This window comes from Amphibalanus amphitrite, unplaced genomic scaffold, assembly GCF_019059575.1.
Source record: "Amphibalanus amphitrite isolate SeventyFive unplaced genomic scaffold, NRLGWU_Aamphi_draft 000537F_arrow, whole genome shotgun sequence".
NCBI classification, from domain to species: Eukaryota; Metazoa; Arthropoda; class Thecostraca; order Balanomorpha; family Balanidae; genus Amphibalanus; species Amphibalanus amphitrite.
This window is the reverse complement of record NW_024882031.1, coordinates 1-72,089: the sequence shown is the minus strand read 5'-3', so window position 1 is coordinate 72,089 and position 72,089 is coordinate 1. Positions and strand designations below refer to the sequence as shown.

Below are 72,089 nucleotides of genomic sequence, written 5' to 3'. Positions count from 1 at the left end.
ATATGTGCTGCCGGTTGTCCGCACGTATAGCAGAGGCTGTTACCTGTTAGAAAGAAGTAAAGTGTGGCTGCTACGTGGTTTTCCGGGGTGCTGATCACGAATATCGTGTTAGTTTTGATCAGAGATGACGTCTTTAAGCATTTAGACCAGGTCGGGTCAGGTCAGGTCAGGTCAACCGGTAGGGGTTGTGACGGGTATTCGTAATACGTATCAACCCCCTCTGACAGCTTCGTAACATGTTACGAAGGCACCAAAACTACTTCGTAAATGTTCAAATGGTTGCTAAATTCGAATTCAGCTCCAAAAACTAGCCTAGAAACATGTAAAACTCGAAAAAGTGAGCCGAGGTCACCAAAGGTCAATGACCTGACCTAACCTTCAGGTGACCTTGACACCCACCCTAATGTATGGAAGCAGCATCAAATCACATGTTTGAACGTTTGAAACCACGAAAAGCTTGCAAACGCGCGGCTAATGCGAGCCGACATACGCCGAATCGCGATTCCGGCCAAACATGGTCTCGGAAAAGAGGTCACAGGTCAAAGGTCATTTGGGTCAGGGTCATGAAATTTTCAGGGTAGGTGTAAAATTGATCAATGCGAGGGTACTGAAAGTTTCGTCGCGATCAGCCGCTTTTTATGCGAGTTATTTGCGAAAAACCTTAGGGGGGTTTGCATCAACCCCCCCTGTGCCGGCGAGGCTCCCATTCTGGGTGATCGTAAGCTCAGCGTGGTGGTCTGTCTCCTGGGACGGGAAAGACTAGTGTGGGCTACCAGAGGCTGACGTGGGTCCAGCTTCAGAAGCTGGCATTTACCATCAGAGCTCGGCACCTGACGCTCATAAGCCGGCGGGGCCCATTAGAAACCGATGTGGTTCGTAAACAAAAATAAAACTGCTAAGATAAGGTCAACGTTCAGGTCATTCGAGGGCATCAATTGTCCATTTCGCTCGATTATTCTCAGAAAATATTTGATTTCAACGTTTTAACCCTCGCCGGACCTATTGGTTTTCTACATACGCGCCGAAGGTGTTTCGCCGCTACTGCTTCTATTGAAGGTGTTTCGCCGCTACTGCGTATCAAGGCGGCCGTTCCAGCATAGCGATCCTGAGCGCACCGTTAAAGCTGTTCCACTAGCACCGGCAAAATTACCCCGCATTGCCACTCTGAAAAGTTTTGTCTACAAAGCCGTTATGGCTTTGCGGAAATACAACATGAAATTACTCTTGAACACGCTGAACATCCTAAGCAATGGGACCACAATTTCAAAATTTGTCTACAGCCCGAATTCTACATGCCAGGCATATAATTTTTCGAACGGAAGTAAAAGTTACCATTTTCTAATCAAATTAATGTTTTACTGATTTTGAAGAAAATTACGAAGGGGTGATTTTTGAAAAAAAAAATCCACGGACTCCTCATTTTATGTTGACCGCAGTACAAGATACGTTTAAGATTTCCTTTAAACATCGAAATATAAAAACTAAACAATTTAATACAATATACGTATAAAATTGTCAATCAAATGAATACCGATGTGCTGAAAGCAGGAGGCCACGCCAGTATTTAGTTAAAATTGCCGTAAGCCAAGGTGCTTTATTTGGTTTCCATGGTTACTGACGCTATTACGCTTGCATTTCGCGAGCAGAGAAGCTGAAACAGATTCAACTTTTCAGCTTGCAAATCGCGCCGGACTGATTTTGCTTGCGTTTCGCTCGCGATTTGCTCGCGTTTTCCGAGCAGGATCCGGCGTGATTTCGCGGCGTAGAAGCGAGACGACCTGCGTGTTTGGAGCTGAAAATATGCCATGTATTGCAATGGGAAAAGCGAGACGCGATTTGCGAGCTTAAAAGCTGTGTTCCGGCCTTTAGTAGCGGGGGCTGCATTTATGCCCATATATGGTCATCAAAAGTCCATTTATTGACCAATCCATTTTTTGATTTTCGCCTCGTAGTTTCCCCAACTGAGTTAGGTAGAGTTATAGTCTGGTGTGTCCGTATTATAGAAAGTTCGTTCTCGCGACCGGTTTCGTTAAATTCCATAACATTTTCAAGCAAAACGAACAAAATTACACCCTACACATAAATAAAAACAAATAAGTGTTTTGCGAGCCAATACCTTTTTTAACAAATTGTCTCGCTAAAATCGATCTACGTCTCGCATCCTATTTCAGTTGGCACCACGCAGGAAGGGAGCCACTAAATTCACTTCTAGTCTACCCCCCATAGCCATGGGTGTTACACAGTGTGAACACACCCACATAGTCTCATTAGTCCACATTAATTGGTGACTTAATTAGCGGCTTCAGGCATACTGCAAAAGCGGTGGTACGCTCACTTGAGAAGCTACAAAAGAAGCTTATCAATGAAAGAAGTGCGATTGTGTTCAATCAGACGCATATAAATATATATATATATATATATATATATATATATATATATATATATATATATATATATATGTATTTTCCTTTTTGCCAAGATTCTCTAGGCTTCTCACGGTTTTCCGATCAGGGAAAACAGATACAGACATACGATATACGGACATATCTTTCTAGTTGAGGTTTATTTGCCATTGGGTCTACAGTGCAGGGATATTTCTATCTCGCACTCCTCTGAGATGCAGAGATAAGAATTTGTTATCTCTGCATCCCTCTGAGATGCAGAGATAAGGTCTCGAGGGTTCATAACGAAAAAACAAGAGTTCAAGTGATGATGGGTCAATAACCGAACGACATTTTTAATGGTTGTTTATGGATGAAACTTATGAAATAAGAACAAACTACTCTGAATCTATTTTTACATGGATGAATGCATTTAAATATATTATTTTCTTAATCAAGAATAAACCTCAACATAGAAAGATATAGGATTCCTCATGGCTCACTCGTGGAAGATCGGATATCTTTTCCTCGCGTGTTACAGAAAAACCTCGCTCCTTCGTCGCTCGGTTTTTCAGTAACCCGCTTGGAAAAGATATCCTTATCTTCCACTCGGAGCCATGAAGAATCCTCTATATCAGAAAACAGATATACGGACATGGATGTTAGCGTCTGTGAGGAGCGCAAACTGGAAGACGAAATGAAAATGAAATAACTGTTTTTATGTATGCCAAACTTTTGTCTGATCTGCTTGTATAGCACGTTTCTGGACGAAGCTTTCCCCTGTAAAACATATCATTCCTGTCCTATTTGGATGTCATACGGTCCCTCTCTGCGCCACTGGCGGTGATGCTATAGACGGCATGTAAATTCCTGGCAATTAAACTGACTTCGGGCGTTTTATATGCACGTCCTTCTGTTCTACCCCTAACTTTCATTAAATTTCCTTTCAGGAAAGTTTGAAGAAGAAGTTCAGGGGAAAAGTGACGTGAAAGGGTGCTAGCATTTACCAGTGCTGTTATTTGTTTCCAGAGTGTTGGCGTGTCTGTCGCTTTTTTCTTGGTTTACTATTTCTATTTGTTCGTTGACTTCTTCTGCGTTGCCTAATGATTCTTTAACCATAGGTGCGCTCGCAGCTGTCGGAGCGGTCGCTTTGCCGGACTATGGCAAAGGTCGTTAACTAGTGCACGCTACGATAACAGTGAATTTTTTTTTTTGTAAACGATACACTGGGGTGAGATACAGAGATAAAAACGAGGACCGGCATCTACACCCGTGTGCGGTGGGTGCTCAACCTCATCGGTTAGTATCACCTCGCCGCGGAGACGCTCGAGTGCCCCCGGTGCCGCCGCAAGGTGATCAGCTGCAGAGCCGGACCGTCGTATACCAGCTTCAGCCGCGCCTCGCCGCCCTGTTCCGCGTCATATGGTGGCCGCACCAGACATTCGGAGGCGGAGGGTGGACCCAGTCTTACGGTAGGCACCGCTGGGACCGCTGGCACCACCGCTGGGGAGGCTGGCCGTGCAACAGTGACAAACTCTCGGACGGGTAAGTGGCGCCGCAGGAAGCGGGCGGGCCTCACGCCGCACCAGCTGACGGTGGCGCTGGCCGAAGCGGAGGCCCGACCAGCCAAAGCATACCGATGCGTGGACGAAAACGTACCTGAACTGAACGACACGGCGTAGAAGACCACTCGCGACCAAAATAGGAAAATTCGCTCCGTCAACAATGTTATCTTCTTAAAGAAAAAAAAAGACACGAAAACGTGACCGTATTTGCCCGGGAACGTGTCCAAGGGGCTGAGTACAGGGACCCGCAGTTGCTACTGTACAGCGACCCTGAGTAATTTGTCCCAGCACCCTCACAGGGAACAACGATAAGCTGTCAGAGGGTACTCATAGGAAACCTCAGCTGCTCTTGTACAGGGACCAGCAGTCGATATCAATGTTATCGGTTGTTACTGGACAGGACAGACGGTTAGACTTGGGGTTCGTGTACAGTAGCAACTGCGGGTCCCCGTACCACTCCTGTGGCCAGTGCGCGGGCACCTTCGTCTCCTATGACCACCGGCTCCTGCGCCAGCTGCCGGACGGCCGGCGCGGCCTATTCCCAGCCGTGCTAACAACGCACATGCTGGCGTGCAACCGGGCCGCGATCGTGCGCCTGCGGGGCCGCACGCTCGGCAACAGCCCGACCGCCTGCCGCAACAGCACGGCCGAGCTGCACGACGAGGCCTGAGGCCTGAGGCGCTGGCGACGGCGTACTACGATGACTGTCGCCGACACCGGTAGGTGAAAAAAGACTACGATGCGCGAGCGTGTGGAAAATGTACTCGAATGCAAATGTTGTAAGTAGACACGTACATATTTTCGTAGCATTAATGATAGGTTGGAGTCTGGAGACGAACAGTAATGATAGGTTGGAGACGAACAGTAACAGTCCGAAAAAGATAATTTCAGACTAAAGCATGATGGTAAGTGTTTCGTGCAAATCGAAGTGTACGCGCGCACGTGTGAGTGCTGCACCAAATCGGTACATTTTGTTTGACAGTGAGGGTGCCAGAGCGCTGCACCAGGCGCCTATCGCCGACGACGTGCTGCAGCCGCCGCCGGCAGTGCCGTCGTCCGGCTGATTCTTGGCCTGCCATGCCAAGGACGTGTACGAGCGGCTGGCCGTACTGAAGGCCAACGTCACCTCCACATACGGTCGGATCCAAAGATCGATTCGATGAACAAGGTGAGCTGCTTGTCAAATAATAACCCTTCCATGTGTATTAGAGCTAATCGTGTGATATATTTAGCACTGAAAATGACCGACACACGCAATATGGCACGTCGTGTGTTATGCTGGAGCAGCTTTTTGTCTAATGTTTCCACTATCAACTTGCATCTTATGTATCTACTAGTTGTGCTTTCCTCCGACTTCGTTTCAGGTGGTGCGATGCTTGGCAGGGCAAGCCATTCAGAGAGCGGAACGTCAGACCGGAGTCCATCCTTCCAACAGGATTGGACCGGCCCATCACTCATTTAGAAAAAAGTAACGTGCAATTATAGCAACAACAGCGGATGAAGGCCAGCTGACGGCGGAAGAGCGTTATCTGCCGTTATCACTTCAGGTGGGGACGATCAAGCCAGGAGCGAGCCGAACCACGCTCGGTCACATGAGCCTGTTCCTCAAAAAACAGGCATGACTCCTTGGAAACCAGACGAAATACAATGATGCCGGACTTTACATACACTAGTGCGATCATTTTGTCAACAAGCGTGATAAGGCCATAGCTGACAATGAACCCGACTTGGTATTACTCAAAGAAATGATTCCAAGGGCTCAGGTTGGTCCAATACCTCTTGCCCTGCTGTCGATTGCGGGACATTCATCACATCTCGATCCGTCATCCCCAAGACGGGAGACGGGAGCAAGTGGACTCCGAGGAGTGGCAATCTATATCAAGAACACAATACGAGCATTGGAAGCATCATTTCAACGATCAGAAGTGTTTAACACGTATGGATCGAGCCGAGGCAGCGCGCTGCGCGCAGCGGTGCGTAATTTGGGTTCCCATGGAAACGTCATCAAACTCGGACGCTCGCAACGCTGAAGGGTGTAGCTGAATTTGTGCATAACGCCGCACCACCATAGCGCCGGGCCGGTGAAACAGGGCCCAGGAGAGTCAGCCAAGGAGAGTTGGAGTCGCGGGAGATCCTGACGGCGTCTCTTCCCCGACATGAAGAAGAGAAAGTGAAACTGAAACGGAACAACTCTAAAGAAACGAAAACTAACTAATCCCAACAAATGCTGACAAAAAATGATCGAATTGACAGATAGGCAACGACAAATATTAACGTGCGCGTGGAAATCGTCCATGGCGAGTTCGAACAAGAAAACAAGTTATTTCAAACCGGCCCATAGTCTTGTGGCGTCCGTTACCCGGGTATTGAAGTTCGGCCGAGCATAGAATAAGTACTATGTCTGACCAAACTCGATGCCTGGCCACGCCCGTGAGCCGGACAGGCGACACTGCTGAAAGCTGGCGGCCGGCCGGCCTAAGTGGGCGGCGCGGCGACTGGCGGGGCTAAAAAAACATCCCAAATGACCAGCGGCCGCTAGTCCCCTCTAACCCTTCGCTCCGCCCTCTTTCTTCCTCCACGTAAGGAACTTCCCCCAGCAGACTGCATGCAATTTGTTCAGCGGTGTCAATACGACAAAAATGGAAACGAATCAGACATTGCCGCAATGGAAAACGTATCCATAATTAAATTAAGAACAATATATGCCCACACATAGTCACCACGGACCCTACTTTCTGATTACCCTGTACTGTACTGAGAGCCCCGTTCTTCTTACCTGTGTACTCGGCGGGCGGCCAGTACCCCGGGAACAGCGCTGGCACGCCCACCTGCGCCGCCAGCTCGTTGATGCGGTGCTGCGGAGCGTCGTCGTGCAGCCGCGGTCGCCGCTGCTGCTGCTCCAGTGGCTGGACTGCGGCGTCCGCACGGTCCCGGTTCCAGCGCACCATTCCCTCCAGCAGGTAAGCATGGAAGTGAATGGCGCTGGCCGAGAAGCCTGTCACAGAAAGAGAATGCCATCAGGTGAGAAGGACGCGAAAACATGAACGGTAACATCGAACACAATGCCCCGGAACCCGAAAGGCATCTTGGCATGGAAAACAATGGTAAGGAATCCAATAGGCAATATGTTCAGTCATCCGTGTTGTATTCTTTAGTCTCTAATTCATTGCGGTGCTTTAAGCCCCGGTCCCACTAGGCGATGCGACCACTTACGACCGCTCACGATCGGTGGTCGGCAAAAGGTTGTCGCAATTCTTAAAGAGCTCGTACGATTGGATGTTCATATGAACGACTTGTCTTCAGACGTCGCGAGGTCATTTTGGTCGCCAAGAGGTTTTTGATGATGCACTAAAATCCTCCTGGCGACCGATTTGGTCGCAAAGAGTTCGCGAGAAACCGCAACAAGTCTTTCATTGTGCGCTAGTAGGATGGCGAGTATCGTACGACAGGTTTCGGTGGTCGCGGGCAGTCGGCAGCGGTCGGCGGTCGTATACAAGTCGCCGATAATCGCACGGCGTTCTCCCCAACATCAGCAACCAGTCGCGAGACCACCAAGGTTCGATCGCCGAGCAATCGCACGATGGTGGCCGATTGCACGGCACTAGTCGGCAATTAGTCGACGACAGTGGTACGGACACCTCAGATCTCATACCGACCCTTATCACATGGCCGCGAGCATAGTGCTCTCACTTTGAGAGCAGCCGTAGACGATGAAGGGGATACGTAAAAAATTGTCCATTTCCAGTAAATTTTCAAATAAAAACAGCGCAAGAAGTAATAAGAAGTAATGCACCGCCTACTATACAGTGCCTCTGAGGAGTCTGAGGTGGGATTCGGCCCAAAAAGCCCGACGATTCCAGGCGGCCCAGCTCCAGAACATGAGGGATACGACACGGAAAGTGTAAAAAAAAAAAAAAAAACGCTGAACAGTGGACTCTGGAAAAGAACGAGATCTTAACCATCGCCGGACATATTGGCTTTCCTCTACGCGCCGGCCGAGAGAAGGGGGGTACTACGACCCCCCATCCCGTTTCGCCTCTGATGGAGCTAGCGCGTCACAGTAAAAACGAGCATGTTCGCCGTTGCGAAACACAGTGATTGATACCCCATTTTAAGGTCTTGGGACCTCTTACGTCAGGTCAATTGCCATAAGTTATGGGTTAGTTTTTGGTGAATAACTTGGCAAAAAGCGGCCGCAGAGCCGCGATTTTGACATCATTGTGTTGGCCTTGTTGAGACGTGTCGGATGATATATTTTTTGTTGGGGTGAGGTCAACTTAAGGTGTTGACCTCAGGTCACGGTCAGGTCAGGGCTTCCAGGTCGCGAAGTTTATTGAATGAGGTCATGTCGCATATCTTTTGATCCTACCGACCGCGCCATATTCTGTTCGCTGCTACACTCGGTAGCTCGGCTCTCGCACGCGGACCCGCACACGCCAGCATCAGGCTTCCGACTGTATTGACAAACCGGGCGGGCGGCACTCAGCATATGGCAGCATCATGTGGCAGCACTTTGCCTTCAAAATGGAACAGCAGGTCTTCTTAAGTCCATTGGTGGCTCTCCCGACTCCCTAACTCACGATTCGATATGCTTGGGGTTGGGATAGCTCGAGATCTTTCCCGGCGCCAAAATAGCAGTTTTTATTTTTTCCCCATCGACTTGAAATGGTGAGGTCACGTAACCGACCTTTCGTCATGTGACCTTTACGAATAATCTGAGATATACAAGTTGTGAGACCTCTAGAGGATACTAAGTCCTGGAAGTTTAGGTAATCTCCTTGTGAAAGCTCTTCTGGCACTGAGAGCGTTGCGAAGTTGCGACCTCTGAAGACCGTGCAGAGGTTCACTTCTTACGCCATAGGTCAATGACCTGACCTGACCCGAAAATGCGGCTGGTGTCAAAGTATAACCTGCCGTTTTTCAAAACTCGAATGGCACTCGATTCCCTTAACGTGATCTAACTACATTTTGAAGAAAGAAAGTCCCAAAAACGCAAATAGGGGGCAGGAGGGAGAGGGGATAAAAACTGAACATTTCAGGTGCTTTTTCAACTCCTCACCACGGCCATGTTTTTCAACCAATTTTGACGCAACTACTGCTGATCAAAACAGGATGAAACAGATATTGACATGTATTACAAAAGAGCATCTACGCTCGCTTCGCTCGCTCCGTAATAATACAAAAACGTGTGATAAAATGACTAAAACTAGATTGAATATTCATGGGCGGCGTCAGGGCACCGAAGGTGGGAGGTGACATTCACCTTCTCTCCCTTTTCCTGGAACCGCCTATGATCCGTTTCTTATTCACTTCTAAAGCTGTTATACCTACCTACATACAAATAATGTTGATGTACCTACATATTAATGAATAATTACAGTTAGAGTGCAGCAGCATCGTGAACTTTAACCAAATGACTCGCTTCACGAATAGGACCTCCCGATTCTTCATGCCCTGGAAACGCCTCTGATAAAGATATCAACTTAAAATTTCCAAAAAAGTGCCCAGCTTAGTTTTAAGAAAAGTCAGAAATTTTCAGCATCCTAGCTCCAGCCGTTTCGAAGATATTCCCGAAAAGCCTCAGGGATGAATGTAAACAACCCACCTTGCCACTAATATGGTTAGCGGAACATCCGCTCTTTGCCAATCGTGCGGCAATGGGCGATAGGTCTTGAACAGATCTTCACTCGTCGGCGGCCAGTCGTTACCTATCGCATGACGTACTCACGGCTGTCACCGAGTTTCGCACGTCATTCGTGCGACTCATGCACCAATTTTTTCTTGGTTCGGCAAACTTCGTACGATGGTCTGCCACCTCTTGTGCGATTAGTCGTACGATGATTGCCGACCCTTTATATATATGTGACCGTAATTACGACGGGTCAGCAGCATTCGGTGATGGTCGGCGGTGGTCGGCAATTATTTAGGTCGTGGGCGGTCGTAAGAAGTCGCAACGCCTAGTGGGACCGGGGCTTTACTCACCTGGGATGAACCGGCAGAGGTGCAGGTGGTAGGACTCCAGCCCCGTTGTGCCTCGGGCGCAGCGGTAGACCGGCAGGGTGACGCCGCCCATCCGGGAGGTGCCGGTCTGCACGTAGAGCGGCGGACACGCGGCCTCCTCGGGGTCCTGAAGGCAGACCACGTGCCGCCGCTGCTCCTCCCAGATGGAGGCCATCTTGGGCGCGTTCAGCAGCGGTGTGCCGAGGACGTCCGCTGCGTCTGTCAGCTCCAGGAGGAGCAGCTCCACCCTGTCCACGGTCGTCTGGACGCCGGCTGTTCGGCGGCGGCAGTGGCGGGCCAGCTCACTCTTCGTGATGGCCAGGCGAGCTGCGTGGGCCGTCGGCTCCGCCACGCCCTCCTCCTTCAGCTGCCCGAGCTTGGCGGCTTCCAGCTGGGCCACGTCGCCGGCGTCCCACTCAAAAAGGCAGGAGGAGAGGTGTGCCATAAAAGTGCCGTACAGGGGGTGGCTGACGCTGGTGAGGCCGACCGCGAAGCGACGCATTTAGTGCCTCGCGCCCAGGCGTACCACCTGCCCCGGCCACTCGCCAAGAAGCTCTTGGAGCCGCGAGCGGCCGTCCGCCGCCGACCCGACAGCAGTCTCGGTCCGTGTGGAGGACCGCCGGCGGCGGCGGTACCGGTCGACGAGGCCGGCCGCCAGCGGACCCAGGGCGTCCAGGCTCTCAGAGGTCGTGAGCACCGTGTTTTAGGACCTGGCCACGCTCGTTGGCCACGGAGCCGGCCGCCAGCCCCGCCAGATTCTTGGTCACCTGGCGTAAAGAAAAACAATTGACAATGCGTCAGAACCGAGCAACGCTACTTAACGTGGTTGTGGAATCGGGCATGCGTAGAAATTTGATTCGAATTTGTTTCGATTGATAAAATTATCAAAGGAACGGGATCAAATTTATGAATTTACCTGGCTAAAGAATTACATGCCGGACCGATTGAACGCTGATGGCTACCGGTATCAGCATATGTTCTTACTAATAGTTTCATTATTCGGTGACCTTTTTTTCCGGCAGTATTAAGAAGCGAAAGCGTTAACAATTTATTGAAGGAGTTGGCTGTATTAGCGTTGGTAGTAAAACTGCATTTGGTATCCTCGCAAGTGTCACGGTAATTCTGGCGGGTGACAAATGACAAAAGTGGTATCGGAAGTTTTCGATTTACTTACTTTCTTGGTGGAGTCGATCTTCAGGATAGACCCCAGCGTAGAGGTGGCTGCCGCCTTGATGAGAGGCAGGCGGCGCCAGACGTCCCGCACATACATGGCCAGAAACCAGGCTGGGCTGGGAGGCGGCTGGTACGGCACGGCCGTCGCCGGGTCCTGATAGAGGGCCTCGGCCCGCAGAAGGTCGCGGCGTCCCTGCCTGTAACGAAAGGACGCATCTAGTTAAGCCCTGGAAGACGTGTATGTAACTCGGCCAACTTGGTGTGCTGTCATCCCAATTGCTTTTGTTATCGTATTTCATATCATGATACCCTCATCGGCCGCCCCTACCCTTCGAATAAACTTACTGGTGCCGGCAGCAGTCGGCCAGGTAGGCCTGCGCTCCGAGAGCGTACCGCTCCGCGTGCAGCTCGGCGACGGCCCTCTGTAGGGCGGTGGGGCTGTTCCCCAGCGTGCGCCCGCGCAGGAGGCCGAGCACGGTCCGGTCGCAGGCCGACCGGTGTGAGGTCAATACCGGGTACCGGCCCCGGAGGCCGTCGGCCAGCTGGGCGACCAGTCGCGGGTCGGTGCTCAGCACCGTGGCGCCGCACCTGCCGCAGGCGTGGTACTCGGCGGCCAGGTAGTACCGGTCGGCGACGTCTACCACCGTCCGCACCTTCCGGTACAGGCCCTTGGAGCTCAGGACCCTGTCGAGTAAGAATAACCCGAGGTGTCAGTGACTATAGCCGCGCCCGGCAGAAAACCATTATATGTTACCCTGATACATTGACCTGACTTAAGTTAGACCCCCTACCCCCTACCCCCCCCCCCCCCCCCGTATAGACGGAGTCGATTGCCGATTGAACAATAGTCAGTCAGTGTGGACGTTACAAATTAATGATATGCTTGGTACAGACTGTGCAGATTCATGATCAATTCGTTGCAGACGGTGCCGATTTATTTTCAAATCGTTACACGGAGCCTATTGGCAGTCAGTAAAACGGCACCGGCGCCAGCCAGCAGCGGCCGCCCGGTCAGCGCCGATGCATGAGAAATTCGTTATAGTCGCTGCCGATTTACTTGCAAGTTATCATAGACGGCGCCAAGTCGTCTGCTATTATTTATTAACACCTACACCATTAATGAAGATTGCCTGTGTTATAACGTAGCGATTTAACACGTCCCCGAGAGAAAGGTGATATAGTGCAATGCTGGTAGCGTCATAACCCAATACACAATTAATCTCCCCAACAAAACACTCACTTCTTGGGAGCGGTGCAGAACGGGCAATGCAGCTGCACGCGCCACATCTTGGCCGGCGCCCACAGCAGCAGCCGGCGCAAGAAGTACCGGCCCGGCGTCGGGTGCACGCCCGGTCCGGCCACGGTGGCCGGCGGCGGGTGGTACCACGACCTCAGCCGGTCTCGGAGCTGGCCGGCCTCGGTGAACAGGGCCTCGGCCAGCCAGTCTTGGTCTTGAGGCTGAAGTGATTCCCGCCAGCCGGCGGACAGGCGGCTCCTCGGCAGGGCCGAGGCAGCGTGCCGTGCAAAGGGCTGCGCCCTCCCCTGCTCGGCCTGCGGATGGAAGAGCCGGTACCTGATTAGAATACGTACTGCTATGTCGAGAGGACGATGGGCACCATGCGTACAGCACTTCGACGAGGGACGACAGTGGTCAGTCAATTGCAACGCCATAGGTTTTATTTCTTTGTCCTCCAACCCTTAACCTATTCACTGGCGGCCAACAGCAACAAAATACATACAAGGAACTTATCAGTACTTACGAGTGCTGACGCGGCCTTGCGCGGGCTCTCGGTGCCAGAGGGCCCCGGAACAGGGGCCGCACCATCGCCGTGGGCCGCACCATCCCTGGGTGACGCAGCGGCAGCGGGGACCGTACCGGCAGTGTGGCGCCAAGTAGTTGGGCGGCGTTGTGCCGGCAGCGGGGAGTCCGGCCGCCGCTTTTCCCCTTGTGGCTGACGACCAGCTATGGCCGCCGACGGGCGACCAGTATCAATGAAGCGGCGCAGCGCCGCCATGGGAATCGTCTGCGACGGGAAAGCGCCAAGCATTCAACATTTTTTTCTTATCGAAATAGCTGTGCTCGGAATCTATATTATGAATTATAAGATGTCCGTGCGTGCGTGCGTGCGTGCGTGCCTGCGACTGTCATGCCTTATGTGTCTTATTGCGCCTGAAAGGCGCCGCGTATCGACGTGAAATTTGGCATGCCGAATCGGTGGGTTGATGTGACCACTGTATTAAAATTTGGGACGGATTGGCCCAGGGGTGCGCCGTCAGCACGCGCTCGCGTGCGCCATAGGGTTAACACAGGAAACGGCCAAATCGGCGATCAGGTGAAAACCGCCGTGCAGTGCTCCCATCTTGGGCTTATATTTTGGTAACGGATTGGCGTAGCGATGTGGGGTTGCCACCGATGGATAGAGGAGAGATGGTTCTAGCGAATCGGTATAAGAAAAACGTATAGCACGCGTCACGTGCAAGACAGCACCCCCAGTTGTGAAAAATGACCGATTTCGGGCATTGTAGAAAGAAAACCGATGCCGCTGGAAAACGGCTTGACGGAATGAAATCGGTGTTGTATCATTTTGCAGACAACTGTATGTGTAATCAGATAATAGCAAACAAAAACTGATGATCCGTACCATTTCCTTAATAATGAAAAATTAATTTCAAAATTTGATTCGCGCGGAGCGCGACTGAAAATGTGGGTTCTATGGACAACTGTATGTGACAGTTGTCCATCCTACCATACCCAGGATGGATGGATGGATACACGCGATAACTGTACGTTTCGATGGCTATTGTTCATGGGACCATTAGTTTGATGCATGAGGTTATATTTTTATTTGTATGAAAAAATATAACCTCAAAAAAAAGAAAACCGCCCGCATCGCACGCCCGACCACCGCCAATCGGAAACGCCGTAATACGCCACCGGAAACGCCGCTAAAAACCCTACCCTAACCTACAAATGTACATACCCTACCTCTACCCTACTCTACCGTTTACTCTCTACCCTACTCACGCACGCACGCACGCACGGACATGTTATAATTGCATTGAGTTATAACAATTATATAAAAAATGAATAAAAAATTTTTTATATAATTTAAAATTTAAAAATGAATAAAAAATACCGTCTCGGTAGGGTATGTACATTTGTAGGTTAGGGTAGGGTTTTTAGCGGCGTTTCCGGTGGCGTTAACTCTACCGTTTACTCTTACGCACGGACATGTTACTTATGAATTATAACATGTCCGTGCGTGCGTGCGTGCGTGCGTGCCTGCGACTGTCATGCCTTATGTGTCTTATTGCGCCTGAAAGGCGCCGCGTATCGACGTGAAATTTGGCATGCCGAATCGGTGGGTTGATGTGACCACTGTATTAAAATTTGGGACGGATTGGCCCAGGGGTGCGCCGTCAGCACGCGCTCGCGTGCGCCATAGGGTTAACACAGGAAACGGCCAAATCGGCGATCAGGTGAAAACCGCCGTGCAGTGCTCCCATCTTGGGCTTATATTTTGGTAACGGATTAACTAGGAATAACTCAGCTACTACTGGGGTTATTGTAGTATCTCCTTATCTCTCAGCTACTACGTCTGAGGTATAAGACGTAGAAATCTTCTTCTATCTACAATAGTGATAGTACAATAGTCTACAATAGAAAAAAGGTTTGCCGTTTGGGTAGAGTAGGATAAAGTTGGGTATGGTAGAGTATAAGGTAAACGTAGGGTATGGGTAGGGTATGAGTAGGACTAGGGTATGGGTAGGTTATGTATATTGGTAGGGTAGGGTAGGGCCTTTTGCGGCTTTTTCGATTGGCGGCGGTTAGGCGTGCGATGCGGGCGGTTTCCTTTGTTGCGGCGTTTGCGGCGTTTTGCGGTTGGCGGCGGGCAGATGTATCAAAGTGAAAAGTTAATAAAATATACAACTTTCGATGCTCTTTCCACTGATGTATAGAACGTCACTGTCGGCAAAATACATCTGTTAGACGGCCCCCCCTACTACGAGGCGGGGCCGGGGCCGGGGCCGGCAGCCGACGAGGCGGGGCCGGGGCCGGGGCCGGCAGCCGACGAGGCGGGGCCGGGGCCGGGGCCGGCAGCCGACGAGGCGGGGCCGGCAGCCGACGAGGCGGGGCCGGGGCCGGCAGCCGACGAGGCGGGGCCGGGGCCGGGGCCGGCAGCCGACGAGGCGGGCCCGGGGCCGGGGCCGGCAGCCGACGAGGCGGGGCCGGGGCCGGCAGCCGACGAGGCGGGGCCGGGGCCGGGGCCGGCAGCCGACGAGGCGGGCCCGGGGCCGGGGCCGGCAGCCGACGAGGCGGGGCCGGGGCCGGGGCCGGCAGCCGACGAGGCGGGGCCGGGGCCGGGGCCGGCAGCCGACGAGGCGGGGCCGGGGCCGGGGCCGGCAGCCGACGAGGCGGGGCCGGCAGCCGACGAGGCGGGGCCGGGGCCCGGGCCGGCAGCAGACGAGGTGGGGCCGGGGCCGGCAACCGACGAGGCGGGCCCGGGGCCGGGGCCGGGGCCGGCAGCAGACGAGGCGGGCCCGGGGCCGGGGCCGGCAGCCGACGAGGCGGGGCCGGCAGCCGACGAGGCGGGGCCGGCAGCCGACGAGGCGGGGCCGGGGCCGGCAGCCGACGAGGCGGGCCCGGGGCCGGCAGCCGACGAGCCGGCAGTCGCATCCTGTCGGCAGAACAATAGCGGATTTCCAATGAACAAATGTACGATACCTAGAGAGGGCTGCAGCGATATTCGGGGTGTAAGTTTTCTCATACGGTGGGATATCCCTTTAGTATTATCTTAGCCGTGCTGGAAACATTGCACGTTATCTTTCAAGCACACTGCTTTCCGGCACAGGTTGATGACCTACAGTTCTGGTGATTTTTTTAATAAAATGCAGCTCAACGAACCATAGCAGCTGTTAAACGACCTATGGGAAATATCTTACTGAACTTGACCCAGAGCCGTTCGGTAATACATATATATTCTGGGTACGATGTACACATTAGGCCAGTAGTGACTGGCCTAATGTGTAGTAGTGACAAGACTGACTTACCAGAGCTGGTATAGGCGCAGCAGCGCCTCCAGTGGGGGCGTGGGAGGCCATGCCGCTCGTGCCTGGGCGGCCTTCGTCAACAGGCAGGTCCTATGAACATTAGAGCAAAATGTGACATAAGTCGGCGTCATGTATTCATATTCACGATCTGTTTGTGATTGGAATTACGAGCATTATAATAAAATCTCCATTGTTCGTCAACTTGGCCATTGACTTATCACGAGCGCGCAATGAACTGATGCTGATGAGGGTGATTCCCCAACCGCCTTAGTTATTACAATAGACAACAGTTCAGGCTGAGCTGTGCCGGGCATACCGACCTTCCTGTACTTCAAACGACGATTAAAAGTAAATTGAGACATTACTCCGAAGTGCAATACTGGATTTAGCAATATACTCGACACCTTGTTGCCTATGACAGCGGAACATTGCAATTAAAGTTTCTCTTACGTGGTATCCGCAGCGACACCGGACGGCGCGGCCCAGCACGTCGACGCGGGCGCCCGCCGACCGCGGGCAGCAGCTGATCATGTCTATGCGGTCGCGCCACACAGACCCGCGGGGTGGGTGCTCGCCCTTGCCCAGGTGTTCTCCAGCGGCGAGCCGCCGAAGTCTCTCCCGCCACTGGGCGGGGGTCTTGCCCAGCTTAGGCATGACTACATTCTGGGGAACAAGCGTTAATTGACTTAGCCTAGCAAATATTGACCAAAATTTGCACCACAAAAGGTTTTTATTGGGGTCTACCCAGTCCCAACCCCGCGAATACGGTGTTTCCTGTTCGTACAGGAGCTTGAACCGAGATAAAATGCGAGTCCGCTGAGATAGATGAGGCGGAACTAATACAGAAGATGGAATCTGAGATCGATTCTACGCCGACAGTGCATGAAAAGAAATGGAATTTTTAGGTTGTCCCCAACCGGGCTCCGGCTGCGGAATTGCCAGACCCCTACAGTGAGCGCATTGAAGACACCGTGAAATGTGAGCCCAGTCAAACACTTAAGACTTCACGCGCTACATCTTATTAAAAATACTATTTGTCTAATCCATATGCGTCTCTAGGAACCCGGGCCGGGTCGGCGCTGATCACTCTTCCCCGACTGCCGACACAGCATTTTTGCTGGAACTCTTGAATGCTATAGAAAATATGACATGGGCAAAGCACTTGAACGCTACATACCGCAGCCACTACTGGAAATATTATCCATATTGTGCAAACGGAGAACCCTATCTACATGCCTCGCACTGCTGCGATGGAGTAGCCACGATAAAAGCATGGAGGAAAGAGTTCTGCTGCGTCGTTTATAACTTGTGCGCCACAATAACTTCGTAAACAAAGGAAGTCAGCGCTAGTAAATTAAATTAAAGAAAACGACAACGAGGCAAGGATCGTCAAAGCTGACATTGTGACATAGCAAAGACAATGTTTTATATGGAGGAGAATCAAATGTCCTTTGAAGGCAAAAGAACAACTAAGAGCCATGATTGGAATCAATCTTGGAAAGAAAGAGGGCGAAAGAAATTCAGCCTCTCGACCGCCGAGGTGTTACGAGTTGCGATTGAGGCGGTAGGTACTGTCTATTAATTTGATGCGTGATTATGGCATGATACGTTTCATTGTTCCAAGTCGGTCATTGATCGGTGTGCTCGGGCGGTGTGCGATGTATTCCTGGCCCAAGAGGTGCGTCTCCGTACCGAAATGTCTACCTCTGTCCCGATAGGTGTGCTCTTGTTAGTGTGACCCCGGCTCATGAGGTGCGCCCCTAGCCCCAGCAGCAGTTGACCGGTCTTGGCCCGCACGACACCCGGCTGACAGCTGGCCAAATATTAGTATTTAGCCGGTATTGCTTGCATCAAATGTGACAAGTATCAATAAAGCGGCGCAGCGCCGCCCTGGAAATCGTCTGCGACGGGAAAGCGCCAAGCATTCAACATTATTTTCTTACCGAAATAGCTGTGCTCGGAATTGTGTTATGAATAACAACTGTTAGCAATTTCAACAAACACATCAGGTCTCTCGCAAAACAGCAAGCTTACCGGTCATCATCCGAACGCTTCCTTGGAAGGCGCCGACGATGCTTTAACGTAGGTATGTATGTTTACTATAATGTATGTGCTATAAAATAATCGTTACGTGACTGTGTTTAAACGTCGTTAAATATATCGGTCATTATATGTATATTATACTATACACTATACATGTAACGATTGTAGATATTCTTTAATCCAACTTGAAGACGAGCCCTTTAACTAACCTTGTGCCAGCCGGCTGGAGGTGCCGTAGTGGACGGGGCACAGGTGAATGCCCTCCACCTGCTGGCGGGCCCAAGTGCCCTGGCCGGGCATCTCGCCGCGGCCGAAAGTGGAGCCGGTGGCGAACTCTGATAGCCGCCGGCCACTACCCTTCGGATAAACTTACTGGTGCGCTCCGAGAGGGTACCGCTCCGCGTGCAGCTTGGCAACGGCCCTCTGTAGGGCGGTGGGGCTGTTCCCCAGCGTGCGCCCGCGCAGGAGGCCGAGCACGGTCCGGTCGCAGGCCGACCGGTGCGACGTCACTACCGGGTACCGGCCCCGGGGGCCGTCGGCCAGCTGGGCGACCAGTCGCGGGTCGGTGCTCAGCACCGTGGCGCCGCACCTGCCGCAGGCGTGGTACTCGGCGGCCAGGTAGTACCGGTCGGCGACGTCTACCACCGTCCGCACCTTCCGGTACAGGCCCTTGGAGCTCAGGACCCTTGTCGAGTAAGAATAACTCGAGGTGTCAGTGACTATAGCCGCCCCCGGCAGAAAACCATTATATGTTGAAAATTATATGTTATGTGTATAATTCGTATTGTTATATGTATATGTATATGTATTGTATGTTATTGTATAAAACCATTATATGAAAACCATTATATAACCATAAACCATCGATTGCCGATTGAACAATACTCAGTCAGTGTGGACGTTACAAATTAATGCTACGGTGGCCACGGTGGCCGGCGGCGGGTAGTACCAAGACCTCAGCTAACGACATCAATCACACACGATAAATGGTTTGGCGTCAATAACACGAGCTGCTGTCGAGGAGGAGAGGCGTGACATGAAAGTGCCGTACAGGGGGTGGCTGACACTGGTGAGGCCGATCGCGAAGAGACGCATGTAGTGCCACGCAAATGGAAGTATCCATTCCTGCATCCCTTATATTTGCAGTTCGCTTAAAAATGCTGAGCAGGAGGTAGCAGAAAAAGTAAGTGGAGACTTATTCTGTATGTAGTCCCGGTCGGTGTTAAGTACCACAGCCGGCGACTGACAAGCGCAAGCGCGGCGGTATCGGTCGACGATATATATATATATATATATATATATATATATATATATATATATATATATATATATATATGTCATCAGGTGAGAAGGACGCGAAGAAATGAACGGTAACATCGAACACCCAATGCCCCGGAACCCGAAAGGCATCTTGGCATGGAAAACAATGGTAAGTAATCCAATAGGCCATATGTTCAGTAATCCGTGCTGTATTCTTTAGTCTCTAATTCATTGCGGTGCTTTACTCACTTGGGATGAACCGGCAGAGGTGCAAGTGGTAGGACTCCAGCCCCGTTGTGCCTCGGGCGCAGCCAAGCCAAGCCAAGCCAAGCCAAAGTCCAACCACGGGAAACCCGAGATAGGGAGCGATGGCCCAGGCGTTTTCGTCGCGATTGTGCTTCCAATTGACTATTTAAAATATTTTTGGTGCTCGACCCGCTACTGATACCAGCAATATATATATATATATATATATATATATATATATATATATATATATATATATATATATATATATATATATATGACAAGTTACATATACAACGAACTTATTACTAACGAGTGCTGACACGACCTTGCGCGGGCTCTCGGTGCCAGAGGGCCATGGAAGAGCGTCAGGAGCGAGACCAGGTCTGACACCAGGCTTCGGCCTTGGGCATCTGCCAGCTGCAATCAGATCTCTGATGACCTTTGGGCTGAATCCCTCTCATATATATTATGTGTGTATATATATATATAACCATATATATAATATATATATATATAATATAATATATACCACCATATATAATATATAATATATACCACAAGTTTTGTGGTCCTGAAAGAGACGTGTTTCGGAGTGATAGCCATGATTGCTACTGATACCAGCAATAAGAGACTTCGTCGAGTTTCCACAACAAATCACTTCCCCGTCACAAAGCCCGATTCACTGGCTCAGCTTGTGCAATGTGCATAGCTACACCCTTAGCGCGTCTCCCTCCTATCCATTCCTCTTCAAGAGCAAGGTTGAGGAAGCAAACCGTACGGCTGGGTCCAGCTCCCGTCTCCGCATGGCTGGCACAGTATGTTTTATCAGCTATGCTGGAGGCCACCCCCAGCTGGGCAGTGGCGCCCATTACCGTAATTGGTGAAGTGTTGGCTTGGCTCGAGCGTTTGAGAAACTCCTTCAGCTGGCCGAGCTTGGCGGGTTCCAGCTGGGCCACGTCGCCGGCGTCCCACTCGGGAAGAGGCAGGACAGGCGTGCCATGAATGTGCCGTACAGGGGGTGGCTGGGAAAATGCCACGTATCCAGGCGCACCATATACACACAAACACACAATTATTTAACAAGATTGCCCTTCCACAAAATCAGAGTCAAATAAAATATTTATACTTAATACACGGTTTCCCGTACATAAATGGTTTTAACGCACGAGATGAGTGATTAGAGCACGAGTGTGTCACGAGTGCAATAACGCACGAGTGCTTTAATCACTCGAGTGTGAAAAAATCTAAATGCTTAATGTGAACGCACCGCAAAGTATGCATTATTGCTACATAACATTTGCGATTACAGCGGCAGGCCTAGCATTGCGTGAACATCGCTGATTGTTTTTAACTTCAGGAGGGCCTCGAAAGCAAGAACTTCGACGTAAGTGGCGTTGACGTAGTTGGCGTTTATCCAATCCAATCCGCGCTGGACTACCGTCACCAACGAGTACGACCAAGTTCTGATGTGCGTCCTCACCCCTGCGGCGGGCGACGGACTGCTGGACATGGGCCGCAGTCTTGTGATGCGGTACCGGGCGAGAGTTCGTCAGCAGGCCGCTCGTGACTGGAGATGAACTTGCTGAAACGTGTGTGAGCGGTCTGTATTTCGATGGCCGCAAGAATAAAACATTTGTGAGCCATAGTGGTGTCAAAGAAACAGAAGAGCATAACCAAGTCCCCGCTGAGCCTGGGGGTAATTATGTTACTCACTTTACTCCACAGTCCGGGGAAGCGATCGACATCATGAACGAGCTGTATTCAATCAGCCTGCAGTTCGGTGAAGACGTGCGGGTCCTGGGCTGTGACGGGACGGCCGTGGACAATGGCACCACCGGCGGCGTCCCTGTTCCGTGCATCCCAAGCCGTGGAGACAACTGTGATCTTCTTTGACATTTAGATCGTACATGCTGAACATGTGGATCCATAGTCAATTGGTGGGGTGTGTGTGTCGGTGCTGCTGTTCTCAGACGTAGCAATTTAGCACGTCCCCGAGAGAAAGGTGATATAGAGCAATGCTGGTAGCGTCATAACCCAATACACAATTAATCACCCCAACAAAACACTCACTTCCTAGGAGCTGTGCAGAACGGGCGATTGTCCTAATGATGGGAGGTGATTGTACTATAATCGAATCTATCGGAGTCGATCGGATTTATATCAAATCCGATATAGAATAGACATACAAATGTGTGTGTTGGATATGTATTCAATGCGCAAAGGTCTTTGAACATTTTGAACGGGCAGAGGGCACGGGCGTTCCTACGGAAACGAAAGCCCTGAAGCAGACGAGAGGAGCAAACTGTCACTCGAGATACAAACAAACACGCAGTTGAAACTTATTAGAGACACAGCGCTAACGCCAAGCGGTGGACAGTAGCACAGGGTCAAGACCTGCCGACTGCTTCCAACCTGCCGAATTATCTAAGAAGCGTTTTTCACTAAACCCATTAGTTTTTCCAAAAATGCGTAAAAAAGCCCCCATGCCTCCGCAGCCTCCCTTCCGCCGGCCGCCACGCCGCCGCGGTAGTGTAGTGGTTAGGATGCTTGCGCCGTAATCCAAAGATCGTGCGTTCGAATCTCGGCGCGGGTCGTACTTAAATCGAAATTGCAAGCAGAATATGTGATTTTTCTTGATAAATCACTAATATTACAGCTAACCGTTCATAAAACTATCGATAACAATTAACTGAAACCCAAATATAGAATACATTCTAATAAAACAAATTCAAATATGGCGGGCCGTTGCGCCAGGCTCCGCCCCCGACTCCGCCCCTTCGTGTGACGTCATCTGTGCACTTGGACACACAGGGAGATAGGGGACGACATGGGCCTGACACGTTCCATAACCGCAGCCGAGCCCCCGCTGACCTTGGACGGGATTGGCCGGACGACGTAGAATCTTTGTCGTCCGAGAGACATCGAACGCGGGGGAAGTCTCTATAAAATTATCTTTAATCTGACCGTTGAACGAGGAAATTGACCGTCGAATGATGTTTTTAATGATTTTTTGAAATGACGGAATGGTGAAAACATGGCTTATACTACATTTAACATGCAATTTAAGGAAAATGAGGTGTTTTTTACATTTTGAGGTCAAGTATAATAATTTTCGCCTGGTTATGAAGTTTCATTCTAGCGACACCAGATGCTGACATACGCAAGCAAACACGCGGACGGTCCCGAGGTAATATTGTTGACTTTTGGTGTCGGGGCGCACAACCGCGTGGAACGTGAGTGAATTTACCGAACTACTGTTGTAAACTCAGTTTTAGTGGTTTAAACTTATTCAGCTGTATTTTATCAGCCCGGAAAGACATATTTTATTTGGATGCTAGCTGTTAAGCGTTGTTTTATAAGGAGCGTCATGAGCGTGGTTTTTGTCTTCCGTGTTTCTAAGCATGATCGTTTTGGGGGAATTTCTCTTATATAGGTCGCTCTGTGTGGCTTATTTATAATTTTTATGCTGATTTCGATCATTCCTCGTGCCCATCCTACCAGGCCTTTTGCCACTTACACTCATTAAGAAAGAAAAAAACTAGATTTTCATTGGGACTAGCCACTAGGTGTTTTGAGTGTGTAACATATTCAGCGTTCCCATTTTTGGATACTTCCTTGTGCTCGTCAACTATCGGTGATAAACAGACAGCCGACAGGTGCTTGACATGTCTCCACCCTCGGCGCGGGCGGTGGATATAGGTATGGAAGACCTTGTTGAGCATCGCCGAGCGTTGTGAATTACGTAATCCTGCAGAGGGGGGCGTGCCCCTGCGGGATCGACGGGAATACCAGCGCAGAAGACCCGGTGAAACATGCGACGGTCTTGCCGGAAAGGTGATCTGATGATTGTTGCGTTAACAATAATTGCGGCGTTGGACGTGATGCTTGTTAATGAAAAGAGCCCCTGAAAGGCGTCGGTGAAATCGTTCCCAATTTTGGGTACGCCGTTCCCATAATAAGGAACGCTTGCAGCGCCAGTGTACGAGAGCGTTCCCAAATTTGGGCTCGCGGCCCGGATGATGGACTGCTTTAGAAATAGGGGAAGGATTTGAAACTACGATGGGCCTTACAATATCAAACTCTTTCCCAACAATATTGAGACAAATATCAGGCGGTTCACGATCGTTTTATATTTTTTGGACGTCATTTAACGGTTCTTTTTCTTGTTTTAAATAATGCCTACATGGCGTTCCCATATTTGGGTTTATCGTTCCCAAACATGGGAACGAAAATGCGTTCCCGAAAATGGGTACGCTTGACCATAGTTCCGCCTACTGATTTTACTGAGGGCTGTTCGGGTCTCGGCCAGACCCCTCGTCGGTCATGGCCGGACCAGCACTGCACCCGACGCGCGCGGCACTCACACAGATGCACACACGTCCGTAGGTCGGAGCAGACTACTGCGCTCAAGTCCCCCGCTGAGCCTGGGGGTAATTATGTTACTCACTTTACTCCACAGTCCGGGGAAGCGATCGACATCATGAACGAGCTGTATTCAATCAGCCTGCAGTTCGGTGAAGACGTGCGGGTCCTGGGCTGTGACGGGACGGCCGTGGACAATGGCACCACCGGCGGCGTCCCTGTTCCGTGCATCCCAAGCCGTGGAGACAACTGTGATCTTCTTTGACATTTAGATCGTACATGCTGAACATGTGGATCCATAGTCAATTGGTGGGGTGTGTGTGTCGGTGCTGCTGTTCTCAGACGTAGCAATTTAGCACGTCCCCGAGAGAAAGGTGATATAGAGCAATGCTGGTAGCGTCATAACCCAATACACAATTAATCACCCCAACAAAACACTCACTTCCTAGGAGCTGTGCAGAACGGGCGATTGTCCTAATGATGGGAGGTGATTGTACTATAATCGAATCTATCGGAGTCGATCGGATTTATATCAAATCCGATATAGAATAGACATACAAATGTGTGTGTTGGATATGTATTCAATGCGCAAAGGTCTTTGAACATTTGAACGGGCAGAGGGCACGGGCGTTCCTACGGAAACGAAAGCCCTGAAGCAGACGAGAGGAGCAAACTGTCACTCGAGATACAAACAAACACGCAGTTGAAACTTATTAGAGACACAGCGCTAACGCCAAGCGGTGGACAGTAGCACAGGGTCAAGACCTGCCGACTGCTTCCACGCCTGCGTGACTAGTCAGCGACCAAGTCAGCGACAGCCGGTCACCATGCCCGTAAAAATATACCTATATAACATACGTAGCATGTCCATATAGGTATATTCAAGTCTATTATTACAGTTATGTTGCATGTGACGCGCATGATTTCGTGTTGTGCGCTTACTTGTAATAAGAAGGTATACTGGTACTTGTGTATAACCCAATACACAATTAATCACCCCAACAAAACACTCACTTCCTGGGAGCTGTGCAGAACGGGCGATTGCCCTAATGAGGGGAGGTGATTGTACTATAATCGAATCTATCGGAGTTGATCGGATTTATATCAAATCCGATACAGAATAGACATACAAATGTGTGTGTTGGATATGTATTCAATGCGCAAATGTCTTTGGACATTTTGAACGCCACGCTACAATCGCGAACACAAAAACGTGGCAAACTGGACGACACGCTACAATCAAGGACGCACAAGAAAGTGGGAAACTGGACGCCACGCTACAATCAAGGACGGCAGAGGGCACGAGCGTTCCTACGGAAACGAAAGGCCTGAAGCAGACGAGAGGAGCAAACTGTCACTCGAGAAACAAACAAACACGCAGTTGACACTTATTAGACACACAGCGCTACCGCCAAGCGGTGGACAGTAGCACAGGATATCGCAATGACTGACCTGCCGACTGCTTCCACGCCTGCGGGCATGCGTAGAAATTTGATTTGAACTTGTTTCGATTGATAAAATTATCAAAGGAACGGGATCAAATTATGAATTGACCTACTAAAGAATTACATGCCGGACCGATTGAGCGCTGATGGCTACCGGTATCAGCATATGTTCTTACTAATAGTTTCATTATTCGGTGACCTTTTTTCCGGCAGTATTAAGAAGCGAAAGCGTTAACAATTTATTGAAGGAGTTGGCTGTATTAGCGTTACTGCATTTGGTATCCTCGCAAGTGCCACGGTAATTCTGGCGGGTGACAAATGACAAAAGTGGTATCGAAAGTTTTCGATTTACTTACTTTCTTGGTATGTTGTATGTGACGCGCATGATTTCGTGTTGTGCGTTTAATTGTAATAAGTAGGTATACTGGTACTTGTGTATTTTATTTAGTTGTACTTGTACCTACTTGGGGCTACATACGCGTCGTGTATTTTATTCGTTGTACTTGTGAAGCACTACACTGTAAGGGGTGGCTGTCCGCCGGTTACCGTCCGCTGGCCGGCCGGCCGGCGCCCGTGCGGGCCGTGGCGGCCATCTACTGGCTGGCGGGCCGCGCCGGGCAGCGGCTGCGGCGCCGTCGCATATCGGGCCTGACGAGGGGCGACCGGAGCCCCTCGTCAGGTTCGGAGCCCCGGACCGGGAGACGGCGAGACCGAGCGAGTCTACAAAACCAACAGTTATTTAAAACCAGAACCAACACTCCACTGGACTAACACACTACACGTCACCCCCAATGCGCCAATGCAAAGGTCAACGGAAACTTCAAAGCAAAGGGCCATCAAGTGGGCCTACAAAAAAGCAACAAGGGGGCCGGCAAATTGGTCAGCAAACGGGCCAACCAAAACTTAAAAAGGGGCCAGCAAAGTGGGCCGGCCAGCCAGTGCTAGAAAGGGAGGCCAGCACCGGGCCTACGAAACTTCAAAAGCAATGCCAGCCAGTAATGGACCAATACCAATCCTGGCTTGCGACGAATCTTACACAGAGACCACTGACAAAACTCAGCAACCAAACTCGTTCAAGCCGCAAGACGAACTGGAGCTTTCCACCCTTTGGACCGTGTGGCACTACACTCGGGAACAACACGCACATGGCGTGACACAAAACTGAAAGCCACGCTACACACAAAAACGCGCACATCATGTGACGACATGTGACGAAACTGAACGCAAGGGTTAACAAAAACTTCAAAGGAAAAAGGCCAGCAAGTGGGCCTGCAAGACAAAGGAAGGCCAGCAAAGCAAGCCACGCATGCATGTCATAGGCTGATGTCATATAACGCCCAACGATGGGGGGGGGGGGGTAACGTGCGCACTGGATTTTCTACTTTGTCTATATTGTCTGGTTTGAAGGAGCGATTGACGGAACCTGTCATAACCGGCTCTCGCCTCTACCGGCGGCCTCCCTTCCTCTCTCCCTCGGATACTGGTCACACCTCGTCCCAATGGACTCGCCCCGTGCCTCGGGCAGTATCTGTGACACGACCCCGGGTGAGCGGCCGGGAAGCAATACAGTTTTGAACGGGACGCTGTGCTGTCTGCTTCAAAACCTTCAAAGGAAAGTGCCACCAAGTGGGCCTGCATGAAGGGCAGCAAATTGGTCAGCAAACGGGCCAACCAAAACTTAAAAAGGGGCCAGCAAAGTGGGCCAGCCAGAGCTAGAAAGGGAGGCCAGCAACGGGCCTCCGAAACTTCAAAAGCAAGCAGACCACTGACAAAACTCATGCCCGTATGCCCATGCCCGTAAAAATATATCTATATATAGCATGTTCATATACGTATATTCAAGTCCATTATTACAGTTATGTTGTATGTGACGCGCATGATTTCGTGTCCGCTGTTCCTCCCAGATAGAGGCCATCTCGGGCGCGTTCAGCAGCGGCGTGCCGATGACGTCCGCTGCGTCCGTCAGCTGTGACAAAACTCATGCCCGTATGCCCATGCCCGTAAAAATATATCTATATGTAGCATGTTCATATAGGTATATTCAAGTCCATTATTACAGTTATGTTGTATGTGACGCGCATGATTTCGTGTTGTGCGTTTACTTGTAATAAGTAGGTATACTGGTACTTGTGTATTTTATTTAGTTGTACTTGTACCTACTTGGGGCTACATACGCGTCGTGTATTTTATTCGTTGTACTTGTGAATGTCAAGCACAAAACTGTAAGGGGTGGCTGTCCGCCGGTTACCGTCCGCTGGCCGGCCGGCCGGCGCCCGTTTTATGTTCACAAGTCGTGACTGGACGCCACGACTTGTGAACATAAAACTGAAAACACCTCTAGTCACTGTCCTTCACTGTCCACGCCGGCCTGCCGCGCGCCTCTCAGCAAGCCACTGCTCACGAGTCTGGCCAGCCGGCGCCCGGGCGGGACAGAACACACTCCCACTGTGCCGCGCATGCCGGGTATCAAACTATTCGCCGCACTGGCGGCATCGGTAGGCCCTGGCCGGTCGGGCCTCCGCTTCAGCCAGCGCCACCGCCAGCTGGTGCGGCGTGAGGCCCTGCTGGGCCGCTGCTGCCTCCACCCGCTTCTTGCGTCGCCACTTACTCGTCCTTGAGTGAACAGGTTGCATCGCCGGTCCCGGCGGCGGTGCCAGCGTGACACAAAACTGAAAGAGACGCTACACACAAAAACGCGCACATCATGTGACGAAACTGAACGCAAGGGTTAACAAAAACTTCAAAGGAAAAGGGCCAGCAAGTGGGCCTGCAAGACAAAGGAAGGCCAGCAAAGCAAGCCACGCATGCATGTCATAGGCTGATGTCATATAACGCCCAACGATGGAGGGGGGGGGGGGGAGGGTAACGTGCGCACTGGATTTTCTACTTCAAAATCCAGTTCAAGAAAGGAGGGGAGATGGCCAGAGTGTGTGTGAAGTGTCGGTTTGAGTTGTCTATTATCTGGTTTGAAGGAGCGATTGACGGAACCTGTCATAACCGGCTCTCGCCTCTACCGGCGGCCTCCCTTCCTCTCTCCCTCGGATACTGATCACCCCTCTCGTCCCAATGGACTCGCCCCGTGCCTCGGGCAGTATCTGTGACACGCCCCCGGGTGAGCGGCCGGAAAGCAATACAGTTTTGAACGGGACGCTGTGCTGTCTGCTTCAAAACCTTCAAAGGAAAGTGCCACCAAGTGGGCCTGCATAAAGGGCAGCAAAGGGGCCAGCAAACGGGCCAACCAAAACTTAAAAAGGGGCCAGCAAAGTGGGCCAGCCAGAGCTAGAAAGGGAGGCCAGCAACGGGCCTCCGAAACTTCAAAAGCAATGACAGCCAGTAATGGACCAATACCAATCCTGGCTTAAGACGATCTTCACAGACACCACTGGCAAAACTCATGCCCGTATGCCCATGCCCGTGAAAATATACCTATATAACATACGTAGCATGTTCATCAAGGTATATTTAAGTCTATTATTAGTTATGTTGTATGGGACGCGCATGATTTCGTGTTGTGCGTTTACTTGTAATAAGTAGGTATACTGGTACTTGTGAATTTCAATTACTTGTACTTGTACTTGGGGCTACATAAGCGTCGTGTATTTTATTTCGTTGCGGCGTGTGGCCCGCCGGTCAGCACGACGGCCCGATGGAGGCTGTGTACCTGTGAGTGGCCTCTGGGGTGCGACATACGGGACTGCAGCCGAGGACTGCCGGCAAGTTCCGGCGGCAGCTGGGCCCCTACGTCTCGTCGCCGCTCCCCGCCCCTGAGCGCCCCGGCTTAATAGTACTTAGCAGTGCGGCGATGTTCGGTGCGCCGTGGCCAGCTGTCCGACGCCGACCTCGTGTTCCGGCAGCTGTGCGACACCCTACACTCGGGAACAACACGCACATGGCGTGACACAAAACTGAACGCCACGCTACACACAAAAACGCGCACATCATGTGACGAAACTGAACGCAATGGTTAACAAAAACTTCAAAGGAAAAGGGCCAGCAAGTGGGCCTGCATAAAGGGCAGCAAAGGGGCCAGCAAACGGGCCAACCATAACTTAAAAAGGGGCCAGCAAAGTGGGCCAGCCAGAGCTAGAAAGGGAGGCCAGCAACGGGCCTCCGAAACTTCAAAAGCAATGCCAGCCAGTAATGGACCAATACCAATCCTGGCTTAAGACGATCTTCACAGAGACCACTGACAAAACTCATGCCCGTATGCCCATGCCCGTAAAAACATACCTATATAACATACGTAGCATGTTCATCAAGGTATATTTAAGCCTATTATTACAGTTATGTTGTATGGGACGCGCATGACTTCGTGTTGTGCGTTTACTTGTAATAAGTAGGTATACTGGTACTTGTGTAATTTAATTACTTGTACTTGTACTTGGGGCTACATAAGCGTCGTGTATTTTATTTCGTTGCACTTGTGAATGTCAAGCACTAAACTGTGGTGCGGTGGTGCCAGCGGTTGGTGCAGCACTCACACGTGCGCGCGTACACTTCGACTTGCACGAAACATGTACCGCCATGCTTCAGCCCGAAATCATGTTCTTCAAACAGTTACTGTTCGTCTCCAACCTATCATTATTGCTATGAAAATATTTACGTGTCTACTTACATTCATTCGAGTACATTTTCCACACGCTCGCGCATTGTATTTGTTTCAACTACCGGTGTCGGCGACTGTCGTAGTAGTAGACCGTCGCCAGCGCAGCCGCAGCCCAGGTCTCCTCGTGCACCTATAGGCCGTGCTGTTACGGCAGGCGGTCGGACTGTTGCCGAGCGTACGGCCCTGCAGGCGCACGATCGCGGCCCGGTCGCACGCCAGCATGTGCGTGAGCACGGCTGGGAAGAGGCCGCGCCGGCCGTCCGGCAGCTGGCGCAGGAGACGGTGGTCATAAGAGACGAAGGTGCCCGCGCACTGGCCACAGGAGTGGTACTCCCCGGCCAGGTAGTGCCACCCCGATGTGTCCAGCACGCGACGGTACGGCCCCTTGGACACGTTCCCGGGCCTCCGAAACTTCAAAAGCAATGCCAGGAATGGACCAACCAATACCAATCTTGGCTTGCGACGAATCTTACACAGAGACCACTGACAAAACTCAGCAACCAAACTCGTTCCAACCACAAGACGAACTGGAACTTTCCGCCCTTTGGACAGCGTGGCACACCGGAAGCGTCTCTCGAGACACAAATCGCCGCGCCACGCTTCCAATAACAAGTAGCAGCACAAACGGCGTAGTAAAAAAAGGACACGAAGGAATTATTATCTCGCTGCTAGGCGACAGCACTTATAAAGCGGTGGAACTTATTAGCGGCGTCAATAATACCATATACGATGTGGGCACAATATTGAACGCCCGTGCGGTCGTGCCATTGATTACCCGTGCGAGCTACCACCGGGCGCCGCGGCGGCAATCGCCGGGCGGCCGCGTCGAGTCGAGTCGGACAAACGGTAATATTCGGTCGGGAGGTGGAACTAGAAGACGGCGGCACCTTGGGACTAGGTGAATGGGAAAAACCGATGCTGGGTAGTGGCGAACGCCCACACATGTCTACGCACGCGTGTGGTTCCTGTATTATTTTGAAACATATCAGCAAGTGGCGCCATAGCAAAACACATCACATCGGCCTTGGCGACACTTTCGAGCATTGCCGACTGCGTCGTCACAACACTTCCAGATCACAAATCGACCGATCAGTTTCGCACATACGACAAAAATCCTGAGACGATGCATCACCACGTCAGCAGAAAGACGTAAAACTATATGCTTACATACTTAATTGCGCCGTCACAGCATTTACAGATCGCACATACGACAATAAACCTGAGACGATGAATGCCCACGTCAGCAGAAAGACGAAAAACGACTTGCTTATGGATACTTTTGTTGATATTACTATGTTATGTTATGCTACTATATGTTATTAAGCATGTTATCTATGGTGAGATATATATATATATATATATATATATATAAATATACAAAACTTAGAAAGGGGCCAGCAAAGTGGGCCAGCCAGAGCTAGAAAGGGAGGCCAGCAACGGGCCTCCGAAACTTCAAAAGCAATGCCAGGAATGGACCAACCAATACCAATCTTGGCTTGCGACGAATCTTACACAGAGACCACTGACAAAACTCAGCAACCAAACTAGTTCAAGCCGCAAGACGAACTGGAGCTTTCCACCCTTTGGACCGTGTGGCACACCGGAAGCGTCTCTCGAGACACAAATCGCCGAGCCACGCTTCCAATAACAAGTAGCAGCACAAACGGCGTAGTAAAAAAGGACACGAAGGAATTATTATCTCGCTGCTAGGCGACAGCACTAATAAAGCGGTGTAACTTATTAGCGGCGTCAATAATACCATATACGATGTGGGCACAATATTGAACGCCCGTGCGGTCGTGCCATTGATTACCCGTGCGAGCTACCACCGGGCGCCGCGGCGGCAATCGCCGGGCGGCCGCGTCGAGTCGAGTCGGACAAACGGTAATATTCGGTCGGGAGGTGGAACTAGAAGACGGCGGCACCTTGGGACTAGGTGAATGGGAAAAACCGATGCTGGGTAGTGGCGAACGCCCACACGTGTCTACGCACGCGTGTGGTTCCTGTATTATTTTGAAACATATCAGCAAGTGGCGCCATAGCAAAACACATCACATCGGCCTTGGCGACACTTTCGCGCATTGCCGACTGCGTCGTCACAACACTTCCAGATCACAAATCGACCGATCAGTTTCGCACATACGACAAAAATCCTGAGACGATGCATCACCACGTCAGCAGAAAGACGTAAAACTATATGCTTACATACTTAATTGCGCCGTCACAGCATTTACAGATCGCACATACGACAATAAACCTGAGACGATGAATGCCCACGTCAGCAGAAAGACGAAAAAACGACTTGCTTATGGATACTTTTGTTGATATTACTATGTTATGTTATGCTACTATATGTTATTAAGCATGTTATCTATGGTGAGATATATATATATATATATATATAAATATACAAAACTTAGAAAGGGGCCAGCAAAGTGGGCCAGCCAGAGCTAGAAAGGGAGGCCAGCAACGGGCCTCCGAAACTTCAAAAGCAATGCCAGGAATGGACCAACCAATACCAATCTTGGCTTGCGACGAATCTTACACAGAGACCACTGACAAAACTCAGCAACCAAACTAGTTCAAGCCGCAAGACGAACTGGAGCTTTCCACCCTTTGGACCGTGTGGCACACCGGAAGCGTCTCTCGAGACACAAATCGCCGAGCCACGCTTCCAATAACAAGTAGCAGCACAAACGGCGTAGTAAAAAAGGACACGAAGGAATTATTATCTCGCTGCTAGGCGACAGCACTAATAAAGCGGTGTAACTTATTAGCGGTGTCAATAATACCATATACGATGTGGGCACAATATTGAACGCCCGTGCGGTCGTGCCATTGATGCGAGCTACCACCGGGCGCCGCGGCGGCAATCGCCGGGCGGCCGCCAGTCGACGGTGGCGCTAACTACCGACGGTGGCGCTAACTACCGAGACCGCCTCCGGTACCGCCGACGCTGGGCGCGCCTCTGCGCGGCGGCCGCATATGGAACATTTATGGAACGTAAATGAAACAGGTGGCCGGCGGCCGGGACGTTCCAATTGGTTCCATTTGTTCCAAGCGCGGGCGGGCGCTGCCATGCTACGGCGGCATATGGAACACAAATGGAACGTAAATGGAACATGCCGGCCGTACTTGGAACACGCTCGCCGCCAGACCCGACGGTGAAAATGGAACGAAATGGAACGAAATGGAACACAGCCTGTGGAGACCTTCCTACAGAGAAGAGCGCAAGGATGACACGCAAAATCGTGAAGCGTTCCACCTTTTCAAAAAAAAAAATATCAAAAAAATTAAAATGATAAAAAAAATAATCTAATAAAAATTTATTTCATAAAAATTTTCAGTGTTTGCCAGGTAAGACAAGGTTGTAGTGTATGGTAGGGTAGGGTAGGGTAGGGTAGGGTAGGGTAGGGTAGGGTAGGGTAGGGTAGGGTAGGGTAGGTGGGGTCGGGTAGGGTTGAGTGGGCTTAGGTAGGGTTGAGTTGATTAAGTTAAGTTGGGCACAGGTATGCTCGGGTAGGCGCTTGGCTAGGTAGGGTAGGCTTGACTGGGTAGGGTAGGCTTGGATAGGGTTGGGTGGGCTTAGGTAGGGTTGGGTGGGCTTAAGTAGGGTTGGGTAGATAAAGTTAAGTTGGTTACAGGTAGGCTTGGGTAGGCTTGGATGGGCTTAGGTAGGGTTGGGTAGGCTAAGGTAGGATTGGGTAGATAAAGTAAAGTTGGGTACAGGTAAGCTTGGGTAGGTAGGGTGGCTTCGGTGGTAGGGTGGGGTTGGGTAGGATTGGATAGGGTTGGGTGGGCTTAGGTAGGGTTAGGTAGGTAAGGCATAATTGGGTACATAAGGTGTGGTTGGGTACAGGTGGGTAGGTAGGGTAGGCTCGGGTAGGTAGGGTAGGCTTGGGTAGGGTTAGGTAGGGTTGGGTGGGCTTAGGTAAGGTTGGGTAGATAAGGTAGGGTTGAATAGGGTAGGCTCGGGTAGGCAGGAAGGGTTGGGACGGGTAGGGTAGGCTTGGCTAGGTAGGGTAGGCTTGGGTAGGCTTAGGTAGGGTAGGCTTGAGTAGGGAAGGTAGGCTTGGGTTGGGTAGGCTTAGGTAGGGTGGGGATGGGTAGGCTTGGATAGGGTTGGGTAGGCTTAGGTAGAGTTAGATAAGATATAATTTGGCAGATAAGGTGTGGTTGAGTACAGGTAGGGTTGGAAAGGGTAGGGAAGGCTCGGGTTGGTAGGGTAGGGTTGGGTGAGCTTAGGTATGGCTAAGTAGGGTATGGTAGGCTCGGGTAGGTAGGGTAGGCTCGGGTAGGTAGGGTAGGCTCGGGTAGGTAGGATTGGGTAGATTAAGTTTAGTTGGGTACAGGTAGGCTCGGGTAGGTAGGGTAGGCTTGGGTAGGTAGGGGTAGGGTAGGGTAGGCTTGGGTTAGTAGGGTGGGGTTGGGTAGGATTGGATACGGTTAGGTATGTAAGGTATAATTGGGTAGATAAGGTGTGGTTGGGTACAGGTAGGGTTGGCTAGGGTAGGGAAGGCTCGGGTAGGTAGGGTAGGGTTGGGTAGGCTTGGGTATGGTTGAGAAGGGTATGGTAGGGTAGGCTCGGGTAGGTAGGGTAGGCTTGAATAGGGTAAGGTAGGGTTGGGTAGATAAGCTAGGGTTGAATACTGAATAGGGTAGGCTCGGGTAGGCAGGTAGGGTTGGGAAGGGTAGCTTGGCTAGGTAGGGTAGGCTTAGGTTGGGTAGGCTAGGGTAGGGTAGGCTCGGGTAGGGAAGGTAGGCTTGGGTTGGGTTGGGTAGGCTTAGGTAGGGTTGAGTAGGGTAGGCTTAGGTAGGGTTGGGTAGGGTAGGTTTGGGAAGGCTTAGGTAGGGCTGGGTTGGCTTAGGTAGGGTTGGTGGGTAGGTAGGGTAGCCTTCGGTGGTAGGGTGGGGTTGGGTAGGCTTCGATAGGGTTGGATGGGCTTAGGTAGGGTTAGAAAGGTAAGGTATAATTGGGTAGTTCAGGTGTGGTTGGGTACAGGTAGGGTTGTTAAGGGTAGGGAAGGCTCGGGTTGGGTAGGGTTGGATAGGCTTGGGTGAGCTTAGGCATGGTTGAGTAAGGTATGGTAGGGTAGGCTCGGGTAGGTAGGGTAGGCTTGGATAGGGTTAGGTGGGCTTAGGTAGGGTTGGGTGGGCTTAGGTAAGGTTGGGTAGATAAGGTAGGGTTGAGTAGGGTAGGCTCGGGTAGGCAGGTAGGGTTGGGAAGGGGGTAGGCTCGGGTAGGTAGGTTAGGCTTGGCTAGGTAGGGTAGGCTTGGGTAGGGTTGCTTAGGTGGGGTAGGCTAGGGTAGGGTAGGCTCGGGTAGGGAAGGTAGGCTTGGGTTGGGTTGGGTAGGCTTAGGTAGGGTAGGCTTGGAAGGCTTAGGTAGGACTGGGTGGGCTTAGGTAGAGTTGGGTACATGTAGGCTCGGGTAGGTAGGGTAAGCTTGGGTAGGTACAGGTAGGGTTGGGTAGGGTAGGTAGGGTAGGCTTGGGTAAGGTTAGGAAGGGTTGGGTAAGCTTAGGTAGGATAGGCTTGGGAAGGCTTAGGTAGGGTTGGGTAAGTAGGGTGGGGTTGGGTGGGCTCAGGTAGGGTTGAGTAGATTAAGTATAGTTGGGTACAGGTAGGCTCGGGTAGGTAGGGTAGGCTTGGGTAGGCACAGGTAGGGTTAGGCTTAGGAAGGTAGGCTTGGGAAGGCTAAGAAGGGTTGGGTACGGGCAGGTAAGGTAGGGTAGGGTAGGCTTCGTAAGGTATGGTGGACGGTGGTGTTGGGTAGGCTTGGGTGAACTAAGGTAGAGTTGGGTGGATAAGGTATGGTTAGGTAGATAAGGTATGGTTGGGTACTGGTAGGGTTGGGTAGGGTAGGGAATGCTCGGGTCGGTAGGGTAGGGCTGGGTAGGCTTGGGTAAGATAGACTTGGGTAGGTAGGGTAGAATTGGGTAGGGTTGGATAAGTTGGGTAGGGTAGGTAGGGTGGGGTAAGGTTAGGTAGGGTGGGATAAGATAAGGTGGGGTGGGGTAGGGTTAGGTAGGGTGGGGTAGTGTTGGGTAGGTAGGGTGGGTTGGGTAGACAGGGTATGTTGGTGAAGTGTGGGTAGGTAAGGTAGGTAGGAGGGTCGGGTGTTGTGGGTAAGGTGGTGCTGTGTGGGGAAGGTAGGGTAGATGGGGTAGGTTAGGATAGGGATGGGTAGGTAGGGTAGGGTGGTTAAGTTAGGTGGGTTAGGGCAAGTAGGGTAGGTGGGGTAAGGTAAGTAGGGTAGGTGGGGTAGGGTAAGTAGGGTTGTTGCCTCTCGTTGCGTTTTGACGCTGCTTGATGAACTCGGGAATCCTGCTGGAATCCCGCCTCCTTTTGTGGGTCTTTTCTCTTTTATGTTTAACAGAAGCTGTATTGTTCTCGGCCACTCGTCAATCTCACAGCAAGCTCCTTATTCCGATAGCACAGGCTCCCAGGCAGCTTGTTGAACATAACTCTGCTACTTCGCCAGCGGTCCTTCCGGCGTGGAGCCCAACAACACCGGCGGGCCTTCTATCTTCCTCCGTGCTTCAAATCGCAGCAATCAACATCAAATTAGATCTGAAAGCCAGAAAACAACAATTAATGATGCGTGCACAAAAATCCTGACGGATGATAGTATAGTAGATGATAGTATATAGGGTATCATAGGCGTCATATAGCCTCGTTGCTGGTGCGCCCTAAAACACTAACTCATCATCAGGGATAGGGTATCGATTGTGGCCAAGGTGATGCCACATTTTCTACAGAACCTACAAGACCAGTACAACGCCTTTGGGGGCGGCGACTAACGGGGCGCCGCCCCCAAAGACTCCCGGCCCCTGGAGACTCCCGCCGTCCAGTGGTGGGGGGCGTTGGCCTTCGGGCCTGCCCGCGGCCGGCCGACTCCGGCTGCGGGTCGCCAAACGGGAGTCATCGTGCCCTCTCCGGGGGGTGGCGGGGGCGGCCTCCCGCCGTCACCGCTGCTCTCCCGGACCTCCTCCAAGACTTCTCGACTCTTCACTTCACGACATCCGTCCGGGCCGGGAAGCCGCAGCGCGCAGAGCGCCGCGGCCACCGGCCCAATAAGTAATTAACCACCGGGCCACGCCCCCTCCCGATAGCGCCGGCGGGAGGGGAGGCGGCGGCCCCGACGGGGACCCCCCCCCCCCCCGAGAGAAGAACCCGACAACGTCGCCGACTACGAAACCGAAGATACCGCCGGATCAGGTGCCGGAGAAGCCACTTGGACAAGACCTCAGATCATTCCATCAAGATCGAGGCTAGACGAGCCACGAGCCAGACGTGCTGCAACGGCAGTCGCGACGCCTTCTGCTCGCCCTTCTCCCGCAGAGAGCTCCTGCTCGGCATCAGGAAACTGCGGAAGGGACGCAGCACCGGGGTCGATCAAGTGACCAACGACATGCTCCACCAACTCAGCCCTTCAGCGGAACGCCATCTGCTGGAGGTGCTGAACTGGAGCTGGCGCACCGGGGAGGTTCCCGCGTCATGGAGGGCGGCGGAAATAGTCGCTATTCCCAAGAAAGGGAAACCGCCTAACGAGACCGGCAGCTACAGACCGATCAGCTTGCTAAGCTGTATCGGAAAGCTCGCTGAACGACTCGTGCAGCATCGCCTCCACCACTGGCTCGAAAGCGCCGGAAAGCTGAACCGAAACCAGGCCGGTTTTCGGAGGGGCCACTCTACACTGGACCAGCTAGCCCGAGTCACCCAGACCATCTTTGACGGTTTCGAGTCCAAGAAACCGCTGCGAGCCATCCTCGTCCTCCTGGACTACGCGCGAGCGTACGACCGGGTGTGGCGGGATGCGCTGTACGCTAAGATGCGGCGACTGGGTGTGCCGGGTTGCGCCACACGCTGGATCAGGGCCCTACTCAGCGACCGGCGCGCTAGAGTGAGATGGGGTACGTCAGCCTCCCGGTGGCGAATCTTCCAGGAGGGCCTGCCGCAGGGCAGCGTGCTCGCCCCTCTCCTCTGGCTCATCTACTGCAACGACATCGACGACCAACTCCGGGCCGGAGACTCGAGCCCAACAGTCTCCCTCTTCGCGGATGATGTGACCCTTCTCGCGACGGGCCGCTCTCTGCAGGAGTGTGCGGACAGACTCCAACCGGTCCTGGACGAGGTCAGCCGCTGGGTGAAGACTTGGAAGGTCCAACCTAGTCCATCCAAGTGCGTGATGACCACCTTCACGCTGGACCCCAAGGAGTGCGGCGGCAAGGTCAAGCCCCAGCTCAGCTTCTGCGACCATCCGCTAGGCTACGAGGAGACGCCCACCTTCCTCGGCCTGAAGTTGGACTGTCAGCTGACCTTCGCCGCCCACATCGCCGCCCTTAGAGAGAAGATGGCAAAACGCCGTGCTTGTCTATCAGCGATCGCCGGAAGGAGCTACGGAAGCCACCGTAGCACACTCCGCATCGCCTACAAGAGCTACGTGAGCTCCCTCTTCGACTACGGGGCGGCCATCTACTTCACCCATGCGGCACCGGCTGTCCGCGAGCGCCTGGAGGTAGAGCAGCGGAAATGTGCGCGCCTGATTACCGGCTGCATCAAGCTCACGGATAAGGAGACCCTGGTGGCGGAGGCAGGCCTCCCTCCGCTATCACTCCGTGCCAAGGAGCTAGCAGCCGGCGAGTACGCGCGCATAGTCCGTCTACCTCCGGGAGACCCCGCTCGCAACCTACTGGACAAGACACCACCACCGAGACTCCGCTACCGGACCCACGAGGCATCGAGGCGCGCGGTGACGTCTGCCGAAGAGGCGGGTCTGCCACCGCCGCCACCGGCAGACGAAGACGCGACCCTCTCATTCAAGCCATGCTTCCGTCGGGTCGGTAGGTGGATCTGCGACAGGACGGGCTTGAGCGACCTCCCAGTGGAGCCCCTGGCACTTTACCAGGGCGCACCACCCTGGCACCACGGCACTGTGGAGACGCCGTCCGTTTCGTGCTGGACCTGCCGCAGCCCACAAGGAGGACAGACCTGCCGGAAAGGAGAAAGGAGGCGGCGTTAGCGGCGCTGGCCCTCGATCGGACGGATCCGCCAAGGAAGGCACCATCCAAAGCGGCGGTGGAGCGATCCTGGAGCTTCACCGCGAGGGACGCACAATAGAGTGCGTGACACCGGCCGGTCGAGTGTGCAGCAGTATGAGGGCGGAGCTGGTGGCAATGACGGAGGCCCTGACGTGTCTCCATGAGCTACCGGCCCCCTCTAAAGCACTCATCAAGAGAGCGCTGCTCTGCACAGACTCCCGGTCGGGGCTCCAGCTACTTAGCCGCGGCCCGGATGACCAACAGTCGGCCATCGGCCAGCGCGTCTGGGCAATGTCCCAAAATTTGTCTATTTGGGTGGGAAACGACATCCAAATGAAATTCATTTTCCACTCTCACCACCATTTTTAAGAACAATTTTCCACTCCCAAGTCCCAACCAAGAAAACATAGATTTTTACCTATAGAAAGACAGTTGTGTGGATGCCCAGTTAGCATCAAACATTCTACACCCTAGAATAAAATGCATGCTTTTTGTCATTTCTCACTCCTTTTTGATCTAATCGAATCAGCAGTTTTCCACTCTCTCCCCTCTTTTTGGTGGGTAATTTTCCCCTCTGACACCCAAGACAAAACTCAATTTTGGGACACTGCCGGTCTGGGGCCTAATAGACGCGCTGACAGCCGGAGGGAAGGACATCACCCTGCACTGGGTCCCGGGCCACGCCGACTTCGCCGGCAACGAGGCAGCCGACCGCCTCGCCAATCAAGCCGCCGCCGACTGCACTCAAGAGGTGGCCCCGATCGACCTCTCCAGCGCGCGGACAGCCATCCGTCGCTGGACATCGGAGCTGGCCTCCGCAAGGGCGCAGCGGCACCCACATCGAGAACCTACTCCGAGCCACGATGAGCTGGACAGGTGGGACCAGGCCACCCTGTCCCAGCTTCGCACCGGCTACTGCCCACTGGTGCGAGCCACAGCTCATCGCCTCGGCCTGGTCGAAGACCCGACCTGCCGAGCCTGCGGCGAGGAGGAGGAGGAGGACGTGGAGCACCTCCTGGCCGGGTGCCCTGCACACGTGGCGGCGAGGGCCGGTTTCTGGGGGCACTGTCCGACCCTGGCGGAAGTGCTCTCGGGGCCGGCCCAACACATCATCAGCTACCTGAAGAGAGTGGGGCGGGTGCAGGTCGCCACCGACCCGCCCCCGCCGGCCGCGCCTTAGGCGCGGTCCGCGACCGCGCAGAAGAGAGAGAGAGAGAGAGAGAGAGAGAGAGAGAGAGAGAGAGAGAGAGAGAGAGAGAGAGAGAGAGAGAGAGAGAGAGAGAGAGAGAGAGAGAGAGAGAGAGAAGCCACTTGACCATAGTGTCCTGGAATGCGGAGGGACTCCGCCCTAAACTGGCAGAACTCCAACGCTGGCTCCCGACCGTCCAGGCGGACGTAGTTGCGATACAGGAGGCTCAACTGCCGAAGTCGGTTCCGAGACTCGCGGGATATCAACCGCCGGTGGTCGTTCGCCGTGCGAGAGGCCGAAGAACTGGCGCGGCGGCGAAGGGTGGGGACGTGTGTGTGTTCCTGCGCGCCGGCATCACCTTCGCCGTCATGGATGGACCCTTTCTGGCCGCGGAAGACGACTCCACCGAGGTGTGTGGTGTCAGAATCCTCGACCAATCCCCGATCGACATCATAAACATCTACCGCCCACCCATCAGGGCGTCGAACGACGAGCGTGAAGACCGATTCGACCCTCGATGCCTACCAGTCAACCGTCAGACACTCCTGGTCGGCGATGTGAATGCCCACCACCCAGCCTGGGACCGTAACTGCGACCTGGAGGACGCTGTCGGCGACAGACTCGACTGCTGGTTGGAGGATGTCGGATGGAGCCCACTCAATAGTGGGGACCCGACCCTCATCAGCTACAGAACCGGAGGCCAGTCTGCGCCGGACCTGGCGGCCTGCGGTCCCGAGCGGGCGGTCAGAACACGCTGGTCGCTGGGTCCCGACCTCGGGAGCGACCACCTGCCGATGGTGATCGAAATCCGTGGAGTGTCGGACCCTCTTCAGCGGAGGCGCAAGACCAGGTGGGCTCACCACCGTGCCGACTGGAAGAAGTTCAGCGACTCTTGTGAGGAAGCCCTCAGGGAGGCCCCACCTGAGGAGCTCTCAACACAACAGCTGTATACGCGCTTCTCCACCGCTCTCCAGACGGCCAGCAAAGCACATATCCCGAAGGGTGCACGGCGGGACCCTAAACCGTGGGCTCTTCACCCAGAAGTACAACGTGCGGTGGAGGAGCGCAGAGCAGCGAGAAGAGAAGTCCACGACCCTGAATCCAAAGCCCGATGGTTGGAAGCCAAGCGACGAGCAGCCGAGGTGACGGAACGTGTGACCCAACAGTCATACCGGGATTTCGTCAGTACAGAGCTGAACCAATCAACCAGTGTGGGTCGGGTCTCCCGCCTGCTGAAGAAGTGGGAGGGAGCAGAGGACGATGAACAGAGAGACGGAGAGGCAATGAGGGTCGGCAACCGGCTTCTTGTCACGGCTTGTCACGGCCGAAGAAAAGACTACCGCCTTTGCCCATCAATACGCAAGTCTCCCGACAGGTGCGGGCCCCCAAGATTGACAGGGCAACACGCCGGCGGATCCAGCAGTTCGACCACTACAACTGTGCCGACTGTCAGAACGCCCGCACCGGCTGCTGCTCCCCCTTCTCTGAGGAGGAGTTGGTTCTTGCCATTCAACGGACTCAACTCCGCAAGCCTCCCGGCCCGGACAACATCACGCCAGAAATGATCAAACACCTGGGTCCGGTGGCTCGCGGTGCTCTCCTGAAGGCCATTAACCGATCATGGAAGACTGGTGAAGTCCCCCGCGAGTGGCGAGCGGCTACAATCGTCCCTATTCCGAAAGCAAATAAGGACAAGAAGCTACTAGCCAACTACCGGCCCATCGCCCTGACGAGTTGCGTAAGCAAACTGGCGGAGCGGCTTGTCCTGGCGAGATTGACCTTCTTGACTGATGCACGAGGACTAGTCCCCCCCCCCGAACAAGTGGGGTTCAGAGCGGGACGGTCCGCGGAGGATAGCATCGGCCGGCTAGTCCAAGATGTACAGGATGGATGGCAGAAACCGAAGAGAGACAAGCGATCAAAGAAACAAGACGCAGATACGGCTCAGAAGTACGTCCTGACAGCCTTCGATTTCAGCAGAGCCTACGACGTGGTGGACCATAAGCTACTCCGGCTCAGGCTCCTAGAATGCGGCCTGCCCCTGTGCCTTGTCAAATGGGTGTGGGGGTGGCTGCGCGACCGGAGAGTGAGGGTGGAGGTCCAGGGAGCTCTGTCCAACGAGAGGATCTTCAGGGCAGGCCTGCCTCAAGGGAGCGTCCTGTCGCCCCAGTTGTTTCTGTTGTGGGCGGCGGGGCTGGCACAGTGCCTCATAGCCCCTGGGGCCTCCCCCTACATCTATGCGGATGACACAGCGGTTTTGTGTTCTGGGGGGACGATGGAACTGGCGAAGAGTCTGGCACAGGCGGCCGCGGATGCTCTGGTCGCCTGGGCACACCGGAACAAAATGCTAGTCGCCGGGGAAAAGACACAAATGCTGGTGCTATCGGTGCTATCGCAGAATGCCAAAGACTCCGTCGGATGCACCATCAAGGTGGCAGGGAAGACGGTGTCGGCGAGCGATACACTGGTCCTCCTCGGGATCGAACTCGACCGTCGTCTTCAATTTGGCGCACACTGCAAGAAAGTCAGGAAGAAGGTCCGCCCCCGCGTCGCCCACCTGAGGCGGTTGTCGGGTCGAAGCTGGGGACTAGACGAAGACATTCTCAGAACGATAGCCAGTGGGTACGTGAGAGGAGCCATGGAACACGCTGCCGCGGCCTGGCTACCTGCGGCGGCCCCCTCTCACGCAGAACTCCTAGAACGCGAACTGCGAGCGGCGGCCCGGATCGTGACGGGGTGCCCGAGGTCTACACCGAGCCACGCACTGATGGCGGAGGCGAGGCTCGCCCCGATGGCGGAGAGGAAGCAGACGCTCGCAGCTCGGCTACTGACGAGAGCGCTGGCGCTCCCTCCGAACGACCCCCTGCGAGCGACAGCTGAGGCCGCGGCCCCGGCGCGCCTGTCCTCGGTCAGAGGATGGAGGTCGCTGGGCCGCCAAGCCTGGGCCGATGCAGGGATCTCGGCACCGATCGAGCCGATTCTCCCACCGAGAGTACCACCATGGGAGCAGCAGGGAGCGCGCATCTCCTTCACACTGGACGTCGGCCCGCTGAGGACAGGTGCGACGGCGGAGGAGAAGGAGAGGACTGCCGCCCAGCACCTAGCATCCCTACCACAGTGCGCGGTGTGGATGTGGTCGGACGGGTCAGCGGAGGGCGGCACAAGGAACGGAGGGGCTGGAGCAGTCATCATGTGGCCGGATGAGGAGGTACTGGAGCTAAGGGCTCCGGCGAGTGACTTCTGCTCCAGTTACCGTGCAGAAATGCTCGCCTTAGTTGCGGGCCTGGAGACCCTAACATCACGCACCAAAGATAGCGACCTACCACTGATCATCTGCTCCGACAGCATGTCGGCACTGGCGACCCTGCGGAATGGCCCCGCCGCCGAGACGTCACCGCTGGGGACGGTGGCCTGGAGAGCTCTACTGCAGCTAGCCAAAGATGGTCGAGAAATCAGGGCCCAGTGGGTCCCTTCTCACTGTGGCATACACGGCAATGAAGAGGCGGACAGAGTGGCCCGGGAAGCAGCCCAGCTCCCTCAAGAAAGGACGCCCATCGACACGAGGACGATCACCAGTACCGTGGCGAGAATGGCTAGGGACAAGACAATCCAGTCCTGGCCCGCCGGCTGGTTCAAGTCTCTGATGGGCGACCGCCGCCCCCCGTCCACGGCCGGCCTGGAACGGGAGAGCGCGGTAGAAGTCCATCAGATCCGCGCGGGCCACTGGGCAGGCTCAAGAGCCTACCTACACCGGATCGGTCGCTCCCCTACCAGAGACTGTGAGGGATGCAACGACGACCGGTGCGATGGAGCTGTCGTGGCCGCTACCCCGTGTTGATGTTGAAAGGTCGCCCTGCACGTCGAAACTTGGAGCGGCCCTGCCGCTGTCCACAGAGAGTGGCCCGAGTTGGCACCCTACTGTGGCGGGGGACGTGCAGTCGAAGTGGGTGTGGAGAGCTTTAAGTGGACTGTATCATTTGAGAGAATGGACTAGCCGACTGATCACCGCGACCGCCAGGTCAAAGCTGTACTTGGCACGTCTTAAATTGTCGAAACCTTGTCGGAGAAACCTCCGCACAAGTCTTACTCATGCGTGCCGAAAATCAAGACAAATCAAGAACAAGACATGAGCTGGTTAGACACTTGCCAGCAAAGACAGACACGAATCTCAGAACGAGTCAGACGCATCGAGCCTTCGAACATGAGCGCATCCCGCTGATGCGTGCGATTGTATGTCGTGTGTTAACCCTGAGGTGAAACGGCGCTATGGCCGGAGTTAAACTGGAGCTAAGCCAGATTACGAGAGGATAACTATGGGAAAATTGCTAAGGAAATTTAACGAGTAGGTTCGACCGAACGGCCGAAACCATACTCCGTTGAGATGCAAAACGTATTAGATTTAGGGGGAATACTGGCATCAAAATGGTCGTCCACAAGGGCGAACCACCAGTATTAGCTTATTGGGACGGCCTCAAATCGCCGGAGCGACGCCCGAGCTCAGAGAGCACGTGTCCGGACGGGCACGTACCGCGCAGAGATCGAGAGCCGACTGACTGCCGCTCCGAGTCCCGACCCCAGGTCAGTTCGGCCGGCGCCTGGGGCTAGCCGCCCGGCCCGGCCCTCTGATTGGCCGGCGCTACAGCGAGCGCGGGCAGCGGCCGGCGGAGCGCCCGCCAACGCGATACAAGGCACACAAGCATCACAGCCCCGTGGTACGCGACGTAATAATAAACACAACAATCGATAACAAGTAACAACACAAATACACTTCTCACGCGACGGCACACCAAATCACGCCGGGACTGTCGCGGATGGGTCCCGACGGGGAGGGGAGGGGAGAACGCCGCCGCTGCCTAGCACCGACCGCGGCGCCAGAGCTGCCGGTTTACCTCTGCAGGGGCCCACACTCCACAGGAGCACGCTGCCCCATCTGCGGCGAGGAGGCGGACCGGCCGGCCCACATTCTCCTTCGCTGTCCCGCTCTGATGAGGACCCGCCTACAACTCACCGGCAGTATCCATCCGGACTTGGAGGTCCGGGAGACCAGAGTGGTGGCGGCCCTGGCGGCCGCCGCCCGCAACTTCCAGAGCCGCCTGGCTGCGCCCCGATGAGGGGCAGAGGGAGTCAAAACACAACAACTAACGGGGCGAGCGAGAGGGTGAGCCTTGCACGTGCGAAATTTCGAGGGGGTACCTCCAACTGACTTATGCACGGCACCCTACTCACCGGTCTCTAGCGATGTGCCAAATTTGAGCACATTCGGTCCAGCCGTTCTCGAGATCTGGAAGCGACACCCTGCACGTGCGCACGTGCAAAATGGGTCCCATCTGACTTTTGCACGGCACCCTACTAACTGGTCCCTAACCGTGTACCAAATTTGAGCGCCATCGGTCCAGCCGTTCCCTAGATCTGGAAACGACCCCTGCACGTGCGCACGTGAAGCAGCACCCCAACTCTGGCACATGGATATGCATTGCCTAGTGGGTGCCTACCTAGTACATACATGCCAACTTTCAGCGCAATCTGCCAAGTAGTTACCGAGATATTGCAACTATTACAAAACTGACATCTTCGTTTTGCATGTGGCACGTGCAAAAGGGGTCACCCACATGCATCGGTAGTCCAATACTTGGTAGAAAGAATGAAGCTACCATACAAAAATTACCGCATGTAAATCGCCAATCGGTTAAGTGGTTGCTGAGATATAAGCCTCGCGGACGCCGGCCGCTCATACTCAGAAATTTCCGTCAATCTAAGGAAAGACTACGCTCGCTTCGCTCGCTCCGTAATGACATCATTGGCGCTCCACCCAACGATGAGCATGCAGCGCTGTCAAGTTCAGTATTTTTTCTTTTGTTGTTGTTGGCGGTCATACTTAACACAGCCGTCCTATATTGCAAATTTGCAACAAAAATGTGGGGGGGGAAGGTGGGGTATAACAGCCCAGTGGCGCAAGACGGACCACCAGCCTTTATGGCTGGACTGTGGAGTTATAATATCGGCAAATACGAGCTGAGAGTCTGAGAAATATGAAACAGGTACAAATAATTTTGATAAAAGTTGATCGTAAGTGAAATCAATGTGTGCCAGCTAGTTTTCTCAGAAATTCAGCAAGCAATTGTGGAAAACTGGAGATACCGGCCAGCCCTCACATCGCCACTCCGAGCCGCGGGGCCGCCAGCACCCGGAACGAGCAGCCAAGGCTGGGTCGGCCTGACGGCGACGCCGGAGGCAAAGCCGCAGCTCGCCGGAGCCGGCTCAGGACCAGCCGACCCTGGCAAAGTGGACCAAGGGCACGGCAGCCCGGCGACGGCGCCCGGGGCAGCGGTGCAGCCAGCCCGCGCGGTGGGGCGAGTCACGGCCGACGAGGAGCGCCCGGGGTGGGGACGTACGGGGCGGGGGTGCCGAGGGCCTGAGGCGACCCCGCCCTGGACCAGCTCAGCTCGACGGTGGTGTCACGTGGGCCTCCTCCCGACGGCGAACTGGGGAGGGGGCGAGGCTGGCCGTGGCGCCGCCGTATATAAAGCGTGTGCTCGGCGGATCGAGAGGGTGGTCTCCAGTCACCACTACTAGAGAGGGATTCGTCTCCAGTGGGGAGGCTCCAGTCGGAGACTCCAGCAGGGAGTCTACAGTTCCAGTTCCAGTCTCGGGTCACCAGACTCCAGGCGCAGTCTCCGGTCATCTCGACCGGTCGGCCGAGACCCCGACGGCCGCTGGGCGCTCGCAGTGATTGTGTCTGGCGTGCACAGTGTCAGGGACAGTGCTTGAGATGTAAGTACACGGGCTCAACCAGCCGCGCTGGCTATGGCGCGCTGGTTGGGATTAGAGGAGAGTAGTGGAGAGGAGAGTATGAGATCAGTAGTGAGTGTGGATCTGTGTTTCCCTATCCTCAATAATAACACCTCTATGTGTAAACGCTGTCTCTGGGGCTGTGGTGAGCGGAGTCTGAGGCGATGGAGAGTCGGACTGGTGCTGAGAGAGTAATCGGATTTCAGAGCCACACATCCAAACAAGTAGGTAGGATAAAACATATTTTCACACTGGTGTCAGAAGTGGGATAGAGTTATTGAATTGACTTTGTCATTTAATGGCTTCCGTTTTTAACCGAACGGCGAACCTTCTAAATTTTAGGGATGCTGTGGCTAATTTTAATAGAAATTAAAGAATTGGTGTTCTGTTACTGTCTCCATTCAAAATTAATTGAGCTGATTGTTTAATTTCAAATTTAAAGCACCTTTTTCTTCTGTTGTCCGACAAATGTCTCCATCGGCCGCTCGCACCGCCCCAGCTGAGGTGTTCCTTTCCCTTTCACGGGTCCCGACGTTGTGTAGACTGGGCGGCCGACTGACCCAGTGACGGTAACCTTGGGACGCCTTATAACGGCTTTGTGATTGGTGGGAGTGTTTTCTCCTGGATTCCTGATTGGCGGTGAGGTTGTGCTTACAGTGGCTAGCCGGTCCCGTATCAGAAACATCGTAAACTGTGCCGGTGTTGTCTTGTCTCAAAGAGGGGTGTCGGTTTGTGTGGCTCTGGCAGTCATTCATCCGACTGTGGTGTCTGATCAGTCGTGGAAGCGTGGTGCTGTGAAATTCGAGTCCAAAATGGTGGTCGGGAGCAGTACAGTGTCGGTGGTCCTGGAGCTTCTACATGAAACCAGGTGTTATTGTAGCCCTGTCGGCAACAGCAGGACGCTGTTTGCGGGTGTGACATTGCAGGATGTGATGGGCTGGTGGATTGCCGTCCAGATTTAGTGATGTCTAAGTGAGTCATTATCTGCAGGTGCAGTTAGTTAGAATGTTAGAGCCGATCGGGACTAGTGTGTCGTTGGGAAATATGTGTCATTAGGACTATATTTCGCCGGAGGCTTCCTCCGTGACCGGGACGTTTGATTTAGGAGCTAAGCAGGACTCGGTGAAGTCGTATATACGCCGAAAGGAGCCCAGTGGAGTCCGTGCAATAGCGCCTTACCTTCTGCCGGGGAAGGTTAAACTAGGGGGTCGTGCGCTCTCCTCTTGTAACTTGAAAGCTGCAGCTCAAGTTCAAGGAATTGCCTATAATCAAACGTCACCGAGGGTCTTCCCGTCTTACTACTGGGTCAGATCGGGCGAGGTGAAGCGGACACATCCGATAGTACCCGATGGCATTTGTGTCTGTGGATAGTGACTGCACGGTGACGACCGGAAGGAGCCCTGGAGTCCTCAAGGGACTATCCATGCAACGTTAACACTGGAGGACCGACAGCTTATAAGCCCATGCTGACAGCTGACAGGAGAACTGAACTGACCATGATACCACCCGACAGCGATACAGTGGGAACGTCTCCCAGTCGGATGGCGCGCCTTACATCTCTTTACAGGAACAGCAGTATTAGCGCAGGCCGCAGTCCTTGAGACTGCTCGCACCGAGCCTTGCCTAGTCGCAGCGCCGCTCCAAAGGACTCTGCAGACGCCGATAATGAGCCTCTGTGCGAGGCTGTGGACGAGCCGGTCCTGACAGTCGGACCGAGGAGGTCCACTCGGGTCCGGAGACCGCCTTATCGGTTCCGAGACCTCTAGTCTTTAAAGCTATTCAGATATAGACTGAATAATGGTTTCAATGTCAGGAGCTGCCTGAGAAATAAGAGTAGAAATAGATGACGTCCATAGTGACCGAGAAAATAAGCTCAGAGCAGATTCTTTTACATTCCAGTAGTCATCTTGAGCTGGATTGATCAGTAGTCTACTCAAAATACCGCTTCCGACTGTCATCTCTGCAATGGTGATTGCCCTGATTAAAACAAGCTATTTTTGTAAAGTGGTAGGCATTGGATAGAAAATGGCATTACGTTTCAATTGAGCAACTCGGCTAGTTTGCGCAGTAATTGTTGATTCATAAAAGTAGCCAGTGAGAGTAAATGAGTGAGTTAAGTGGCCCATCATGAAAGAGATTAAATAGTCCAACTGCCTGATGATCAGAGCCTTCTGCGTAATCCACAAACAGTTCACGAGTGCCCAATTCGCATTCCTGTATCCTCCCGCTCTGTCGACATGCCCGTTTTAAACCGCCACGTGAATATAAGGCCAATTTTATCGTAATTGAATAGAGCCCGGAGAAATTAAATGGGCTAGTTGTGAAATAATGTCTGTGATTAACGCTAATGCTTGACGTTGAGGGTTGACAAAGCCTGTCCCTCCCAATTTCACTCTCAGTAAAAGGCAAGTTGGTCGTTTGTCCTCATATCCTTACCTAGTTCATCACGATTGAAACCCCTGAGTCATGCTGAGCATTGTTCCGCGTAGTCGTAAAAAGGACCAAAGAGGGCATACAAAGTGGATTGACCGCGGTGTGGTACATCTCTGACTAGACCCAGGCACTTGAGGTTGCACGGCCAGTGCGGGCCAAACTGACCTGCGACATCTGTCAATCGGCTTTCTGCTGACCCATGGCAAGCTGCGCCTGCCTTATGGTCTCCTCAAGACGCAATCGGGTTATGCGGATATCCTGAACCGGTGAGGCCTACCGGCTATCCCGAGCGGAGACCCGTCATCCACGTAGGCTGCCTGATTGCATACCAGTGGTTCGTGTCACGTGCGAAACCGTCACCGCTGTTCTTGGGTATCAACATACTCAGATCGTCACCACGGAGTGCCGGCCACCAAAGCAGCTCAACCCTGGTCTGGCTCAGCTCTGCGTAATATCGCAGTGCGAATCGATTCCGCTCACGGCAACTCCACTACGCAACCCTATGCAGGTCCAAGGCACGGTGCGGCAGGACTGCTCTTAGCATGACAACCTGGACATCCTCTTATCACATTGAGTAATTCCCAGGTCCTCCTGGCTGTCCAACTGACAACGGCGAGCTACTGGCGCACACGGATCACGCTCACAACTAGACTAACTAGACTGGCGCAGTGAGTTGAGTAAGCAACGGCCCCAAGTCAAATGGCCACAGCTGTTCACAATATGGCGGCTCCTTTTCCTTTCCAGCCGACAGTCATGTCTTATCCTGGTCGTGTCGTGATGTGCAGTAACTGGCTCTGATAACTGGAGAGAAATTTCTACATTGATTCCATAACCGGGCTATGCAGCAGCAGATGACAGTCAGGGAGCATAAAGAATCAGGGGCCTTTTTCTCGACCAAATGTCTCTGCCCAAGTGTGTTTGATCGGTGCTGACTGTGTCTCGTATGCCGGCAGAACGCAGATCTACCTCATTCCCTCCCCCTATGGCGACAATCATTTGTTCTTCATATTGGTGGAAGGGATGTGGAAAACTGGAGATACCGGCCAGCCCTCACATCGCCACTCCGAGCCGCGGGGCCGCCAGCACCCGGAACGAGCAGCCAAGGCTGGGTCGGCCTGACGGCGACGCCGGAGGCAAAGCCGCAGCTCGCCGGAGCCGGCTCAGGACCAGCCGACCCTGGCAAAGTGGACCAAGGGCACGGCAGCCCGGCGACGGCGCCCGGGGCAGCGGTGCAGCCAGCCCGCGCGGTGGGGCGAGTCACGGCCGACGAGGAGCGCCCGGGGTGGGGACGTACGGGGCGGGGGTGCCGAGGGCCTGAGGCGACCCCGCCCTGGACCAGCTCAGCTCGACGGTGGTGTCACGTGGGCCTCCTCCCGACGGCGAACTGGGGAGGGGGCGAGGCTGGCCGTGGCGCCGCCGTATATAAAGCGTGTGCTCGGCGGATCGAGAGGGTGGTCTCCAGTCACCACTACTAGAGAGGGAGTCGTCTCCAGTGGGGAGGCTCCAGTCGGAGACTCCAGCAGGGAGTCTACAGTTCCAGTTCCAGTCTCGGGTCACCAGACTCCAGGCGCAGTCTCCGGTCATCTCGACCGGTCGGCCGAGACCCCGACGGCCGCTGGGCGCTCGCAGTGATTGTGTCTGGCGTGCACAGTGTCAGGGACAGTGCTTGAGATGTAAGTACACGGGCTCAACCAGCCGCGCTGGCTATGGCGCGCTGGTTGGGATTAGAGGAGAGTAGTGGAGAGGAGAGTATGAGATCAGTAGTGAGTGTGGATCTGTGTTTCCCTATCCTCAATAATAACACCTCTATGTGTAAACGCTGTCTCTGGGGCTGTGGTGAGCGGAGTCTGAGGCGATGGAGAGTCGGACTGGTGCTGAGAGAGTAATCGGATTTCAGAGCCACACATCCAAACAAGTAGGTAGGATAAAACATATTTTCACACAATTCTCATGCTGTGTTCAAAGAGGCGTTTACAGTGAGGGTCGAACTTAGAAAAAAACTTGAACTATAGTTCGTTTACTTTAACCCTCGCCGGACCTATTGGTTTTCTACATACGCGCCGGCCGAGGGGGGGGGGGGCGGGTACGACCCCCTCGCCGTTTCGCCCCTGGTGGAGCTAGCGCGTCGCGGAAAAACGAGCGTGTGCGCCGATACGAGACACAGAGATTGGTACCCGATTTTAAGGTCCTAGGTCAACCGGTGACCTCCGAGGTCAGGTCAAGTGCCCCAAGTTACGGTTCAGTTTTTGGTGAATAACTTCGCAAAAAAACGGCCACAGAGCCGCGATTTTGGCAGCATCGTGTTCGCCTGGCTCAGGCGCGTCGAATGATATACATTTTGTTCGGGTCAGGTCAATTTAGGGTGTTGACCTCAGGTCAAGGTCAGGTCAGCACCCCTAGGTCACGAAGTTGGTCGCAAGAGGTCATGACGCATATCATTCGATTCGGCAGGTCTTCGTCTTCCTGATTCCATTGGTGGCTTTCCCGACTCGCTAGCTCAATTTGATCAAGAGTTATTGACGAAAAACTAATATGACCTTGATGATGTCATAAATGACGTCAGCAAGGTCAACATTGCAAAAGTAACGCATCTAACCTTGCAAGGAGTGCATCAAATCACCATTTTGTGTGCTTGAGATAGTTGGGAGATCGTTCCCGGCGCCAGAATAGCAGTTTTCATTTTTCCCCATTGACTTATAATGGTGAGGTCACGAAAATGACCTGACCTCATATGACCTTTAGGAAAAATCCGAGATATACAAGTTGTGAGACCCATAATGGATACTAGATCCTGTAAGTTTCATTTCCCTGTGACATCTCCTCTGCCAGTGAGGGCGTTGCGAAGTAATGAGGTTATGTAAGGTTATGAGGTTAAGTAAGTAATGAGGTTATGTAAGTTATGTACGTCTATGTAAGTGACCGTGCAGAGGTTTACTTATGACGTCATAGGTCAGTGACCTGACCTGACGCAAAAATGCGGTTGGTGTCAAAAGATCCGGCTTGAATCAAAGGTCAGGTATGCCAAGTTTCAGCTCTCTATTGCCAGCCTGTTCGGAGCTATCGCGAGAAAAAAACCCTATGAGGTGCCGCCCCCCCCCCCCCCCCCCTGGCCGGCGAGGGTTAAGTTTGCCCCTCACTGTTAAGGCTGAAACAGACTCTTTCCGCGTTCAGGAGATCGCATGCGAGAGCCTATTCAAATACATTATAATTCTTCCCGCATCAATCGCATCCGGGAGGTGCGTGCGATTGATGCGAGCGTGCTTCCATGTATTTGAAAAGGCTCTCGCATGCGATTTCCTGACTGCGGAAAGAGTCTGTTTCAGGCATAAACGTCTATGTATTTGAACACAGCAAGAGATTTGCTAGCTGAATTACTGATAAAACTGGTTGACGCACATTGATTTCACCAGATTTCACAGACGACCAATGTCATCAAATTTCTTTGCTATTTCACTGACTCATAGCTCGTATTTGCCCATACCTACAGCTCCACAGTGATTAACGACTTCTCAGGAATTATGTCTGAACTAATTAATAAATTGCACGGCGTTTAACATTAACGTTACATCGTTGGTGTTCAAAACTTATTTTGAAAATATCATTTAAATCTCCAATACAATGTGCGCCAACAAATTTTCTCAGTACGTTTACAGTGAGGGGCAAACTTAAAATAAACGAACTATGCCTTTGTTTTCCATCGCGCAAATGGCCACCTTGAGCTAATGGGGCCAGGACGCATGGATATTTTAGGTAGATTTTTTCTTGCCAAACTGTTCTAATGTAAGATGTTGAAGGACAATTCAATTAAGGCACTTTTCTTGCAAGAATAATTTTAATTGCCCCTTACTGAAAAAAATTACACATTCAGACTTCAGACAGGCAAGGTTTCGCAATGTTGGGCTATCGAACAAATGTGTAATGATAATGACAAATTTGATGTGGTGTAAGACGGACCACTAGGGCCCATCTTACCCAGTGGTGGCCCCTTCTACCCCGCCTGTGAAAAATATTACTTGACTTGACGTGAGTTTGGACTTTGGAATAAACTGTTTCATTCAGGAAAGAAAGCCTTTGTTGCATGTGAGTCATGCTGTGCTGCGCTAGCATGCATTCATGCCAGACGAAGTGCTGAGCTAGCATACACTCAAGCCACACGACAATCAACACACAATATCCTAGCCAGTAATTGCACTCCCACCAGTCACCACGAACGATGGGTAGAGTTTATATGTTATTCTGCCACTCGGAGCACTTCTACTTACAAGAGTAGGTATAGTCTCTCTTGAAAGCATCGCGACTCTGAGCGAAGGCGCCACCTGTTCCAGCCGCCGTTGGGCGGAAAAGTTTGAGAGCCGCTGGTAGCACTGACCGATTGACCGAAGCCTGGCACGCAGAGTCAGCCAGCGCGAGCGCGGCGGGGGCGAGGGGAGTGGTTGCGGCCTGCGGAGGGATAGGGGAAGGTAGCAGTCGCCGTCCGGTAACTTGTGATGGCAACAGGCATGTGGTCAACGGAAGCCACCCTATTCGCGAGATTTTGTTGAGATTTGCTTGGTTGCAAGGTTAAGAATTTGACCCGTCATCGGCACGAGTCACAGGTTTTTAGTAAAATCCGGAAACCCGTGCCTGAATACGAAAAAAAAATCAACAGTTGTGCCCGCTAACAGAATGCATCCGTGGTTGCAGATGCACCCGCGAGCGGATTCAAATCACAAAAAAATCTCTCTCTAGCCAATTAGTCCCATAATTGAAGTTCTCTTTTTTAACGAGCCGATTAGTGAACGGCGACAAAAAAAATTACCGTTCTGCTGTCTTCTTTTTAAAAATCCTATTTGATGCCGGGCTGCCCCCCTCTCATGACCTGTTTACGTCGTTCAGAAGGTCTCTTCACGGTAGGATTATGGCGGAACTTTGCTTCGTTGTGATTTTACGCGTCACGCACACGAGTGATTGGCGCCCACTAAGGCAGACCAATGAGCGCTCGGCTGGTGAACCCTAGCGGCGCCGGTATCCGCCTGGTGCGGGGGACGGGGTCAAGGCGAGCGATACGAGCATGACCTCTGGTCAGCCTCAACCTGTTTTAACCCAGTTGTCAGCCGCTGGTGCCTGCGTCATATAACAGTTTTTCTCCTACCGCTGTCGTAGAATCGTGTTACACCGTACTTTTTATGATACAGGCCATGACCTCACTGCTGGGGTCCTCAAACTGAATGGAATAGTTCGCAGAGCCGCCGCAACCCATGACGCGATACTTTCAAGAGAGACTATACAGGGCAAAAGTGTAACAGACAAATGGATAACATACACTGCTGGGTGGTCCGTCTTACCTCGCCTTTTTTTTCTTGTCGGAGATTCTGACTTTTCCTCCTTTAAGAGCAACCGATATTTAGGTTTCTTCAATTTAAAATCCAGCCTTTGCATATGCTAAAAGGGAGAGGAATCAATATGAGGTTCCAGAGCAGTGTAGCAAGATCTTTGACTTCAATCCTTAGCTGGTCCGTCTTACCCCATCTTCCCTAAGCATTGCCACAAGAAGTCAAACTTTTAAGTTAAAACATAACTCATAAGTGACAACTAGTCAACCAAAGCTGTATAATCAAATGAGCCAAAATCAGGATAGCATAAAAAATGTTAGCAGTGAAAAAATTCGTTCGAATCTGTCGAGCAACCGAATTCAACAATTTATAAATCCTTGTGACATATCACGCGCCACAATACTTGCAAACCACTTTTAATGGAGCGAATACGAGTAGATAAGAAGCTGCGTTATGTACCGCCTACATATCGACACTTTTTTTTAAACCCCACATTTGTTCTCCCGTGAAGTTCAGACAAGTTGTTTAGAAACCTTCAAAAAAGGTACAGTCACTCGATTTTTCTCAGTTTTTGGATTTAGTCACTCACGACACCAGCGATGAATAAAAAAAAACGTGGATCAAGGGGAATAGAAGTGGTTTGTCACCAGCCCAGAAAGCAGGACAATGCAAGAACACTTACCGAAGTTTGGCTGAACTAGATCACCGGATCACAACAGGTGAGGAAGCAAAAAGTAAGCCGCAACGAAATCCGACGACGATTAACGGAACTGTTAACAGTTGGGAGAAACGCGAGATATGCACGATTAATGTTCGCAATTAGCAAGATTTCCCGGCAATCTAATTCGGAGCCGGACATTCACGTGACGGCACGGCCCCAGCTGACCGGTCAAGTCGAGGCGAACGGCCCGCTCAACCAATCAGAGGCCAAGCCGCTCCACCTGACCGGAACGGGGCCGGCCGGGGTCAGTCGCGCGCTCGGGTCGGGTCACTCGCGCGCTCGGCTCGGGTCACTCACAACTGCGACACGGTAGTCTTTGAATGACTTCAGCACAGGTCCAGGATTAAGACAGTGACACGTTGAGCGTCGGCACCCACACAGACGGACGAAAGGTCAGTGCAATGATTGGGAGAGCGCCTTGGGTGCTAGGCAGTAGGCATGCAAGCACGTGAACGTGAACCGCTTTCACTGAACACGAGGCGCCGTCAGGCGTGTTCATTGCAATATCTTTAAGTAAGTGAATTATTGCAGTGTGCTGTGCTCCTGGCAACTCTTGCACTTAACGGGTCAGGTTTACAACAATCCCTGGGGCATCATACTTATGTCAAATGCCCTGCAATCTTAACATTTGACCGGCGGTCCTTATAATTGGAGGGATTGACTCGCACCATGCACTATGCAGGCTGCAGCTATAACGGGGACCAGCTGCTGCTGGGTGTCGAGCGAGGGATTAGAGGTGCTGGAGATCCACCGGGTCTGCATCTTCCTCAGAATCAGTGTCCCAAAATTGAGTTTTGTCTTGGGTGTCAGAGGGGAAAATTATCCACCAAAAAGAGGGGAGAGAGGATGAAAAACTGCTGATTTGATTAGATCCAAAAAGAGTGAAAAACAACAAAAAGCATGCATTTGATTCTAAGGTGTAGGATGCTTGATGCTAAGCTGGGAATCCACACAACTGCTCTTTCTACAGGCAAAAAATCTAGATTTTCTTGGTTGGGAGTGGAAAATTGTTCTTAAAAATTGGTGGCGAGAGTGGAAAATGAATTTCATTTGGATGTCTTTACCCACCCAAATCGACAAATTTTGGGACATTGCTCAGAATCCAAACCAGACCAGACCAGACCAGACCAGGATGAGGACTGAGGAGGCCCGTCGACCAGCCGCTAGGGGAAGTGTCGTAGGGCAATTAACGCAATGAGCACCCAGATTCCGTCCTTCCCTTGTGACATTTTTTGACATTCAAAAATTCATGGTCTGGGAAGGGATGGCAGGCGTCTATAAGAGCGGCTGGGAATTCGTAATGGATGTCATCGCTTCAATATAGTAAACTGTGCCCTGGTTGTGACTTGTGAGGGTTTATGTTGCGACATTTTCTTCCGTTAACAACTTGCCGTACAACTGGAGCGCCCCCGGCGTCCCATTCAGCGCTATCGGGCAGACTGGTTATTGCTTCACCTTTTTTTAGATTGATTCAATCATTGATTCATTTGATTTTCTTTCATCACCGTTCAATTCCATAGGTGGCGGAACCGGGTGGGGGCACCGTGTGCCACTTTGGTTTTGGCATTTTAATATTAGCCCTAAGGGCGTTGCATGGAAAGGATGGGACCAAAAGTCGGCAGTGCCCGGTGCCCCCCCCCCCCCTTAATTGAAAGTGTTCCGCCGCCACTGTTAAATTCCTTCAAAAATGGTGAATTGATTCCTTTTGATTCAGAGAATCAAAAATCCAAAAAAAGGAATGATACACGTTTGATTCAGCTAAAAAGTTATTGAACGATTTTTTATCGATTCGATTAAAGAAATCCCTGATACAGAGAAAGTTATTGAACGATTTTTTATCGATTCGATTAAAAAAAATCCCTGATTCAGAGATAGTTGTATTTGTTGTGTTCTTTTTGTTGTCATGCAATTATCACATAACGGTAGAGTTAACATTTGTTGAGTAGCCTCACTTTTTAAAAGTTCATAAATCATTAATATTTTCTTTAATTCAATCACCAATTTTTTCCAATGCGTTTGGTTCAATCATGGCTTGTGAATCGAACCATCCTGACGGTAAAACAAACCTTTTTTAATTCAACAAATTTTGTTTGATTCAATCCAATCGATTCAATCACGGATAACACCAGTCTGCTCTCGGGAGCAAGCAGCGGCTCCAGCTGGTGGCGGGGAGGGCAGCTGGAGCCGGCGCATCAGGACGCCACGGGCAATAAGTGGTAGGACGTCTGGTGGCGCTGGTGGCGTCCGACAGATGGCAGCACTTCAGTCCCCCCCCCCCAGCCGATACTTGTCTTTATTTTGTCGTGTTGTGATGCTTTACATTGTATGTCTAAGCATGTCCATTTTCGGACGAGGTATTACTACGCATTTGCACCATCATCCCGGCAGTAAACTGTCACCCCCATGTCCTTTGCATGGACATGATACATGATGCTGTAAATATGTTTGATCTTCGTACGGACTTTAACTTATGCTTCACTCACGAGAGGGCGGTTTTGATGCCTGAGAAATTTCGCAGGTATATTGCAGGATATGTTCAAAGGCAAATTATGTTACTATAATAAAGTGGGTATGCGATGTGTGCCTACAGGTCAGTGGCGAAAGCGGCATTCGCGTATCTTGCATTTCTTCGATGCGGCGCTGTGCTTTCGGTTTTAAACGTCTTTGGAAAGAGTAACTCGTCACTGGTTATGGGATATATCACCGACTTTCGGCTTCGAGAACTCATACTTACCTGGCTCAGGGGATACCGTGATCATGAAGGCGGTTCCCCCAGGGCGAGGCCCTTCCATTGCACTTCGGTTGGGTTGACCCCTGCGATTATCCCAAATGTGGATAACTCGGGAGTACAATTTTTGTTAGCGGGGTAGGTTGCGTTCGCGCTCCGACCCTTACTAAAAGTTTAATGTGAAATTCGAAGAATAAAATACAACTGCAGTTACATCACACAACGAATTTGGGCCTTTGCCCTTAGAACTGGGCATTTCAGCTCGTTTAGACGCTCGAGCAAACTGCGAGCCAAAACAATAATGATGATGGTCAATGGTGCTTCCTCATTATAGAACGCTCATTTGAAGGCAAGGAACTTCGTATTGTTACAAGTCGTTATCATAAGCAACAGTTCTATATAATACTGAACGAGGCCGGTGTAAATAAATTTTCAAGACCGAGGTCATTTTTGAACGAGGCCGAAGGCCGAGTTCAAAAATCAGTAAGGACTGAGGTCTCGAAAATTTATCACCGGCCGAGTTTGGTATGTATTTTACTGTATGCCAACGATAAATTTATTTTCTGGACCGAAGCTCTTATCCGACTTAGGAACGAGACCATCCCAAAATGTTGGCTTAAGCAGGGGCTTAAGTGCATTCTGGTAATGCATTTTTGACCGTGGTCAATTTGCTTACACCCGTTATTACCACACCCCTTTGGATAATGTATTTGAATAGGCCAGGCATACAGTAAAACTCTTACTCAGCAACAGTTCATCTTATTACTGTATGCCTGGCCTATTCAAATACATTAGCCTGAGGGGTGTGGTAATAACTGGTGTAAGCAAAGTGACCACGGTCAAAAACGAATTACCAAGTCAACATTTTGGGATGGCCTCGTTCAAAAAACGGGTAAGAGCTTCGGTCTAGACAATTATTTCATCGTTGGCATACAGTAAAATACATACCAAACTCGGCCGGTGATAAATTTTCAAGACCTCAGTCCTTACTGATTTTTGAACTCGGCCTCGTTCAAAAATTCAGTAAGGACCTCGGTCTTGAAAATTTATTTACACCGGCCTCCAGTATTATATAATACTGAACGAGGCCGGTGTAAATAAATTTTCAAGACCGAGGTCCTAACTGAATTTTTGAACGAGGCCGAAGGCCGAGTTCAAAAATCAGTAAGGACTGAGGTCTTGAAAATTTATCACCGGCCGAGTTTGGTATGTATTTTACTGTATGCCAACGATAAAATAATTGTCTAGACCGAAGCTCTTGGCTGTTTTTTGAACGAGGACATCCCAAAATGTTGACTTGGTAATTCGTTTTTGACCGTGGTCACTTGCTTACACCAGTTATTACCACACCCCTCAGGCTAATGTATTTGAATAGGCCAGGCATACAGTAATATATATACTCCACAGCGCCGTTGCGAGAAACTTCATGAAGGTAGGAACACAACGGATCCCACGTGTACGAATATTATCAGCCAAAATGTTCATTAAACTCTTATGCCGCGTTCCCACTACGACCGTTCAACATCGTAAAGTAAAATAACGGGAGAAAACCGGCAAGATCGGCAAAATCACAGCACGCATTTTTACGATCTCTGTCGGTGGTGGTGGGAACCGGGTATTTGACACGTGTTTTCGGGTGGAGGCATTTGTAAGGTTTTGAAAGTTTGCTCCCCATGTTGGTCGGTTGGTGAGGTCGCCAAAAAGTTGAACAGTGTTCAACTTTTTGAACGTTCTTGAAGGTTTGTGCAGATATTAAATGACACTAATAAGCATTTTTAGGTAGTGCATAGAACAGGAAGCCCTTTTTGGGAAGTTTCTTGACATTCAAGTGAGAAGACAAGCAGCAAGGCATGAAAGGTGGTGCATTTTTGCGGATAAAAGCTACATAACTCTAATTATATACGTAGATGTAGGCGAGCGCTAAGTGGCGATGAATAAATTAACTTTTCGGCAAGTTTACCGTAGGTCTAGTGCAATTTATTCATTTACCTACCATCAGCGCCTGGAAATAAGAATCCTACAAATAATTTCATGCCACTGCAAATGCGTCGCAAATAACAAACGTTTATTTACATCATCTAACAGTGATACATAGCCGTAGCAGCACTTGCTCTTCTGAAACTAAAGTCAGAGTTTCCGACAATCGTGGCCATCGGCGTCGTCGCTCACTTATATGACCTCAAGCGGCCGGCGACTCCTCGTTCAACACACACAGCTTCCGCCGTCGGATCGTCACTGAGGCCTCATCCGAGGCTCAAACAATCACAGTGTCTTTTGGATTAAGGCCATCTGGACCGCGCCATGTGATTGGGACGACCACATGCGAAGCATGCGATTGTCATTGGGCTGTCTGGTCCTTGTTATGCACATCGCATGCGACTCTTGAGCGAATGATCATCGCTATGTCAGAAAGGTGCGACTTGCACTTCATCTCCCTTTTTTCGTAGCACCGCTCCGGAACTCAGAATCTCGGAGATGCCTAGATAAAGTAGCCATCCGGTTGCGCGCCAGCTACTAAGCGTTGCATCGTAGATTCAGGCAGACAGGCCTGGGATCTCAAACGCTTAGACCAAGCTCTCCTCTGGAAGACCGCTGCATTGTGATGCCACGCCACACTGCAGGTCTGTCAGACAAACGTCGACGGTTGCCACCATCTGCTGTGAACCGTTGTGCTCGAATACACTCGCTTATCTTCATTGAGCACACGGCGTCAGCTTCCTTGCTGAACTCTTAAGTGTTTCTCGTCTGTTCAGTTGATATTATAATTGCATTTATACCATTCTAGCATCGCTTGACGAGAGTCACATGACCATCGTGACATGAGGTGACACTGCTGTAAGCTGAATGCCGGCTTCGCATACTTGTCCTCGTATACTAAATCGCTGAACCTGTGTTGGCAAATTCAGTTGCATTGCAGCCTGCTTCAAATTGCTGAATGTTTTATCGAGGATTGCGATAATAAACTAACTGTTAAGAAATCATCGGAACTTGCAATTTATCGGTTACAGCTTCCATTCACAGCAAAACCACAATGAGTTATATCAACTGCACACATTTTCTCTTCAAAAGTCAATAGATTGTCGTTATCACAGCTGTGAATGCTTTTCGCTGGCATTGTTGATATATTTTTCAATGCTCGCGTACCTAATAAAACACGCAAATAAATTTAAAAGGTTTTCTAATTTTATCATTCATTCAGTTGCATCTGCATGGGATCTTTACCACGTCAAATACTTATTTTCTGATTTTTTTACAATAGCTGACTGTGCCGATCCCTCCTTCATCATCGCTCCTCTCAACTGGCTTTGTCGACTCTTTAGTGCCCTGGCTTTGTCCAAGCCGTTTGCCGATGTCTCACGATGTTTCCCCATCTTGCCCCGCATACCAGATGTAGGGAAGTGTTCAACTTTTTTAGAAAAATCTCTAGATCAACGATCTCGTCCGTTTGCTCCCGTTGTTGCAATTTACGATGTTGAACGGTCGTAGTGGGAACGCGGCCTTAAGCTGAAGAGCAATTTTCATATCAATTTTGGCTAATAGTATTTGAAGAAAACGGTCAATTAATTTGATTCAGTAATATTTTTTTCTTCCTTTTTATTTGCCCAACACACTTTCGGAGTGATGTTGCATTGTTGTAAATATGTAAATCATTGGAAATTTCAATAGGAAATATGGTGATGAAATTGACCAATAACATGGCAGTGAGATGTATTTTTATATAACAAAATAAGGCCGAAAATAAGTCACTGCCATGTTATTGGTCAATTTCATCACCATATTTAATTATTTGATTATGGCAAAACCGACCATTCAATATATCAAGAGTTTCAATAGGAAATTTCAATATCTGACATTACCGCGTAGCCTTGTCATTCACTTTTGATTTCAATGCTTTGATCAACACGTCCATCTTGGTCATGGCGCTAGGTACGATTGGATGATTTTAAAACCATTAACCCATTAATGCCGGAATTTTTATTTTTTGATTCTTTAGTTGCCCTTAACAAATGTTAGCCACAACCCAGTAAGAAAACTGTGCAAGCTTAAAAAAATTGTTCCATCGGTTCTCAAGTTATAAGTATGGGTCATAAATGACCCAACCGGCATTGGCATAGTCACAAATAAGGAGTTATCACGAAAACCGATTTAGCTAGATACCTTATTGTGTATACTGTATAGCGGTCTCAGCCAAACAATATTAAGAGGCACTGCATTGCAATGCTTTGCAACGTCTCATTGGCGAGGCCGTTGGTGCCGCTGGCAGGCCTGTGGTGCCCCTGTTAGGCCTCTGGTGCTCCTGAGGGGACACCATAGGCCTGACGGGCCTGTGGTGTCCCTGGAAGGACTGTGATGCCCCTGGGCCCTGACAAGCCTGAGGTGCCCCTGACAGGCTTGTGGAGCCCCTGACAGGTCTGTGGTGCCATTGCTAGGTTTGTGGTGCCCCTGGCAGGCCTGTGGTGCCCCTGGCGGACCTGTGTTGCTCCTGCTAGGCCGCTGGTGCCCCTGGGTCCTGGCAGGACTGGGGTGCCCCTGATAAGCCTGAAGTGCTCCCGACAGGCCCGTGGAGCCCTTTACAAGCCCAAGGTGCTGGTGCGAGGCTGGTGGTGCCCCTGTGAGGTCGATGGTGCCCCTGGTAGGCCTCTGGGTGGCGCCCCTGGCAGGTCTGTGGTGCCTCCTGACAGACCTGTGGTGCTCTTGCTAGGCCGATGGTGCTCCTGCAGGCCTGTGGTGCCCCTAACAAGCCTGTGGTACCCCTGACAGGCCCGTGGTGCCCCTCGGCCGGCCGAGTCGCCGGTCCGCCCCGCGTCACGGCCCCGGACAACCGGTCCGCTCATGATATCCCAACATCGCAACACTAGGCCTGTGGTGCCCCTGATAGGTCGGTGGTGCCCCCGCCGGTCCCAGGGGAGGTCATGGTGACCCATATGACCCCCCTCCTTTGGATCCGCCACTGTGATCTGATCAAAACCCCCAGAAATAAATAATCGTATAATCATCAATCGCTTCCCTTATATTCAACATACGAGAAAATTGACAACACTATTGCCGGCTGGGTCATTTATGACCCATGGATATGTATCGAGGAAAAAAAAGTTATCCGATGGCGACAAGAAGGGCAAAAATATACATCATGCCTTTTTCAGACAAGTTTAGATGCCAGGTGGACGTACATTCAATAGATAGTAAAGTGCAAACATAATATAATATTGCTTTTTGGGACGGCGCGCCATTGCCAGTGACCGGCGGCTGTGCAGTCCCGTCGTCTTTGGCTCCAGAAACTTCAGTGGACGAGCTCACACGAGTTTTATGCGGCTCCGACGCTCGTCGCTGAACCCACAAATCCAACAAAACACACGCACAAGTCTCTCAAAGTGCCACTTGCCCCCATTTAGAAAAAAATGTTAAGATGTTGCTTTTGGGTCATATATGACCCAAGCGTCATTAATGGGTTAACGGTCTACACATATTGCGGCAATCACTGCTCGAGCAGAAAATAACGTGCCACGCACGAGTGTCAGATACAGAAAACCCCACATGCAATATGTACAATACACCATCCATCTCAAAATGTGGTCTGCCTCAGTTTCTCATAGCAAGACACATCACATCACTATACGCAGTTCTTGGCCTTCAACTGACGTTCTGAAATGAGGAAGCACCATCATATTTGTTTTGGCTCACAGTTTGCTCCAGTGTCTAAACAAGCTGAAATGCGCAATTCTATGGGCTACGGCACACATAATTAAAACTACACCTTTTGCATTTGAAATCAACCATTCGCCATAATTGTTTGAGGAGCCATTTCGACAATCGGCATTCGGCATTGAGCACAACTATTCCGGCGTGGTGTGTTTCATTTCAACCATTCAGCAAAACAGTGTTACAGTTCGCTAGACTTCGGCATAGAGGGAGCCAGCTCGGTATATGAGGAATACTTTCGACCATTGACGATTTGTTTTGCCCGATGTTGAACCATTCGTTCAATGTCGAGTTGTAGAGGAAAATCGCCGAATAGTTTTGCCCAATGGTGATTCTTTGTGACCAACAGCCCATTTGTAGCACCACCCACCTACATGACGAATGTGTACACTCGGGGGCAGATTGATGTTCCACAACTCTTTATCCACCGGGTTCCTATGGCTCAGCATTGGCAGCAGCCGCCTGGTACCGGTAGACTGTGCCGCTTCACTTACTTGTCAAGCGGCACAGCCTACCCACACCGTATGACACCGGTCTGGGTCGGTGGCTAGAAGGCGATGTGGGCCGCCTGTGACGTCAGCGCAGCGCGGCGGTGAGGGCCGAGCCCGGGGGCATGGCTCGGGTCGGCGCGGCGCGGCGGCCGGCGAGGGCTGGGGAGTGAGGCGGGGTGGGAGGGTGGGAGCATGGACCATCGCGCCGCGCGGCTGAGCGAGTGTAGTTGACTCTCGCGTCTCAAGGCGGCAATTATTCTACCTAAAAATTGCGCTAAAGCAGTTGTTGAAATATCCTATGCCCAAGACAGCGCCTATCATCATACTTGCCATGAGCATTACGGCATATTTTAACGTGGCATTGGGACAGCCGATAGAAGTTATATCACACGTGCATCGAGTTGCGGAGCTACATTGTTTATAACAGACAAGTATTTATTAAAGCCTTGATTGAGCTCATTGGTGTCTATTATTTCGCACAGCAATCGTCCAGGGACGTGGGAACTGCGGTTTTTGGATAGCGCGGCAGCCAACGCCCCAACTTTAAGCAAATTTTACTGTTCCTCTAATGTGTGATCGCAGCGACCAATAGCAAACCGTTCCAACTAGGAGCAAATAAGTTGCGCACCTGGGACGGTTCGAACCGGGCTTCTCCAACCGGTCACCCTACGACGCTATAGCGTGCATCCACTGAGCTACCGAGACCACCGACTACCCGCCGCGGTCAAACGCGATAATATGTCACAAAACTGTCATTGGCGGTCAGCGGGTGAATGTCAATTTGTTTTGTGCTGACGGGGACCATTCCCGGTAGCTCAGTGGATGAACGCTCGTATCGCACGGTTCGTCGGAAGGTCATCTCAGGCTCAAAAGAAACGATATATACCATTCGAAAGCTGACGGTGAGCTGAATCCAAAAATGTAATTTTTATCAAAATCGATCGATGACCTTTTTTGAAAATTGCGTTTTTGTAAAAACTTAATAATCTTTTATTCAACGGGCTGTCCTGGACATTCTTGAAAACATAAACATGTATTTTTGAGTTCCAGTGAAAGCTGAATGCCAAAAGAACAATATTTAGCGAAGCAGCATTTCCAAACATTAGTATGCGTCTCCCACAGCCGAAAATAAGGCGCAATCACACAGCTCAGTGTCACGATGGACCAAAGTCAGCCACACAGAAGCGTGAAATGACCCTTATCGACTCGCAGACCCGGCGCTCTAGGCCCGCCTGACCGGCCACGGAAAGAACGTTCGGCTCTCGTTCTACTAAACAAATGTCATATTTGTCAGTTTAACTGTCCACATCGCTATTAAAGTTATTCAGGATACCTGTGAAGAAAATTCATTGTTCTGTCATCCTCACATCATGCATTAATTTGCATTTGTTCATGTCTACTTTGCTCAATTGAGCTTGGTATCATGCCCATATAAGGAAAATTGGCCGCGCTGAAATGTCAGAGGCTGCACCGGCCTCAGCTCGGGTGGAGTGGGGGTAGCGCCCGGCGGGGCAGGGGTAACCTTTGACCGGTCGCACGGCCGAGCAGCTGTCACCAGTACAGCCTCTGACAGTGAAACCCCGCTCACTTCCCCTGCGCGGGCACTGATCGCAGCTGGATGGAACAAAATATGCATAAGAAAAATGTAAATTAAAGCATGTTGTAAATCGAGCAGAACAATGAATTTTCTTCACAGGTATCCTGAATAACTTTAATAGCGATGTGGACAGTTAAACTGACAAATATGACATTTGTTTAGCAGATCGAGAGCCGAACGTTCTTTCCGTGACCGGTCAGGCGGGCCGAGAGCGCCGGGTCTGCGAGTCGATAAGGGTCATTTCACGCTTCTGTGTGGCTGACTTTGGTCCATCGTGACACTGAGCTATGTGATTGCGCCTTATTTTCGGCTGTGGGAGACGCATATTAACGTTTGGAAATATGCTTCGCTAAATATTGTTCTTTGGCGTTCAGCTTTCACTGGAACTCAAAAATACATGTTTATGTTTTCAAGAATGTCCGGGACAGCCCGTTGAATAAAAGATTATTAAGTTTTTACAAAAACGCAATTTTCAAAAAAGGCCATCGATCGATTTTTATAAAAAATACATTTTTGGATTCAGCTCACCGTCAGCTTTCGAATGGTATATACCGTTTCTTTTGAGCCTGAGATGACCTTCCGACGAACCGTGATCGTGAGCTGACCGGTGGGGGAAGCCCGGTTCGAAGTTCGAACCCTCCTGAGTGTCCGACTTTTTGGCTCCTGGTTGGAACGGTTTGCTATTGGTGGCTGCGACCTCATATTAGAGGAACAGTAATAATCGCTTTAAATTGGGGCGTTAGCTGCCGCACTATACCCATACCCCTAGTTCCCACGTCTCTAGACGATTGCCGTGCGAAACAATAGACACCAATCTGCTCAATCAAGGCCTCAATACTAACATGTTATGCAAAATATAGCTCCGCACCTCGATGCACGGGTGACAAGTTCTATCGCTGTCCCATTGCCACGCTTAAGTGCTTCGTAATACGCATGGCAAGTAAATGATAGGCGCTGTCTTGGGCATAGGGCATTTTAACAAATGCTTTAGCGCAATTGATGGGTAGAATAATTGGCAAATGGAGACGCGAAAGTTAACTACGCTCGCCCAGCCGCGCGATGGTCCATGCTTCCACCCCGCCTCACTCCCCAGCCCTCGCCAGCCGCCGCGCCGCGCCGACCCGAGACCCCCCGGGCTCGGCCCTCACCGCTGCGCTGACGTCACAGGCGGCCCACATCGCCTTCCAGCCACCGACCCAGACCGGTGTCATACGGTGTGGGTAGGCTGTGCCGCTTGACAAGTAAGTGAAGCGGCACAGTCTACCGTTACCAGGCGGCTGCTGCCAATGCTGAGCCATAGGAGCCCGGTGGATAAAGAGTTGTGGAACATCAATCTGCCCCCGAGTGTACAAATGTTTTGCCCACTGGTCAAAAGATAATGCAAACGGAGTAAGAATTCTCCGTGCACAGTGATAAACTTTTCCAACTTCACCTCACAAAACATTCAGAGTTTAGAAAGGGTTGGAGCGCGAACGCAACCTACCCCGCTAACAAAAATTGTACTCCCGAGTTATCCACATTTGGGATAATCGCAGGGGTCAACCCAACCGAAGTGCAATGGAAGGGCCTCGCCCTGGGGGAACCGCCTTCATGATCACGGTATCCCCTGAGCCAGGTAAGTATGAGTTGTCGGAGCCGAACGTCGGTGATATATCCCAGAACCAGTGACGAGTTACTCTTTCCAAAGACGTTTAAAACCGAAAGCAAAGCGCCGCATCGAAGAAATGCAAGATACGCGAATGCCGCTTTCACCACTGACCTGTAGGCACACATCGCATACCCACTTAATTATAGTAACATAATTTGCCTCTGAAGATATCCTGCAATATACCTTCGAAATTTTTTCAGCTAACAAAAACGCCCTCTATTGAGATAACTGTAAGTTGTAGTTCAGACGATGATGCGACACATCTACAGCAACATACATCATGCACATGCAAATGGCATGCTGCTGACAATTAACTCCCGTAATGATGCGTGCAAATGCGGGTTAATTTGGATGAAGTCCAAGTAGATAATCTATCCTGACCTAACCTTTACCAGCTAACAGCCTACCAGCCTACAACCTACCAACCTACATCCTACCAATTTACAACCTACCACTTGGACTACACCTTCACAAACACCCAAATGCATAGTAATATAACGGCCAAAAATTGGCATACTGCATTGCAATATCACATCTGAAAATCGATATGGTACAATGTAAAGCATCGTAACACGACAAAAGAGACGGAGTAACAGGCGTAACGAACAAAAGTACTGCCATCTGTCGGACGCCAGCAGCGCCACCTGACGACACTACGAGGAACAGGGCCGACTAACTAAGATTGGGAAATGGGAAAAGGGAGTCGGCCGTCACAGCTAGGACTACCAATGCAGACGGGCTCAGACCCGGCTGCTGGCCGGTGTAACTGGGGGGGGGGGGGGCAGTGCCTGCATGAAGGCAGGTGGCAAAGATGCAGTCTTGGCGTGCGTTCGACATCCGGATAAACAGGGATAATTTTCCGGGATCACCGGGATCATTCGCTATTTTAGACTGACACCGTGCACAACGGACATGACAACGAGTGAAAGACGCATCTATGAAACAGCAATATAAAGATGTGACTGAATGCATCGATATTCGATGGTCCCTGCAATACCAACTAATTACCAGTGATTCCGGATAATTATCAAGTATTTACCGGACGTCGAACGCAGGCTTGATCGCAGTCCGACCATCCATTTTCGGGATCATGCGCAACGCACGCACATTGCACGCGGAAAAAGACATTTAGGCCACCTGGGTAGCCGCTCCGGTGTTTCCCTTAGCGCGATCATCATCATCATCATCATCATCACGTTTATTAAGAAACAAAAGAATACACAAAATCAAGATAAGTAAGAACTGGTGCAAAAGCACTCGAAAGTGCTTAATTCGAGGCACCAGCTCTGTTAAAGAACATACAAGCAAATAAACACATACACACATATACAAGAACTTAAAATGGATTCAAACAAACTAAATCGCCGGTCGCCGCCACCAAGCCGAACGCGTCGCGCATTAGAGGTTGTCCAGAGAGCCCCGTTGCCGACGCCACCCCACCGAGACATCGCGATCGGTCGAGCCGTTCTTGCGATGGAAAAGCGGAACCTGCACGTACCTACATACACACGCAAGCGCAGGAATAACGAACCAGGGCCCAATCTTACCAAATGCCGTGAATGCGCATTCACGGCATTTGGTACTATTCCACATTCACTTATGCATTCGTTCAGGCAACATTCATAATCATGCACGCTATCAAAATCATAGGACAGGATTAGCGGAATGTAAATAAAAAGGATATCTTTGATATCAGTGCCGTAAACTCCGGCCAGTGCTGCCAAATCTTATTTACGGCATTGGTAAGATTGGGCCCAGGACCTCGTTTCATAAAGCGAGTCCGTACCTTACGCCGGTTTTTGGTCTTGTATTGCAGGTACATGTGAAGCGATGACGATAGTTTGAATCGTTGAATTTTTTATCTTGCAAGCAAGCACAGAGGGGAGAAGGGGAAATAAATGTATCGCTTCACATGCGCTTGCAATGCAACCCCAAAAACCGGCGTAATTTACGGACTCGCTTTATGAAACGAGGCCCAGGACGTACAGCATTACTCTCCCAATGCAGTGGGTGCTCAACTAATGATTGTTTGTTGAGCTTAAGACTTAAGAGCAATGGCCAATGGGCAGTGCGGCCAATGGGCAGTGCAGTGAATTTGATTTGAAGAATACTGACTTACTTGGTCGCATCTTTTCAACACCACTTGAATTTACATTTCTTGGATGACTATCTGAATGACACTTAATTCGGAGAGAAGGTCGTCATGAACTGGCAGTGCGACGGGGATATTAATTCGTTGGACCACCACTAGGTGGCAGCTCAGACGATGGTGGCTCGGCGGGATAACCACCAGATGGCGGGGCAGGAGGCAGCTAGTACGGCAGATGGCAGGCCAAACGCTAGCGCATTTAGTCTCACCCGGCTCCCATCCGGCTGCCGCTAGCGTTTGGCCTGCCATCTGCCGTACTAACGCCAGGGGTGAGACTAAATGCTTACTTCGAAATCTAAGCTGTGTTGCGGCATTGGCGGTTATGTGCGGCGTGTATGCCGCATGATTAGTAAGCGGCGACCACTAAATTTAAGACTTAAAGGAAGGGTGCCACCTTCCGAAATTTTTGTTCTATGAATCTATTTTACTTATTTGAATTTTTAGACGTGGTTAGCGCGTCCACAATATACAAAAAACCGAAACATTGCATTTAATACATTGGCCAAAAAAAAGATCGTTGTTTATATCACCACTACAACTCAAGGTCGTTTGATGTGGCAGCTAGGACGGCTGGCATATCCTGTTGTCATGGCAACATATCATTCTGCCATTTGCATTGATGGCGCAACTGAGACAAAAAGATGAACAAATAAAAAGGAAGAAGATAACATGATTTGAACTAAGTTGTAGGTAACCAAGTAGGTAACTGTTGGCCATATTTGCCAACAGTTAAAGAACATCAAATAAGTCGAGTAAAGGTTTTTCCTTTACAATGCTTAAGAGATCTATGGAACCCCTTCACCCTTCATGCAACTTACTAGAAAAACTTCCCAATTAAAATTTTAAAACTTAAGTGTATACCATAAAGAAAAATTACCCTTTCAAAATGATAAAACATGCTTCAAAAGTATAACTTTTATACATACCTTTGCTGATTTCATGTTTTATAAAATACCCTTAACACGACGAGGAAATAGTGCTGAAGATTTTTGCCTGCCCGAATGCTGGCAGCAAAACTCGCAAATGATAACTTCACGTGCGGATTCAATGCTGACCGTCTCGAGCATAGGTAAGTGAAGCCGGTTTTTAGGTTCATGTGAGGCTAATCTTGTAAAAACTGCGTTGTGTCCAAAAGGTGGCACCCTTCCTTTAACCCTATTCCTGGCGGGCTCCGCCGGGACAAGAAACTGGCGGGGGGGGGGCCGATTCGGCCCCCCCCCCCTGAGATCTCGAGAACGAAGCAAGATAGCGACAAGCGGTAAACGGCATCGGATACGCATGGACAAGGTCTACAATTTTTACAAAGGTCATTTTCAGGTCAGTCAAAGATGACGTCACAGGGGTCGAAAAAGTCAAAATGGCGGCGCTAGATATGGAGAGAGTTTTTCTCGAATAACTTTCGAATTAGTCAAGATAGGAACAAACTAAGGGCATCATCGTGATCCTCTCGTCAATCCGCATCGAATGATATATATGTTGACCTCGAAAGGTCAAGGTCAAAGGTTGACCTCAGGTCACGTGACCTCGAGGTCATCATGTATATCATTCGATGCGTCTTGACGAGCTGATACAGACGATAGATACGATAGATACAGACGCGTGGATGCGTCTGTATCTTGTTCCTGTACGGAGTTATTGGCCAAAAACCTTTGGTAACCTTTGATGACATCACATGACCTCACAGCTGCCCAACAGCAAAACAGACCTCAAGGTAGTGAAGGTTGATCGTATATGAAGTCATGTATGGTATATGGGGCCATTCCGACCCGTTTTAGTGGTAAAAACAGGGAGTTGATTTTTCCCCCATTGACTTAAAATGGGGAGTCGCGAAACTGACCTGACCTTAGGTCACCGATATCAAAATTCCGAGATATACAAATTGCACATACTGGTACCCTAACTAAAGCCTGAAGAGAAGAAAATGATCGGTCAAAAACTCTAGCTCTGGCGTGATTGCAAACTTTTCTGAGGTAGGGTCACCAAACCGCCTCTGGTGACCTGACCTGAGGTCAGATCAACTCAAAATTTTCAGACATGTTGCGTAGAAGCCTTTTAGGAAAAGTCAGAAAATTTGAGCTTCCTAGCTCAACGCGTTTGGGAGAAATAACCAAAAAACCTCAGGGGGGGATCCTGAGGCCCCCCCCCCCGCCAG

General features: G+C 51.4%; 2 long non-coding RNA genes and 2 other non-coding genes across 4 annotated transcripts; 2 read left to right on the top strand and 2 right to left on the bottom strand.

Moving 5' to 3' along the window:
* Positions 1-36,179: 36,179 nt before the first annotated feature.
* On the bottom strand, positions 36,180-55,262 carry LOC122393490. The gene is made up of 3 exons (XR_006258703.1): positions 54,916-55,262; positions 45,378-45,462; positions 36,180-36,709 (listed from the first exon to the last, which is right to left on the bottom strand). It is a non-coding gene; the product is annotated as an uncharacterized LOC122393490 (long non-coding RNA).
* Positions 46,490-51,403, top strand: LOC122393489. Its single transcript, XR_006258702.1, has 2 exons — positions 46,490-47,140; positions 50,545-51,403. It is a non-coding gene; the product is annotated as an uncharacterized LOC122393489 (long non-coding RNA).
* A 3,088-nt stretch (positions 55,263-58,350) lies between the features above and the next one.
* Positions 58,351-58,517, top strand: LOC122393493. The gene has a single exon (XR_006258705.1). It is a non-coding gene; the product is annotated as a U1 spliceosomal RNA (small nuclear RNA).
* A 9,079-nt stretch (positions 58,518-67,596) lies between these two features.
* LOC122393492 lies at positions 67,597-67,763 on the bottom strand. Its single transcript, XR_006258704.1, has one exon. It is a non-coding gene; the product is annotated as a U1 spliceosomal RNA (small nuclear RNA).
* Positions 67,764-72,089: the final 4,326 nt, after the last annotated feature.